General features: G+C 46.4%; 10 non-coding genes across 10 annotated transcripts; all 10 read left to right on the top strand.

The window, feature by feature from the left end:
* The first annotated feature begins 6,398 nt into the window (after window positions 1–6,398).
* On the top strand, window positions 6,399–6,590 carry LOC136573890 (U2 spliceosomal RNA). Its single transcript, XR_010786105.1, has one exon. It is a non-coding gene; the product is annotated as a U2 spliceosomal RNA (small nuclear RNA).
* A 2,636-nt stretch (window positions 6,591–9,226) lies between these two features.
* LOC136573734 (U2 spliceosomal RNA) lies at window positions 9,227–9,417 on the top strand. The gene has a single exon (XR_010785956.1). It is a non-coding gene; the product is annotated as a U2 spliceosomal RNA (small nuclear RNA).
* A 7,648-nt stretch (window positions 9,418–17,065) lies between these two features.
* LOC136573913 (U2 spliceosomal RNA) lies at window positions 17,066–17,251 on the top strand. The gene has a single exon (XR_010786121.1). It is a non-coding gene; the product is annotated as a U2 spliceosomal RNA (small nuclear RNA).
* A 2,618-nt stretch (window positions 17,252–19,869) lies between these two features.
* On the top strand, window positions 19,870–20,060 carry LOC136573733 (U2 spliceosomal RNA). The gene has a single exon (XR_010785955.1). It is a non-coding gene; the product is annotated as a U2 spliceosomal RNA (small nuclear RNA).
* Window positions 20,061–27,982: 7,922 nt separating this feature from the next.
* LOC136573930 (U2 spliceosomal RNA) lies at window positions 27,983–28,172 on the top strand. The gene has a single exon (XR_010786131.1). It is a non-coding gene; the product is annotated as a U2 spliceosomal RNA (small nuclear RNA).
* Window positions 28,173–36,116: 7,944 nt separating this feature from the next.
* Window positions 36,117–36,306, top strand: LOC136573871 (U2 spliceosomal RNA). Its single transcript, XR_010786087.1, has one exon. It is a non-coding gene; the product is annotated as a U2 spliceosomal RNA (small nuclear RNA).
* A 2,656-nt stretch (window positions 36,307–38,962) lies between these two features.
* LOC136573732 (U2 spliceosomal RNA) lies at window positions 38,963–39,153 on the top strand. Its single transcript, XR_010785954.1, has one exon. It is a non-coding gene; the product is annotated as a U2 spliceosomal RNA (small nuclear RNA).
* A 2,646-nt stretch (window positions 39,154–41,799) lies between these two features.
* LOC136573731 (U2 spliceosomal RNA) lies at window positions 41,800–41,990 on the top strand. Its single transcript, XR_010785953.1, has one exon. It is a non-coding gene; the product is annotated as a U2 spliceosomal RNA (small nuclear RNA).
* A 2,648-nt stretch (window positions 41,991–44,638) lies between these two features.
* LOC136573730 (U2 spliceosomal RNA) lies at window positions 44,639–44,829 on the top strand. Its single transcript, XR_010785952.1, has one exon. It is a non-coding gene; the product is annotated as a U2 spliceosomal RNA (small nuclear RNA).
* Window positions 44,830–52,791: 7,962 nt separating this feature from the next.
* Window positions 52,792–52,977, top strand: LOC136574038 (U2 spliceosomal RNA). Its single transcript, XR_010786205.1, has one exon. It is a non-coding gene; the product is annotated as a U2 spliceosomal RNA (small nuclear RNA).
* The last annotated feature ends 7,224 nt before the right edge of the window (window positions 52,978–60,201 follow it).

The raw sequence follows: 60,201 nt of genomic DNA, 5'->3' as shown, positions 1-60,201 counted from the left end.
GATAGATGCCCGGAGCTCACCCCTATTTACCAAGTGGTTACAGACAGGGACATGTGAGTAACACGTTTAAACCACAATTGTAAAGAGAAACAACAATTCCGGAGCCCGCCCCCCCCCCCCCCCCTTTTTGTTTTATTTTCTCTTTCTCCCGTGTCATAGATACCTACCCTCCCTTACCACTCCCCCCCCCCCCTTACCCTCCCCTCATTCCCCTGTTTGTAGACCTTATAAAATATCACAGACAAACATGATATAGTTCAACTCGAAATTGATTTATTAAGTTTCATTGTCAAAGTTATTTTTACATTGCTTTGAGATAAGGCAAAAGTTTCCCCCCCTCCATGAAACCAATAAAACCTATATTGAATAAAATAAAAATGATGCAGTTACCGGTAGTTCTGCAGCTTCTTGGTGGAAATAAAGACCATCTCCCGTCTCCCAGCTGCAGCAGAGACTGACTGAAATGGCTGCCAAGCCCGGTATTAATGCTTCTAAATTGATGACATCACAAAGGAGTGACATCGTCAGCCTTCCAAACACCTGGCTCAATTGCATACAGTATGTATGTATGTATGCATGTATGTGAGTCTATCTATCTATCTATCTATCTATCTATCTATCTATCTATCTTTATTAATTATGTAGAATATAGATATGGATTATTTCTAATTTACAGATTTTGTAGATATAGATTAAAGATAGATTTAAGATTGTATGTGTGTGTGTATATGTGTGTATGTGTGTGTGTGTGTGTGTGTGTGTGTGTGTGTGTGTATGTATGTATGTATGTATGTATGTATATATATATATATAATGTATATATGTAAAAAAAATATAAAATCTGTAGGTATGTATGTATGTATGGCGGGCGGGCAAAAAAGGCCTGCTGTATGTTTTTAAGTTCTTCGGATGACCATGCCGCTCTAATATTCTCCTTACTAGGGTCTACTAATGCTGGCCCAGGGGAAGGCAATAAAGCCCTATGGGGCCGAAGCCAATTTCCCTTATTTTAGGTAAAAAGTTTCCATCCGTCCCTACTCGAAATGCGGCTGGCCGAAGAGATCCCTCCAACCGACCGGCCGACGCACCTTCAGAGACAAACTAGTGCTTGCTTCTAGTGTCATCGCCGGCTTAACCCTCGTTTGTAGGGAGCTGACGAGTCCTGCAGCAGCAGGCTCTGCAAGCCTAGGATGCGTGAGCACGGTGCAAGAGGAAGGACTGAGGGTGTGAGGCTGGGCGCGGTTGAGAAGGCGTGGGGCGGGGCTATGGAAAGTTTTACTAGCTCTCCCAGCTGCCTGGGTGCATTGTGGGTGCGCCCAGAGTGCTGGCTGAGCGTGTTGCCTCAAGCCTTGGAAGTGGAGTTGGGCGGACCGGGCTACAGGTGAAACCCATTTCGGGTGATCGCTTCTCGGCCTTTTGGCTACGATCAAGTGCAGTTGATCTAGCCGGAGGGCTTGGTGATCGTTTTACTGCTTGGCAGTAGTCTTGCTGTGGTTTCCAGGAATCGACAGACGCATTGAAGATGGCCGGTATCCAGAATACTATTCGTTTTATGGTGGACAGTACAAGTGGAACCAAGAACACCGTCGTGTATGTTGTCCGGGACATTATCATGGAGGAAATCGGAGTGCCCAAGGATGAAATCTTTTGTGTTCAGGATTTCCCAAGGATTGGACAATACGACGTCACTTTCTGCGGAGAAACAGTCTGCCTAAACGTGTTTGAGTGGTTGAGGAGCCATAAAGACACCGCACTACTGCAAGGAATAAAGGTAATCCCTTTATTTGGCATTCAAGAAAAGCCCTTAATCTTGCATGTTTATAATCCTTATACGGATAAGGACATGATTGTGAACTTTCTTAAGCGCTACTGTGACGTAGTAAGAGGTGGAGAGAAAATGACCAATATACTTGGGATTTTTAATTCTAAGTACAAATTCTGGGTCAGACTAAGAATGGACGCCAGTAAACTTGGAGGAGTTACGCACCCACCGGCGAACTTCACCATCGCAGGTAACCGGGGATACCTTTATTACCCGGGACAACCCACCTTTTGTAGGAATTGCAACCAGTTTGGACACACTAAAGACGATTGTTCCAGTGGCCTGGTTTGCAGGAATTGTCAGGAGACTGGACATCATGCCGGCAATTGTCCAAAGCCAAAATGCTGTGATTTGTGTGGTGATGATGACCACATGTGTAGAGACTGCCCTTTGAATTTACCGTCCAGGGGTGCCTGGAAGCCTAAAACCAACATGGCGGCTACCAGTAGTGAGGCTACCACCAGTCGTGTGGCTTCTGCCAGTAATGTGGCTTCCATTAGTGGTGTTACACCTGCTGTTGCAAACGAGGTTGCTACTGTGTTTAAACCTGTGGTGACTGCAGCGGAGAGTCCTGCAAAATCTCCTCAGACAACTGAGAAAGAGAAGTCTGTTGGGTCAAAAAAACCTAAAACTGCAGAGGTGGGAGCTAAAGAGGTGGAGGAGACCATTAAAAGGAAGATTGGGAGTCAGAAGCCGCAGGTTGGGAGTGCTACTCCTGAAGAGCAGGTGGCTGGGGTAATCAGGCAGCTGGAGGAGATCGTTGAGCAAGTGGACAGCCCTATTAACCCTTCAGCGAACATTGAGGAGTTTTCCTCTCCTGAGACAGTCCAGAGTAAGAGGGAGGGGGGAGGTGAACTAAATGTTTCCAGCGAGGAGGAGTTTGTGGAGGTGGCTGAGAAAAATGCAGCGAAAAAAAGAAGATGCACTAAAAGCAAAGAGACTCTAATGGAGGTCAGCAACCCATTTGAGACTTTGGCGCAGGACCTTGAGTGCTCAGGTGAGAGTGGCGAGGACTGATCAAATGAGCCACCATGAGTCCATATATCACCTGTATTTTGTGGTTTAGCCACTTTAAGTGTGAAGATATATATACAGTATATGACTTTCTTGTTTTGCATGAGCTATGATATGTTGCTATAAGCTTACACCTGAGATATGGTTCTGAATATATGCTCCCAGAATGTGAGGGTTTTTAAATCGAAGGCCAGAAGAGCTGCAATTTTTAGTTTTTTGTGTCAGAAAAAAGCCGATTTGTTTTGCCTTCAGGAGTGCGGCATTAACTCCGATATCAGCCCTTCAGAATGGCCTTATGGTGCTGCTGTGTGGTCTGGGAGCGTATATAATAAGAACGATGGAGTTGGCATACTAATTAACTCCAAAGAGTTGGCGCTACAGAGTAGCGAAGTAATTGAGGCGGGGAGATGCATCTCTGCAGTGCTGCTATATAGAGGTATACAGTTCCGTGTCATTAACGTGTACGCACCTCCAGAAAAACAGGAGAGGAGCGCTCTGTTTGAGAAAATTAAGCTATTTATGCAGGGAAGGATACCCACCGTCCTCATAGGGGACATGAATTGTGACATCTCTAAGAAAGCTTTTGATGTGTCTGCAAAACTTTTATTTGAATTGTGTACTGATTTTCATTTGAGGGATATCCAGCAGGCGTGTGGCATATCCCCTCACCTTAATACTTACCATGCGGACAGGGGTGGAGTCCACTCCAAGATTGATTTTTGTTTCTTATCAGAGAATGTATCTGCAATAAGTTATGTACAAGAGATGGCGCTATTCTCTGACCACGAATGTTTGTTATGTGGGGTGGAGGTGGGGAACGGTGTTGGGTGGGGGAAGGGAGTCTGGAAGTTGAACCTGAAGCATTTGGAGGGGCAGGATATTAAAAAACAGTATGAAGGTTTGTATAGGAAGTGGAGGGAAAGAAAAGGAGATTTTGTAAATATCCTAGACTGGTGGGACTGGGTAAAGGGGAAAACTAAGGCTTTTTTCAGGTCTGTAGGGTATAAAGTAGCCAGGGAAAGGAAGGCAGAATATGTGAGGCTTAGCAATAGGCTGAGTTTCCTGATAAAGTTGCGGGATAGTGGGATAGATGTGCAAGAAGATATCCTGAAGTGCAGGAGAGAAATCAATAGTTTCCTGGTGGAGAAGGGAAAGGGGATAATGTACCGCGCCAAGTTGGACAAGATGCTGCATGATGAGACATGCTCGCGGTTTTTCTTTAAAAAAGTATTCTCAAGAAAACCAACTTTTGAAATAATAGAGAAGGAAACAGGAGGGGAAGTGAGGGGGGAGGAGGTGCATGAAGAGATAGCAGCCTTCTATGAGGACTTGTACAAAGAAAAATGGAGGGATGAAGTCCTGGAGGGTGATGTGCTAAGCATACTTGAGAATAAATTGGGGGAGGCGGAGCAAGTGTCCGTCGCACGTGATATTACTGCTAAAGAGGTGTGGGAGGCGGTCCAGAGCATGGCCGCTAATAAAACTCCCGGTATGGATGGGTTACCTATTGAATATTATCGTATGCTGTGGAGTGTGATAGGGAAAGATGTGTGTGAAGTGTGCCAGTACATGTGGGTGAATGTGGATGTAGCGGAAAGTATGCGAGGTGGAGTGGTTGTATTAATCCCTAAAAAGGGCAATCTGAAAAACTTAAAGAATTGGCGCCCGATTACGCTTTTAAATGTTGATTATAAAATTTATGCTAAAATAATTGCAAACCGGATGCGTGCGGTAGTGGAGAGTGTGGTGAGCGAGGACCAGTACTGTGCGGTGCCTGGTAGGAGGGTGCATGAGAGTCTGTGTCTGGTGCGGGATTGTCTGGGTGATTGTAAGGAGCGAAAGAAGAGTGTGTATGTGGTGAGCTTGGATTTTGAAAAAGCGTATGATAGGTTGTCGCATGGGTTCTTGTTCCGAGTGTTGGTGCGCATGGGGTTCCCGGGTATGTTTGTAGAGCGAGTGAGGAGTCTGTATGAAAGGATTTATAGTAGTATGTTAGTGAATGGGAAGGTTGGAAGGAGAGTGAATGTGATGTCTGGTGTGCGTCAGGGGTGTCCGCTGTCGGCCGTGGTTTTCATCTGTGCCATGGAGCCGTTACTATGTCTAATAAGACAGGATAAGATGGTGAGGGGGATCCACATCCCAGGTAGTGACGGCAGAGAGTTAAAGGTATGTGCGTATATGGATGATGTGTGTGTAATGTGTGAGTCTGAGAGTGCAGTGAGGAGAGTGAAGCTGTTAGTGTCTGTGTTTTGTGGTGCGTCTGCGTTCCGTATTAACTGGGATAAAAGTGAGTGCAAGGTGTTTGGTGAGACTGGAGTGAGTGCAGATATAGGTCTAAATAATGTGTCTGGGCCAATTAAAATCTTAGGTATTAAGTTTAACAACAATTTAAAGGGGGAAGAGAGTTGGGAGGAGGCAAGACAGAAGGTGGAGAACCGGTTAAATTTTTGGAAATTACGCAACCTCACTATGATAGGCAAAATTTTAATAATAAAGAGCGTAATTTTGCCCATTTTTTTATATGTGGCATTAGTCTTTCCTCCGGGATACATGGGTCAGAGGAGGCTGAACAGAGTCATGTTTCTTTTCTTCTGGGGGTCCAAAATGGAACGTCTGAGGAGGGAGGTAGTGTATAAGAGTTGGGAGAGAGGAGGAATGGGCTTTCCAAATTTAGAGATATACTTTGGATGTAACAGTATAGTCTTCCTTTTGAGCATGTTGCAAAAGACAACAAAAGGAGCGTGTATGATGCGGTACCTAGCAGGGAGATGGTTCGTGCGCATGAAATGGTGTGAATATGATTTAAGGAAACCAGTTGCTTTCCAGATCCCCAAGTGGTATGAATGGACGGTATGCTTTGTTGCGAAGTTTGAGTTGGATGATTGTGAAGTGAAGATACTAAAGAATAAGCGAATGGTGAAACGAATGATTGAGAGTAAGGATGAGGTGTCTGATATTAATTCTGTTAGCAGAGTGAATGTGGAGAGAGTGTGGAAGAAAGTGCGAATGGATGGGATGAGCAATAGGCAGAGTGAGATTGTATGGCAGAGTCTGCATGGCGTGTTACCGGTGCGAGAGTTTCAGCGTGTGAGAGGCTTGGTGAGGAGTGAGAGATGTCCGAGAGAGGGGTGCGGTGGATGTGAGAATGTGGTTCATTTATTTTGGAATTGCAGCCATGCACAGAATGTGCTGCGGAGACTTGGCTCGTTATGTAAGGAGATAACAGGAGTTAATTTCATGTCCTTTGAGTTAGTTATGTTTGGTTTGGGTGCGAGAGGCAGTGTGAGAGAGAGACTGTTGTGGCTGTTTATGGCGTGCGTGAAGGAAGTGTTGTGGGATGTAAGGAATGTGTATGTATTCAAGAGGAAGGATGTAAGTGAGAGGGACAGCGTGCGAATGGTATTGGGGAAATTATACTTCATTTATTTATGGGACAAAAGAAAGGATGGAGTCGATGCGGAAGGAATATGGAAGGTCAAAAAATGGATACAATTAGTTGATTTGTCATGATTTGTAATGTATTTCTGTTGTATAAATGTGTTGGATTTATTATGTTGTGAATAAATAAAAACCTTATGGTTTATCAAAAAAAAAAAAAAAATCTGTTCTTATCAGTTTAATATCTGATACGTCCCCTATCTGGGGACCATATATTAAATGGATTTTTAGAACAGGGAGCTGGAAAAAGAGCTTGCTCTGTCCACTCCACGCATTGACCTGGTATTGCAGTACCTCCAGGACCGGTGCACCCCCTTTCCTACAGCAGTTTCCAAAAGCAGAAAAACAAAACTGACGAGCAAGAGGTGCAGCGCAGCTGTGGCGGCTGCTGCTACCACCACCCAAGCACTTTGATTGACACTCAGCCCGTCTGCTCGCAACATTGTATCCACTGAGCAGCTGCGTCTGCCAGAGTGTGCACAGCACAGGTACAACTGGAAGCAAAACAACACACACACCAGTTCATATGGCAGCCGCACTCTATAGTTCGTACCTACCGCTGCGCTAATAGCCAAGTTGGAAACATCGGGCAGGCACAGCGTATCCTGGCAGCCTGCGTCTGTATGCTTCACGTATTCGGGTCATGGGTGTATGTGCAGGGGGCCCGGAGCCCCAGGGGGCCCATAAAGTCTCTCTTCCCCACATTGTAAACCAATGCTATCAATGAAGCTTTATAGTTTGGGGGCCCAGTTCCAGACTTTGTACTCGGGCCCCGCAGCTTCAAGTTACACCTCCAGATCAGGATAATGCTAGGCCATTCCAACCAGCCTGTGTGTGTGACCTGCAGTCGCTGGTAGTCGAAAAGCGGCCGGCCCCGGATGCGCGCTTCAGAGTGGACAGACAGCAGCGGACCCCCAATCACACAGGCCCAAGGCTTGCTATGTAGCACGGAATACCTCATTGGACTGCAGCACTCCACGCGGGCTGAGATACACGCTCCACGTGGGATGGGCAGTATTCGTCCATGAAGATCCAGGCCAACGTTTAGAGATGGAGCAACACTCGGGGAGCAAAGAACTCCAACGAACGGACGTCTACTTTACAAGGATGTATTGCTTTATTCAATGCATGGACACAGAAACAGTTCAACCGCTCGATTACAGACCGCAGTCAATACAGTAAAGAAAGAAATGTGTCTGTTTAATGTAAACTTGCATGGAGCTCGTTTGTCAGCCACTGACTGACTGAATGCTGAAACGTGGTCTAACGTTACATGCACCACCAGGGATAAGGCCTTGCCTATAAGCATTCCCCAGCTGGCAAAAACGGAACCTCCCTGCCTATTCCTCACCATGGAAGAACGGAACCTACCTTTTTTTAAAAAAAAGAAAGCCACAGCAGCAGCCAACTAGATTTTGGTAGGCCGCTGTCTCCCCCTTGTGTGCTGCATAAAAAATGCACTCCACTAAAAATAACAATGATCCACGAAATAGAGCGTATGGAGAGAACGAGGCTTCTAGATGAGCCGTCAGGCTATGATAAATTGTATCACACCTGGGCGATATGGATAGATGCCCGGAGCTCACCCCTATTTACCAAGTGGTTACAGACAGGGACATGTGAGTAACACGTTTAAACCACAATTGTAAAGAGAAACAACAATTCCGGAGCCCGCCCCCCCCCCCCCTTTTTGTTTTATTTTCTCTTTCTCCCGTGTCATAGATACCTACCCTCCCTTACCACTCCCCCCCCCCCTTACCCTCCCCTCATTCCCCTGTTTGTAGACCTTATAAAATATCACAGACAAACATGATATAGTTCAACTCGAAATTGATTTATTAAGTTTCATTGTCAAAGTTATTTTTACATTGCTTTGAGATAAGGCAAAAGTTTCCCCCCCTCCATGAAACCAATAAAACCTATATTGAATAAAATAAAAATGATGCAGTTACCGGTAGTTCCGCAGCTTCTTGGTGGAAATAAAGACCATCTCCCGTCTCCCAGCTGCAGCAGAGACTGACTGAAATGGCTGCCAAGCCCGGTATTAATGCTTCTAAATTGATGACATCACAAAGGAGTGACATCGTCAGCCTTCCAAACACCTGGCTCAATTGCATACAGTATGTATGTATGTATGCATGTATGTGAGTCTATCTATCTATCTATCTATCTATCTATCTATCTTTATTAATTATGTAGAATATAGATATGGATTATTTCTAATTTACAGATTTTGTAGATATAGATTAAAGATAGATTTAAGATTGTATGTGTGTGTGTATATGTGTGTATGTGTGTGTGTGTGTGTGTGTGTGTGTGTGTGTGTGTGTATGTATGTATGTATGTATGTATATATATATATATAATGTATATATGTAAAAAAAATATAAAATCTGTAGGTATGTATGTATGTATGGCGGGCGGGCAAAAAAGGCCTGCTGTATGTTTTTAAGTTCTTCGGATGACCATGCCGCTCTAATATTCTCCTTACTAGGGTCTACTAATGCTGGCCCAGGGGAAGGCAATAAAGCCCTATGGGGCCGAAGCCAATTTCCCTTATTTTAGGTAAAAAGTTTCCATCCGTCCCTACTCGAAATGCGGCTGGCCGAAGAGATCCCTCCAACCGACCGGCCGACGCACCTTCAGAGACAAACTAGTGCTTGCTTCTAGTGTCATCGCCGGCTTAACCCTCGTTTGTAGGGAGCTGACGAGTCCTGCAGCAGCAGGCTCTGCAAGCCTAGGATGCGTGAGCACGGTGCAAGAGGAAGGACTGAGGGTGTGAGGCTGGGCGCGGTTGAGAAGGCGTGGGGCGGGGCTATGGAAAGTTTTACTAGCTCTCCCAGCTGCCTGGGTGCATTGTGGGTGCGCCCAGAGTGCTGGCTGAGCGTGTTGCCTCAAGCCTTGGAAGTGGAGTTGGGCGGACCGGGCTACAGGTGAAACCCATTTCGGGTTATCGCTTCTCGGCCTTTTGGCTAAGATCAAGTGTAGTATCTGTTCTTATCAGTTTAATATCTGATACGTCCCCTATCTGGGGACCATATATTAAATGGATTTTTAGAACAGGGAGCTGGAAAAAGAGCTTGCTCTGTCCACTCCACGCATTGACCTGGTATTGCAGTACCTCCAGGACCGGTGCACCCCCTTTCCTACAGCAGTTTCCAAAAGCAGAAAAACAAAACTGACGAGCAAGAGGTGCAGCGCAGCTGTGGCGGCTGCTGCTACCACCACCCAAGCACTTTGATTGACACTCAGCCCGTCTGCTCGCAACATTGTATCCACTGAGCAGCTGCGTCTGCCAGAGTGTGCACAGCACAGGTACAACTGGAAGCAAAACAACACACACACCAGTTCATATGGCAGCCGCACTCTATAGTTCGTACCTACCGCTGCGCTAATAGCCAAGTTGGAAACATCGGGCAGGCACAGCGTATCCTGGCAGCCTGCGTCTGTATGCTTCACGTATTCGGGTCATGGGTGTATGTGCAGGGGGCCCGGAGCCCCAGGGGGCCCATAAAGTCTCTCTTCCCCACATTGTAAACCAATGCTATCAATGAAGCTTTATAGTTTGGGGGCCCAGTTCCAGACTTTGTACTCGGGCCCCGCAGCTTCAAGTTACACCTCCAGATCAGGATAATGCTAGGCCATTCCAACCAGCCTGTGTGTGTGACCTGCAGTCGCTGGTAGTCGAAAAGCGGCCGGCCCCGGATGCGCGCTTCAGAGTGGACAGACAGCAGCGGACCCCCAATCACACAGGCCCAAGGCTTGCTATGTAGCACGGAATACCTCATTGGACTGCAGCACTCCACGCGGGCTGAGATACACGCTCCACGTGGGATGGGCAGTATTCGTCCATGAAGATCCAGGCCAACGTTTAGAGATGGAGCAACACTCGGGGAGCAAAGAACTCCAACGAACGGACGTCTACTTTACAAGGATGTATTGCTTTATTCAATGCATGGACACAGAAACAGTTCAACCGCTCGATTACAGACCGCAGTCAATACAGTAAAGAAAGAAATGTGTCTGTTTAATGTAAACTTGCATGGAGCTCGTTTGTCAGCCACTGACTGACTGAATGCTGAAACGTGGTCTAACGTTACATGCACCACCAGGGATAAGGCCTTGCCTATAAGCATTCCCCAGCTGGCAAAAACGGAACCTCCCTGCCTATTCCTCACCATGGAAGAACGGAACCTACCTTTTTTTAAAAAAAAGAAAGCCACAGCAGCAGCCAACTAGATTTTGGTAGGCCGCTGTCTCCCCCTTGTGTGCTGCATAAAAAATGCACTCCACTAAAAATAACAATGATCCACGAAATAGAGCGTATGGAGAGAACGAGGCTTCTAGATGAGCCGTCAGGCTATGATAAATTGTATCACACCTGGGCGATATGGATAGATGCCCGGAGCTCACCCCTATTTACCAAGTGGTTACAGACAGGGACATGTGAGTAACACGTTTAAACCACAATTGTAAAGAGAAACAACAATTCCGGAGCCCGCCCCCCCCCCCCCCTTTTTGTTTTATTTTCTCTTTCTCCCGTGTCATAGATACCTACCCTCCCTTACCACTCCCCCCCCCCCTTACCCTCCCCTCATTCCCCTGTTTGTAGACCTTATAAAATATCACAGACAAACATGATATAGTTCAACTCGAAATTGATTTATTAAGTTTCATTGTCAAAGTTATTTTTACATTGCTTTGAGATAAGGCAAAAGTTTCCCCCCCTCCATGAAACCAATAAAACCTATATTGAATAAAATAAAAATGATGCAGTTACCGGTAGTTCTGCAGCTTCTTGGTGGAAATAAAGACCATCTCCCGTCTCCCAGCTGCAGCAGAGACTGACTGAAATGGCTGCCAAGCCCGGTATTAATGCTTCTAAATTGATGACATCACAAAGGAGTGACATCGTCAGCCTTCCAAACACCTGGCTCAATTGCATACAGTATGTATGTATGTATGCATGTATGTGAGTCTATCTATCTATCTATCTATCTATCTATCTATCTATCTATCTATCTATCTTTATTAATTATGTAGAATATAGATATGGATTATTTCTAATTTACAGATTTTGTAGATATAGATTAAAGATAGATTTAAGATTGTATGTGTGTGTGTATATGTGTGTATGTGTGTGTGTGTGTGTGTGTGTATGTATGTATGTATGTATGTATGTATGTATATATATATATATAATGTATATATGTAAAAAAAATATAAAATCTGTAGGTATGTATGTATGTATGGCGGGCGGGCAAAAAAGGCCTGCTGTATGTTTTTAAGTTCTTCGGATGACCATGCCGCTCTAATATTCTCCTTACTAGGGTCTACTAATGCTGGCCCAGGGGAAGGCAATAAAGCCCTATGGGGCCGAAGCCAATTTCCCTTATTTTAGGTAAAAAGTTTCCATCCGTCCCTACTCGAAATGCGGCTGGCCGAAGAGATCCCTCCAACCGACCGGCCGACGCACCTTCAGAGACAAACTAGTGCTTGCTTCTAGTGTCATCGCCGGCTTAACCCTCGTTTGTAGGGAGCTGACGAGTCCTGCAGCAGCAGGCTCTGCAAGCCTAGGATGCGTGAGCACGGTGCAAGAGGAAGGACTGAGGGTGTGAGGCTGGGCGCGGTTGAGAAGGCGTGGGGCGGGGCTATGGAAAGTTTTACTAGCTCTCCCAGCTGCCTGGGTGCATTGTGGGTGCGCCCAGAGTGCTGGCTGAGCGTGTTGCCTCAAGCCTTGGAAGTGGAGTTGGGCGGACCGGGCTACAGGTGAAACCCATTTCGGGTTATCGCTTCTCGGCCTTTTGGCTAGATCAAGTGCAGTTGGTCTGGTCAGGGGGCTTGAGTGATCTGGGTTAGCCCAGCGATCACTGTACTGCTTGGCAGTAGTCACACTGTGATTTTTCAGAAATCGACAGACTTTTTGAAGATGTCCGGGATCCAGAATACCATACGCTTCATGGTGGACAGTAAGGATGGGACCAAGAATACCGTCGTGTATGTTGTCCGGGACATCATTATGGCGGAAATCGGAGTGCCCAAAGATGAGATCTTTTGCGTCCAGGATTTTCCGAGACTCGGCCAATACGACGTCACTTTTTGCGGAGAAGGAGTTTGTCTGAACGTGTACGAGTGGTTGAGGAGCCATAAAGACATTCAGCTACTACAGGGAATAAAGGTAATCCCTTTATTTGGCATACAAGAGAAGCCATTAATCTTGCATGTATACAACCCGTACACAGATAAAGACATGATAGTGAACTTTCTCAAGCGTTACTGTGATGTGGTTAAAGGTGGCGAAAAAATGACTAATATACTTGGCATTTTTAACTCCAAGTACAAGTTTTGGGTTAGGCTGAGAATGGACGCTACCAAAATTGGGGGAGTGACGCATCCACCTGCGAATTTCACCATAGCAGGTAACCGGGGATATCTTTACTACCCGGGGCAACCGACCTTCTGCAGGAATTGCAACCAGTTTGGGCACACTAAGGAAGACTGTTCCAGTGGTCTAGTCTGCAGAAACTGTCAGGAGACCGGGCATCACGCCGGCAGTTGTCCAAAACCGAAATGCTGCGACCTGTGTGGCGATAATGACCATATGTGCAGGGACTGTCCTTTAAACCTACCGTCCAGGGGCGCCTGGAAAACTAAATCCTACGCGGCGGCTACTAGTCATGAGGCTACTACCATTCGTGTGGCTTCTGCTAGTAATGTGGCTTCTACTAGCGGTGTTACACCTGCTGCTATAAGTGAGGTTGCTACTGTGACTAAGCCTGTGGTGACTGCGGCAGAGAACACTGCAAGACCTCCTCAGACTACTGTGAAGGATAAGCCTGTGGGGTTAAAAAAACCTAAAGCTGCAGAGGTGGAAGAGAACATCAGAAGGAAGATTGGGAGCCAGAAGCCTAATGTTGGGAGTGCTACTCCAGAAGACCAAGTGGCTGGAGTAATCAGGCAGCTGGAAGAAATCATTGAGGAGGTGGACAGCCCCATTAACCCCTCGGGACACATTGAGGAGTTCTCATCACCAGAGACAGTCCCATGTAAGAGGGAGGGGGGAGGTGGACTTGATGTCTCCAGTGAGGAGGAATTTGTGCAGGTTGCTGACCAAAACACGGCAAAAAAGAGGAAATGCACAAAGAGTAAAGGGACGCTTATGGAGGTCAGTAACCCCTTTGAGACTCTGGCACAGGACCTTGAGTGCTCAGGTGAGAGTGGCGAGGAGGTATAATCTGAGCCGCTATGAGTGCATATATCCTGGTTTTGTGGTTTAGCCACTTTAAAGGTGAAGATATATATACAGTATATGACTTTCTTGTTTTGCATGAGCTATGATATGTTGCTATAAGCTTACACCTGAGATATGGTTCTAAATATATGCTCCCAGAATGTAAGAGTTTTCAAGTCAAAGGCCAGAAGAGCTGCAGTTTTTGATTTTTTGCGTCAGAAAAAAGCTGACTTATTTTGCGTTCAGGAGTGCGGTATAGACTCTGATATCAGCCCTTCAGAATGGCCTTATGGTGCTGCTGTGTGGTCTGGGAGCATATATAATAAGAATGACGGAGTGGGTATACTGGTTAACTCCAGAGAATTGGCGCTACAGAGCAGCGAGGTCATCGAGGCGGGGAGATGCATCTCCGCAGTGCTGCTATACAGAGGCATACGTTTCCGCGTTATTAACGTGTACGCTCCTGCTGAGAAACAGGAGAGGAGCGCCTTATTTGACAAAATTAAATTATTTTTGCAAGGAAGGATACCAACTGTCCTCATAGGAGATATGAACTGTGACATCACCAGAAAAGCATTTGATGTGTCTGCAAAGCTTTTATTTGAATTGTGTTGTGATTTTCGTTTAAAAGATATACAGCAAGCATGTGGCATATCCCCACAGCTAAGTACTTACCATGCGGACAGGGGTGGGGTCCACTCCAAAATTGATTATTGTTTTCTGTCTGAAGATATAACTGCAGTAAGTTATACACAAGAAATGACCTTTTTTTCAGATCACGAGTGTTTGTTATGTGGGGTGGAGGTGGGGAACAGTGTTGTGTGGGGGAGGGGAGTCTGGAAGCTGAACCTGAAGCTTCTGGAGGGGCAGGATATCCAAAAACAATATGAAGGCCTATATAGAAAGTGGAGGGAGAGAAGAGGCGAGTTTATAAATATCCTAAATTGGTGGGACTGGGTAAAGGGGAAAACTAAGGCTTTTTTTAAGTCTGTAGGGCATAAAGTAGCCAGGAAAAGGAAGATGGAGTATGTGAGGCTCAGCAACAGACTAAGCTTCTTGATAAAGTTGCGGGACGGCGGGATAGATACACAAGAGGATATCCTAAAGTGTAGGCGAGAAATTAATAGTTACCTAGTGGAGAAAGGGAAGGGCATAATGTACCGCGCCAAGCTGGATAAGATGCTACATGATGAGACATGCTCGCGGTTTTTCTTTAAAAAAGTATTCTCAAAAAAGCCAACTTTTGAAGTAATAGAGAGAGAGACAGGAGGGGAAGTGAGGGGGGAGGAGGTGCATGAGGAGATAGCGTCCTTCTATGAGGAGTTATACAAAGAAAAATGGAGGGATGAAGTCCTGGAGAGTGACATGTTAAGCATGCTTGAAAACAAGTTAGGAGAGGCGGAGCAAGCATCCGTCAACCAAGATATTACCACTAAAGAAGTGTGGGAGGCGGTCAGGAGCATGGCCGCTAATAAAACGCCTGGTATGGATGGGTTGCCTATAGAGTATTATCGTATGCTGTGGAGTGTGATAGGGAAAGATGTGTGTGAAGTGTGCCAGTACATGTGGGTGAATGTGGACATGGCTGAAAGTATGCGAGGTGGAGTGGTTGTCTTAATACCCAAAAAGGGCGATTTGAAAAACTTAAAAAACTGGCGCCCGATTACGCTTTTAAATACTGATTATAAGATCTACGCTAAAATTATTGCAAATCGGATGCGTGCGGTAGTAGAGAGTGTGGTGAGTGAGGACCAGTACTGTGCGGTGCCTGGTAGGAGAGTACATGAGAGTCTGTGTCTGGTGCGGGATTGTCTGAGTGATTGTAAGGAGCGAAAGAAGAGTGTGTATGTGGTGAGCTTGGATTTTGAAAAAGCGTATGATAGGTTGTCGCATGGATTCTTGTTCCGAGTGTTGGTGTGCATGGGGTTCCCGGGTATGTTTGTAGAGCGAGTGAGGAGTCTGTATGAAAGGATTTATAGTAGTATGTTAGTGAATGGGAAGGTTGGAAGGAGAGTGAATGTGATGTCTGGTGTGCGTCAGGGGTGTCCGCTGTCGGCCGTGGTTTTCATCTGCGCCATGGAACCGTTACTATGCCTGATAAGACAGGATAAGATGGTGAGGGGGATCCACATCCCAGGTAGTGACGGCAGAGAGTTAAAGGTGTGTGCGTATATGGATGATGTGTGTGTGATGTGTGAGTCTGAGAGTGCAGTGAAGAGAGTGAAGCTATTAGTGTCCGTGTTTTGTGGTGCGTCTGCGTTCCGTATTAACTGGGACAAAAGTGAGTGCAAGCTGTTTGGTGAGACTGGAGTGAGTGTAGATATGGGTTTAAATATTGTGTTCGGGCCAATTAAAATCTTAGGCATCCAATTCAATAATAACTTACAGGGGGAAGAGAGCTGGGAGGAGGCAAAGCAGAAGGTAGAGAGAAGGCTAGATTTCTGGAAATTGCGCAATCTTACCATGATAGGCAAAATTCTCATATTAAAAAGCGTAATTTTACCAATCTTTCTATACGTGGCATTAGTTTTCCCTCCGGGATACATGAGTCAGAGGAGGATAAACAGAGTCATGTTTCTGTTTTTTTGGGGGTCCAAGATGGAACGCTTGAGGAGGGAGGTAGTACACAAGACTTGGGAGAGAGGAGGGATGGGCTTCCCAAATTTAGAGGCATATTTTGGATGTAACAGCATAGTCTTTCTACTGAGTATGTTGCACAAGACTACAAAAGGGGCGTGCATGATGCGGTATTTAGCAGGGAGATGGTTCGTGCGCATGAAATGGTGCGAATACGACTTGAGGAAACCAGTCGCTTTCCAAATCCCTAAGTGGTATGAATGGACAGCATGTTTTGTGGCGAAGTTTGAGTTGGATGACTGTGAAGTGAATGTACTTAAGAATAAGCGAATGGTGAAACGAATGATTGAGAGTAAGGATGAGGTGTCTGATATTAATTCTGTTAGCAGAGTGAATGTGGAGAGAGTGTGGAAGAAAGTGCGGATGGATGGGATGAGTAATAGGCAGAGTGAGATTGTATGGCAGAGTCTGCATGGCGTGTTACCGGTGCGAGAGTTTCAGCGTGTGAGAGGTTTGGTGAGGAGTGAGAGATGTCCGAGAGAGGGGTGCGGTGGATGTGAGAATGTGGTTCATTTATTTTGGAACTGCAGCCATGCACAAAATGTGCTGCGGAGACTTGGCTCGTTATGTAAGGAGATAACAGGAGTTAATTTCATGTCCTTTGAGTTAGTTATGTTTGGTTTGGGTGCGAGAGGCAGTGCGAGAGAGAGACTGTTGTGGCTGTTTATGGCGTGTGTGAAGGAAGTGTTGTGGGATGTAAGGAATGTGTATGTGTTCAAGAGGAAGGATGTAAGTGAGAGGGACAGCGTGAGAATGGTGTTGGGGAAATTATACTTTATTTATTTATGGGATAAAAGAAAGGATGGAGTCGATGCGGAAGGAATATGGAAGGTTAAAAAATGGATACAATTAGTTGATTTGTCATGATTTGTAATGTATTTCTGTTGTTTGATGTGATGGAATTATTATGTTGTAAATAAATAAAAACCTTTGGTTTAAAAAAAAAAAAAAAAAAATCTGTTCTTATCAGTTTAATATCTGATACGTCCCCTATCTGGGGACCATATATTAAATGGATTTTTAGAACAGGGAGCTGGAAAAAGAGCTTGCTCTGTCCACTCCACGCATTGACCTGGTATTGCAGTACCTCCAGGACCGGTGCACCCCCTTTCCTACAGCAGTTTCCAAAAGCAGAAAAACAAAACTGACGAGCAAGAGGTGCAGCGCAGCTGTGGCGGCTGCTGCTACCACCACCCAAGCACTTTGATTGACACTCAGCCCGTCTGCTCGCAACATTGTATCCACTGAGCAGCTGCGTCTGCCAGAGTGTGCACAGCACAGGTACAACTGGAAGCAAAACAACACACACACCAGTTCATATAGCAGCCGCACTCTATAGTTCGTACCTACCGCTGCGCTAATAGCCAAGTTGGAAACATCGGGCAGGCACAGCGTATCCTGGCAGCCTGCGTCTGTATGCTTCACGTATTCGGGTCATGGGTGTATGTGCAGGGGGCCCGGAGCCCCAGGGGGCCCATAAAGTCTCTCTTCCCCACATTGTAAACCAATGCTATCAATGAAGCTTTATAGTTTGGGGGCCCAGTTCCAGACTTTGTACTCGGGCCCCGCAGCTTCAAGTTACACCTCCAGATCAGGATAATGCTAGGCCATTCCAACCAGCCTGTGTGTGTGACCTGCAGTCGCTGGTAGTCGAAAAGCGGCCGGCCCCGGATGCGCGCTTCAGAGTGGACAGACAGCAGCGGACCCCCAATCACACAGGCCCAAGGCTTGCTATGTAGCACGGAATACCTCATTGGACTGCAGCACTCCACGCGGGCTGAGATACACGCTCCACGTGGGATGGGCAGTATTCGTCCATGAAGATCCAGGCCAACGTTTAGAGATGGAGCAACACTCGGGGAGCAAAGAACTCCAACGAACGGACGTCTACTTTACAAGGATGTATTGCTTTATTCAATGCATGGACACAGAAACAGTTCAACCGCTCGATTACAGACCGCAGTCAATACAGTAAAGAAAGAAATGTGTCTGTTTAATGTAAACTTGCATGGAGCTCGTTTGTCAGCCACTGACTGACTGAATGCTGAAACGTGGTCTAACGTTACATGCACCACCAGGGATAAGGCCTTGCCTATAAGCATTCCCCAGCTGGCAAAAACGGAACCTCCCTGCCTATTCCTCACCATGGAAGAACGGAACCTACCTTTTTTTAAAAAAAAGAAAGCCACAGCAGCAGCCAACTAGATTTTGGTAGGCCGCTGTCTCCCCCTTGTGTGCTGCATAAAAAATGCACTCCACTAAAAATAACAATGATCCACGAAATAGAGCGTATGGAGAGAACGAGGCTTCTAGATGAGCCGTCAGGCTATGATAAATTGTATCACACCTGGGCGATATGGATAGATGCCCGGAGCTCACCCCTATTTACCAAGTGGTTACAGACAGGGACATGTGAGTAACACGTTTAAACCACAATTGTAAAGAGAAACAACAATTCCGGAGCCCGCCCCCCCCCCCCTTTTTGTTTTATTTTCTCTTTCTCCCGTGTCATAGATACCTACCCTCCCTTACCACTCCCCCCCCCCTTACCCTCCCCTCATTCCCCTGTTTGTAGACCTTATAAAATATCACAGACAAACATGATATAGTTCAACTCGAAATTGATTTATTAAGTTTCATTGTCAAAGTTATTTTTACATTGCTTTGAGATAAGGCAAAAGTTTCCCCCCCTCCATGAAACCAATAAAACCTATATTGAATAAAATAAAAATGATGCAGTTACCGGTAGTTCCGCAGCTTCTTGGTGGAAATAAAGACCATCTCCCGTCTCCCAGCTGCAGCAGAGACTGACTGAAATGGCTGCCAAGCCCGGTATTAATGCTTCTAAATTGATGACATCACAAAGGAGTGACATCGTCAGCCTTCCAAACACCTGGCTCAATTGCATACAGTATGTATGTATGTATGCATGTATGTGAGTCTATCTATCTATCTATCTATCTATCTATCTTTATTAATTATGTAGAATATAGATATGGATTATTTCTAATTTACAGATTTTGTAGATATAGATTAAAGATAGATTTAAGATTGTATGTGTGTGTGTATATGTGTGTGTGTGTGTGTGTGTGTGTGTGTGTATGTATGTATGTATGTATGTATGTATATATATATATATAATGTATATATGTAAAAAAAATATAAAATCTGTAGGTATGTATGTATGTATGGCGGGCGGGCAAAAAAGGCCTGCTGTATGTTTTTAAGTTCTTCGGATGACCATGCCGCTCTAATATTCTCCTTACTAGGGTCTACTAATGCTGGCCCAGGGGAAGGCAATAAAGCCCTATGGGGCCGAAGCCAATTTCCCTTATTTTAGGTAAAAAGTTTCCATCCGTCCCTACTCGAAATGCGGCTGGCCGAAGAGATCCCTCCAACCGACCGGCCGACGCACCTTCAGAGACAAACTAGTGCTTGCTTCTAGTGTCATCGCCGGCTTAACCCTCGTTTGTAGGGAGCTGACGAGTCCTGCAGCAGCAGGCTCTGCAAGCCTAGGATGCGTGAGCACGGTGCAAGAGGAAGGACTGAGGGTGTGAGGCTGGGCGCGGTTGAGAAGGCGTGGGGCGGGGCTATGGAAAGTTTTACTAGCTCTCCCAGCTGCCTGGGTGCATTGTGGGTGCGCCCAGAGTGCTGGCTGAGCGTGTTGCCTCAAGCCTTGGAAGTGGAGTTGGGCGGACCGGGCTACAGGTGAAACCCATTTCGGGTTATCGCTTCTCGGCCTTTTGGCTAAGATCAAGTGTAGTATCTGTTCTTATCAGTTTAATATCTGATACGTCCCCTATCTGGGGACCATATATTAAATGGATTTTTAGAACAGGGAGCTGGAAAAAGAGCTTGCTCTGTCCACTCCACGCATTGACCTGGTATTGCAGTACCTCCAGGACCGGTGCACCCCCTTTCCTACAGCAGTTTCCAAAAGCAGAAAAACAAAACTGACGAGCAAGAGGTGCAGCGCAGCTGTGGCGGCTGCTGCTACCACCACCCAAGCACTTTGATTGACACTCAGCCCGTCTGCTCGCAACATTGTATCCACTGAGCAGCTGCGTCTGCCAGAGTGTGCACAGCACAGGTACAACTGGAAGCAAAACAACACACACACCAGTTCATATGGCAGCCGCACTCTATAGTTCGTACCTACCGCTGCGCTAATAGCCAAGTTGGAAACATCGGGCAGGCACAGCGTATCCTGGCAGCCTGCGTCTGTATGCTTCACGTATTCGGGTCATGGGTGTATGTGCAGGGGGCCCGGAGCCCCAGGGGGCCCATAAAGTCTCTCTTCCCCACATTGTAAACCAATGCTATCAATGAAGCTTTATAGTTTGGGGGCCCAGTTCCAGACTTTGTACTCGGGCCCCGCAGCTTCAAGTTACACCTCCAGATCAGGATAATGCTAGGCCATTCCAACCAGCCTGTGTGTGTGACCTGCAGTCGCTGGTAGTCGAAAAGCGGCCGGCCCCGGATGCGCGCTTCAGAGTGGACAGACAGCAGCGGACCCCCAATCACACAGGCCCAAGGCTTGCTATGTAGCACGGAATACCTCATTGGACTGCAGCACTCCACGCGGGCTGAGATACACGCTCCACGTGGGATGGGCAGTATTCGTCCATGAAGATCCAGGCCAACGTTTAGAGATGGAGCAACACTCGGGGAGCAAAGAACTCCAACGAACGGACGTCTACTTTACAAGGATGTATTGCTTTATTCAATGCATGGACACAGAAACAGTTCAACCGCTCGATTACAGACCGCAGTCAATACAGTAAAGAAAGAAATGTGTCTGTTTAATGTAAACTTGCATGGAGCTCGTTTGTCAGCCACTGACTGACTGAATGCTGAAACGTGGTCTAACGTTACATGCACCACCAGGGATAAGGCCTTGCCTATAAGCATTCCCCAGCTGGCAAAAACGGAACCTCCCTGCCTATTCCTCACCATGGAAGAACGGAACCTACCTTTTTTTAAAAAAAAGAAAGCCACAGCAGCAGCCAACTAGATTTTGGTAGGCCGCTGTCTCCCCCTTGTGTGCTGCATAAAAAATGCACTCCACTAAAAATAACAATGATCCACGAAATAGAGCGTATGGAGAGAACGAGGCTTCTAGATGAGCCGTCAGGCTATGATAAATTGTATCACACCTGGGCGATATGGATAGATGCCCGGAGCTCACCCCTATTTACCAAGTGGTTACAGACAGGGACATGTGAGTAACACGTTTAAACCACAATTGTAAAGAGAAACAACAATTCCGGAGCCCGCCCCCCCCCCCCCCCCTTTTTGTTTTATTTTCTCTTTCTCCCGTGTCATAGATACCTACCCTCCCTTACCACTCCCCCCCCCCTTACCATCCCCTCATTCCCCTGTTTGTAGACCTTATAAAATATCACAGACAAACATGATATAGTTCAACTCGAAATTGATTTATTAAGTTTCATTGTCAAAGTTATTTTTACATTGCTTTGAGATAAGGCAAAAGTTTCCCCCCCTCCATGAAACCAATAAAACCTATATTGAATAAAATAAAAATGATGCAGTTACCGGTAGTTCCGCAGCTTCTTGGTGGAAATAAAGACCATCTCCCGTCTCCCAGCTGCAGCAGAGACTGACTGAAATGGCTGCCAAGCCCGGTATTAATGCTTCTAAATTGATGACATCACAAAGGAGTGACATCGTCAGCCTTCCAAACACCTGGCTCAATTGCATACAGTATGTATGTATGTATGCATGTATGTGAGTCTATCTATCTATCTATCTATCTATCTATCTATCTATCTTTATTAATTATGTAGAATATAGATATGGATTATTTCTAATTTACAGATTTTGTAGATATAGATTAAAGATAGATTTAAGATTGTATGTGTGTGTGTATGTGTGTGTATGTGTGTGTGTGTGTGTGTGTGTGTGTGTGTGTGTATGTATGTATGTATGTATGTATGTATATATATATATATATAATGTATATATGTAAAAAAAATATAAAATCTGTAGGTATGTATGGCGGGCGGGCAAAAAAGGCCTGCTGTATGTTTTTAAGTTCTTCGGATGACCATGCCGCTCTAATATTCTCCTTACTAGGGTCTACTAATGCTGGCCCAGGGGAAGGCAATAAAGCCCTATGGGGCCGAAGCCAATTTCCCTTATTTTAGGTAAAAAGTTTCCATCCGTCCCTACTCGAAATGCGGCTGGCCGAAGAGATCCCTCCAACCGACCGGCCGACGCACCTTCAGAGACAAACTAGTGCTTGCTTCTAGTGTCATCGCCGGCTTAACCCTCGTTTGTAGGGAGCTGACGAGTCCTGCAGCAGCAGGCTCTGCAAGCCTAGGATGCGTGAGCACGGTGCAAGAGGAAGGACTGAGGGTGTGAGGCTGGGCGCGGTTGAGAAGGCGTGGGGCGGGGCTATGGAAAGTTTTACTAGCTCTCCCAGCTGCCTGGGTGCATTGTGGGTGCGCCCAGAGTGCTGGCTGAGCGTGTTGCCTCAAGCCTTGGAAGTGGAGTTGGGCGGACCGGGCTACAGGTGAAACCCATTTCGGGTTATCGCTTCTCGGCCTTTTGGCTAAGACCAAGTGTACCTGGTACAGGAAGTCTTAGCCGGAAGGTAACTCGGGTACCCCTCTCCTTTGCCTGGCGGGATCGCCCACTTCGGTGGGCTTCACCCGCCTGCTGCCATTAGGGAGAGGGATTAGTCCCAGAGTAAACGAGTTGCGATCCCCCTGCCTCTTCTGGTCTCCGGGCCAGAGGAGGGCACTTATTCCTAGGCGTCACAAGGCGGTTTGTGACACTATAGCTACAACATGGGTGAAAACCCAACCGAAATACCGGCTTATGTGCGGATAAAGAACACCGTACGTGTCTCTTTTACCAATAGTGCGGATACACGTGGCCTGAGGTATGTGGTCGAGGACGTGCTACAAGGAGTATTTAATGTACAAAAACGTGAGATTCTAGCGATCCAAGACTACCCCAAGCGACGGATCTATGACGTCACCCTAACTGAGACGGGCATCTTTCGAGACCTGGTTGCAGCCATACCGAGCAAAAAAGATCCGAAGCTTGCGGGTGTCTTGCTGGTCGAGCACGTCCTCGACATAACCAAACTCGTAGTGATTAAGATGTATTCACCCTACATTGACGTTAAAGAGGTTGAGGATTTCCTTCTACGCTATTTTAAATCCGTCAGATGTATGGGAAAGATAATGAACGAGTTTGGTATCTGGACCTCGAAGTGGCGTTTCCAGGCCACGTGTGTAAGTGACCCCAGTAAGCCGGGGGGAGTGATCTTGCCGCCAGCGCGTTTTAAATTGGGCAAAGTGAATGGCGACCTGTACTTTGCGGGAATGCCCGACTTCTGCAGGATTTGTTCACAATACGGTCACCATAAGGATTCCTGTGCGAGCACCTGTAAGAAGTGTGGGGGCACGGATCACGAAACTACTCAATGTCAGAAAGGGAAAGGATGTTATTTTTGCGGCAGTGTTGGTCACCTCTACACGTTTTGCCCCCACAGAGCACAGAAGACGGAGCAGCAAGGGCGACCCGGACCCAAAGAGCAGCCAGGGCAGCCAGATGACCAAGCAGCACCCCCCCAGGGAGAGGAACCTGAGGAGATGGAGGTCTCCAGTGGACCCCCCCAGAGTGGTAAGGAGCAGCGGAGCATCAAAAGGAGGGTGAGTGACCGGCGGACAGGCTCTCCCTCCCGGGAAACCGGTAGAGGTAGTAGAGCCGGGGAAGCCGGTCCAGGCCCTCCGAAGATGCCCGCTCAAGCGGTGCCCGAGGTGGAGGACCCAGGGGGCACAGCGGCCGCAACGCAGAAACGGCGGAAAGGCTCAGGAGGCAAGCTTTATTCGGAGGTGGTGCAGGGGGGAACCCCGGAGATCCCGGCGAAGTCGGAGGACCCGGGGGAAGTACCCCCTGCTGTGTCATCCCAGAAGGCCCCTCCCCCTCCCGGCCAGGAGGGGGCGCGGGGTGCCACCTCCGAGGGCACAGAAACGCAAGTGAGCCAAGTACCCACCCCGGCGGAGGGGACAGAAATAAGCACGGGAGCCGGCCTGCTGGCCCCCTTGGAGTTTCCGGAAGGAATAGAATCGATATGGGATCTAACGCAAATCCCTCTCTCGGGCACCGTCGGGGGTCCACTAAGTGGAGTGGGTTCCTCTCCAGCATCGCCGTTCTCGATAGATTCGGATGCGGGGGGGTGTGAGAGTGCTAGCGAGGTCTTTGGCTTGCCCGGAGACTTTTGAAGACCCACGTATATCCTAGTCTCCAATGGCTGCTCTGTCGGGACTCACTTTTAATGTCAGAAGTATCGAGAGCCACGTGAGGAGGGTCGCCCTCTTCAACTACCTGACTATCTTTGCTGCCTCCGTATTTTTCCTGCAGGAGTGCGGCATCCCGCATAGAGCAAACTACAAAAAATACCAAGATGACTGGGTACATGGACCGTCGGTCTGGTCCGGCTCTAACGAGACCAGATCGGCGGGGGTCGCCATTCTTTTTAAAGGGAACGTTTTAATTGACGTTATTAATGAAATTTTACCAGGCAGAGTTTTATTGGTCAAGGCTTTTATCAATGGTATAAAGTGGCAGTTTTTAAACTTTTATGGATCAGCTGATAAGAAAGAGCGAGCAGAGATGCTAGAGATTTTACCCCTTTTTATTAACGATTCCGACCCCCTGATTTTAGCAGGGGATTTTAATTGTATTTTAAAGGGGGAACGCCGGCTTTCTAGCTCAGTGAGCAGAAATTATGATAAGACCTCTTCTATGTTAAAAAATCTGATTTTAGACGCCAAGCTCACTGATGCTTTTAAGAAATGCAATCCCAACGCATCAGAGGAAGCCGGCGTCACCTGGAGCAACAAGATCTGCAGCTCCAGGATAGATTTTATGTTCTGTTCTTATCAAGTACTGCCTTTTAGATGTGATTCTTTTACCAACATTTTCTCTGACCATAAGCTTTTATATTTTAAAGTTGATACCGTTTTAAAGAGGAAATCCGGTAAAAATGCCTGGAAGTTTAACGTGTCCCTTTTAGAAGATCCGCAGGTTTTATCCGATTTTATCACTTTTTATAAAGACTGCAGGCGAGTGAAAGATCCCAACACTCCCACCAGCCAGTGGTGGGAGATGATGAAGCAAAAAATTAAAAACTTTTTTATCAAGGTTGGGATCGCCAAGGCTAAAGAAAAACGCACATTTTATTCCAACCTGAACACTCGCCTGCAAACCCTGTATAAGTTCCGTGAACATGATATAGAGGTGGACCACGAGATCATCGAGGTGAAGAAAGAGATCGCCCGGTGCCTGGAGCAGAGGGGAAAAGAAATAATCTTCCGCTCTAAAGTACAACATCTGGAGGAAAATGAAACCTGCTCCAGGTACTTCTTCAAGAAGATAAGAGACAAGCGGACAGTCCTCGATGATCTCGGTGGCACCAAGGACATACAGGGTATTTTAAAGAAAGTGTATGAGTTTTATGCGGATCTTTTTAATACTAAACCTGTTGACAGTGATTTTATGAATGACTCGTTGAAGGAGATCACTGACGTTTTAGATCCTGGTTCTCGTGAGATTTTACTAAGGGACATCACAGAACAGGAGATTTTAGAGACTATTAAGAGTTTTAAACCAGGTAAGGTGCCTGGGCCTGATGGTATACCCATTGAGTTTTATGTCACCTTTTTTGGTATTTTTAAGGATGACCTCTTCTCCCTTTTTATTGAAGTTTTTATGTCTAAAGCCCTCCCGGGGTCCTGGAAGAAGGGTGACGTGTCTCTCCTATACAAAAAAGGAGACAAGACCGATATTAAAAACTGGAGACCGATCACCCTTCTGAACAGTGACTACAAAATAATGGCCAAAATATGTGCGAACAGACTAAAGACCGTAGTAAGCAAAATTGTACACCCCAACCAGGTCTGTGGGGTGCCCGGGAGGAGCATATGGGAGAATCTTAACCTGATCAAAGATGTTATTAGTGACACAAAATCAAGACAAGGTCAAATGGCAATTTTAACAATAGACTTCGAGAAAGCCTTTGACCGAGTGTCACATTTTTATCTTTTTAAGGTTTTAGAGAGAATGGGTATACCGGAAGGTTTTTTATTGTCTCTTAAAGCGTTTTACGATAATTGCACAAGCAGAATTTTAGTCAATGGTTTTAGGACACAGGAAGTACTTTTAAATTCCGGGGTGAAGCAGGGGTGTCCCTTGTCCCCACTACTTTTTATCTGCGCCCTAGAGCCTCTTTTATGTACAATCCGACGGGACAAGCTGATCCGAGGGATCCCCCTGCCCGGCGGGGGGGGGATCGAGGCCAAAGTAGTGGGGTACATGGACGATGTGGCAATACTTGGAAGGGACACCCTGTCAATCCAGAGAGCATCAAGGCAAATTGAGTTTTATTGCTGCGCCTCGGGTTTTAAGGTAAATTTTAACAAGAGTAGCATTTTAAACATCGGGGACCTGCCATTGTCAGATGTCCCCATCCCTGTGTCCGACTCAGTGCAAATTTTAGGTGTCTCCTTCAACGAGGACAACAGAGGTCTTAATAGTTGGGACTTGGTGGCACAGAAAGTCAATAAGAAAATTTGTATGTGGAGCATGCGGCAGCTGACCATGGAGGGGAGGGTTTTAATCACAAAGTCAGTGATTTTACCCATTTTACTGTATTTAAGCTTGGTGTTTCCCCCTCCTGGCAGAGTTTTTAATAAAATTGTAAAGGCATGCTTCACATTCTTATGGAGCTCCAAGATGGAAAAACTCAGCAGGGAAATCGTAATGAAGCCGAAGGAGATGGGAGGAAAAGATTTCCCTGATTTTAAAGCCTTTTTATATACGAAGTATTTTAGTATGTGTATTGGTGCTCTTTTTAAAAATCACTATTGGTCTTATTTTTTACGATACAATACTGGCTATTTTATGAGGAGGAATGGATGGTTCCGCACGGTTTTAAATTCCCCTTATTCTTTTAACTTGCCCCGTGAGTATAAGATTTTAGAAAAAATAGTGATTTTATATAATTTTACTGGCAAAAGTGCGCAAATTTTAATGAACAGTAAAGGCATTTTAAAAACCATAAAAGAAAGTGGTTTTTATGTACAAGTCAGTAATTTTAACGAAAAAAAGAGTAAAGAGACCTGGATGATGGTTAACCACTATATTTTTAATTCACAGAAAGATCTGGCCTGGAGCTGCGTCCATGACTGCCTTCCATGCCGGGCATTCCAGCATCGTAGAGGTTTGACCAACACTGCCGCATGCCCAAGACCCGGATGCCCAGGAGAAGAAACAACACTACATCTAATATGGACTTGTTTTATCGCCAAGAAAGTATGGACTAAGATATCACCGCTTATGATAAAGATCACCGGACTTAAGAAACTGACAGTGGAAGCCGTTTTATATGGATGCCTGGAATGCCCCACACAGACTCAAAGAATTATGGCATGGAAGATGGTCAACTCGGTCAAAGCAGCTCTGTGGAAAACCAGAAACATTTTAGTTTTTAAACATGAAGTTTTATCTGTGAAGGACATTTTATCAATTACTCTTAATGAGATGCACCAGTACTTTTTAGTAGACAAGAAAAATTTTCCTGTTTTAGCGAGAAAATGGCTTTTAGCAGAATGGAGCTCCATAATTTGATGCCACCAAGGGCCCTTTTATGTGATTTTTAATTTGTTTTGTATTTTAACATGTATTATACGTAGACAAATGTTTTAAATGGTATGTTTTAATGTGTTATTAATATGTTTTAAGGTACTATTGACAAACATTTTTAAAGCGTCTATGTAAATATATGTTGTGCAAATAAAAACACCCCCCCTTGTGGAGGGTTTGTCAACTTAAAAAAAAAAATCTGTTCTTATCAGTTTAATATCTGATACGTCCCCTATCTGGGGACCATATATTAAATGGATTTTTAGAACAGGGAGCTGGAAAAAGAGCTTGCTCTGTCCACTCCACGCATTGACCTGGTATTGCAGTACCTCCAGGACCGGTGCACCCCCTTTCCTACAGCAGTTTCCAAAAGCAGAAAAACAAAACTGACGAGCAAGAGGTGCAGCGCAGCTGTGGCGGCTGCTGCTACCACCACCCAAGCACTTTGATTGACACTCAGCCCGTCTGCTCGCAACATTGTATCCACTGAGCAGCTGCGTCTGCCAGAGTGTGCACAGCACAGGTACAACTGGAAGCAAAACAACACACACACCAGTTCATATGGCAGCCGCACTCTATAGTTCGTACCTACCGCTGCGCTAATAGCCAAGTTGGAAACATCGGGCAGGCACAGCGTATCCTGGCAGCCTGCGTCTGTATGCTTCACGTATTCGGGTCATGGGTGTATGTGCAGGGGGCCCGGAGCCCCAGGGGGCCCATAAAGTCTCTCTTCCCCACATTGTAAACCAATGCTATCAATGAAGCTTTATAGTTTGGGGGCCCAGTTCCAGACTTTGTACTCGGGCCCCGCAGCTTCAAGTTACACCTCCAGATCAGGATAATGCTAGGCCATTCCAACCAGCCTGTGTGTGTGACCTGCAGTCGCTGGTAGTCGAAAAGCGGCCGGCCCCGGATGCGCGCTTCAGAGTGGACAGACAGCAGCGGACCCCCAATCACACAGGCCCAAGGCTTGCTATGTAGCACGGAATACCTCATTGGACTGCAGCACTCCACGCGGGCTGAGATACACGCTCCACGTGGGATGGGCAGTATTCGTCCATGAAGATCCAGGCCAACGTTTAGAGATGGAGCAACACTCGGGGAGCAAAGAACTCCAACGAACGGACGTCTACTTTACAAGGATGTATTGCTTTATTCAATGCATGGACACAGAAACAGTTCAACCGCTCGATTACAGACCGCAGTCAATACAGTAAAGAAAGAAATGTGTCTGTTTAATGTAAACTTGCATGGAGCTCGTTTGTCAGCCACTGACTGACTGAATGCTGAAACGTGGTCTAACGTTACATGCACCACCAGGGATAAGGCCTTGCCTATAAGCATTCCCCAGCTGGCAAAAACGGAACCTCCCTGCCTATTCCTCACCATGGAAGAACGGAACCTACCTTTTTTTAAAAAAAAGAAAGCCACAGCAGCAGCCAACTAGATTTTGGTAGGCCGCTGTCTCCCCCTTGTGTGCTGCATAAAAAATGCACTCCACTAAAAATAACAATGATCCACGAAATAGAGCGTATGGAGAGAACGAGGCTTCTAGATGAGCCGTCAGGCTATGATAAATTGTATCACACCTGGGCGATATGGATAGATGCCCGGAGCTCACCCCTATTTACCAAGTGGTTACAGACAGGGACATGTGAGTAACACGTTTAAACCACAATTGTAAAGAGAAACAACAATTCCGGAGCCCGCCCCCCCCCCCCCCCTTTTTGTTTTATTTTCTCTTTCTCCCGTGTCATAGATACCTACCCTCCCTTACCACTCCCCCCCCCCCCTTACCCTCCCCTCATTCCCCTGTTTGTAGACCTTATAAAATATCACAGACAAACATGATATAGTTCAACTCGAAATTGATTTATTAAGTTTCATTGTCAAAGTTATTTTTACATTGCTTTGAGATAAGGCAAAAGTTTCCCCCCCTCCATGAAACCAATAAAACCTATATTGAATAAAATAAAAATGATGCAGTTACCGGTAGTTCTGCAGCTTCTTGGTGGAAATAAAGACCATCTCCCGTCTCCCAGCTGCAGCAGAGACTGACTGAAATGGCTGCCAAGCCCGGTATTAATGCTTCTAAATTGATGACATCACAAAGGAGTGACATCGTCAGCCTTCCAAACACCTGGCTCAATTGCATACAGTATGTATGTATGTATGCATGTATGTGAGTCTATCTATCTATCTATCTATCTATCTATCTATCTATCTATCTTTATTAATTATGTAGAATATAGATATGGATTATTTCTAATTTACAGATTTTGTAGATATAGATTAAAGATAGATTTAAGATTGTATGTGTGTGTGTATATGTGTGTGTGTGTGTGTGTGTGTGTGTGTGTGTGTGTATGTATGTATGTATGTATGTATGTATGTATATATATATATATAATGTATATATGTAAAAAAAATATAAAATCTGTAGGTATGTATGTATGTATGGCGGGCGGGCAAAAAAGGCCTGCTGTATGTTTTTAAGTTCTTCGGATGACCATGCCGCTCTAATATTCTCCTTACTAGGGTCTACTAATGCTGGCCCAGGGGAAGGCAATAAAGCCCTATGGGGCCGAAGCCAATTTCCCTTATTTTAGGTAAAAAGTTTCCATCCGTCCCTACTCGAAATGCGGCTGGCCGAAGAGATCCCTCCAACCGACCGGCCGACGCACCTTCAGAGACAAACTAGTGCTTGCTTCTAGTGTCATCGCCGGCTTAACCCTCGTTTGTAGGGAGCTGACGAGTCCTGCAGCAGCAGGCTCTGCAAGCCTAGGATGCGTGAGCACGGTGCAAGAGGAAGGACTGAGGGTGTGAGGCTGGGCGCGGTTGAGAAGGCGTGGGGCGGGGCTATGGAAAGTTTTACTAGCTCTCCCAGCTGCCTGGGTGCATTGTGGGTGCGCCCAGAGTGCTGGCTGAGCGTGTTGCCTCAAGCCTTGGAAGTGGAGTTGGGCGGACCGGGCTACAGGTGAAACCCATTTCGGGTTATCGCTTCTCGGCCTTTTGGCTAAGATCAAGTGTACCTGGTACAGGCGGTCTTAGTCAGGAGGTAACTCGGGTACCCCTCTCCTCTGCCTGGCGGGATCGCCCACTCCGGTGGGCTTCACCCGCCTGCTGCTATTGGGGAGAGGGATTAGTCCCAGGGTAAACGAGTCGCGATCCCCCGGCCTCTTCTGGTCTCCGGGCCAGAGGAGGGCACCCACCTAGTTGGACATCACAAGAGCGGTCTTGTGATAATGACGATTTCTAAAATGGGCGAGGGCCCTCACGACATACCGGCTTATGCGCGGATTAAGAACACGATACGTGTCTCTTTTTTGGACAGTGCGGACACACGTGGCTTGAAGTATGTGGTTGAGGACGTGCTTAAAGGAGCTTTTAACGTGCAGAAACGCGAAATACTAGCGATACAAGATTACCCCAAGCGTCGGATCTATGACGTAACTTTTACCGAAAATGGCATCTTCCGTGACGTAGTGGCAGCGATTCCCGAGAAAAAAGATCCGAGGCTTGAGGGTGTCTTGCTAGTCGAGCACGTCCTTGACATCACTAAACTCGTAGTGATTAAGATGTATTCTCCCTACATTGACGTGAAAGAGGTCGAGGACTTCCTACTACGTTATTTCAAATCTGTCAGATGTATGGGAAAGATAATGAACGAGTTTGGTATTTGGACCTCAAAATGGCGATTCCAGGCCACGTGTGTAAGTGACCCCAGTCGGCCCGGGGGAGTGATCTTACCGCCCGCGCGTTTTAAATTGGGGAAAGTGAATGGCGACCTGTACTTTGCGGGAATGCCTGACTTCTGCAGGATTTGCTCACAATACGGTCACCAAAAAGAAAATTGCGCTAGTACATGCAAGAAATGTGGGGGCACAGACCATGAAACGAGTCAATGTAAGAAAGGAAAAGGGTGTTTTTTTTGCGGCGGTGTTGGTCACCTCTACACGTCTTGTCCCCACAGAGCACAGAAAGCGGAGCAGCAAGGGCGACCCGGACCCGAGGAGCGGCCAGGGCAGCCAGAGAACCGAACAACACCCCCCCAGGGAGAGGAACCTGAGGAGATGGAGGTCTCCAGTGGACCCCCCAAGAAGGACGGTTTGGAGCAGCGGAGCATCAAGCGGAGGGTGAGTGATCGGCGGACAGGCTCTCCCTCCCGGGAAACCGGTGGAGGTAGTAGGGCCAAGGAAGCCGGTCCAGACCCTCCCAAGATGCCCGCTCAAGCGGTGCCTGAGGCGGAGGACCCGGGGGGCACGGCGGCAGCAGCAGCAAATAAAAGGAGGAAAGGCTCGGGCGGAAGGTTATACTCGGAGGTGGTGCAGGGGGGAACTCCGGAGATCCCGGCGGAGCCGGAGGACCCGGAGAAAGTACCCCCTGCGGTGTCATCGCAGAAGGCCCCTCCCCCTCCTCGGCAGGAGGGGGCGGGGGGAGCCACCTCCGAGAGCGGTGGATCAGGAACGAGCCGAGTACCCACCCCGACAGAAGGGGAAGAGATGGAGACGGGAGCTGGCCTGCTAGCCCCCCTGGAGATTCCGGAGGGAATACAGGCGATATGGGATCTCACGCAGATCCCTCTCTCGGGCACCGTAGGGGGTCCACTTAGTGAGGTAGGTTCCTCTCCAGCATCCCCGCTTACGATGGATTCGGATGTGGGGGGGTGCGAGAGTGCCAGCGAGGTCTTTGGCTTGCCCGGAGACTTCTAAGAGAAGACCCTCGTTATCACCTAGTCTCCAATGGCTGCTCTATCGGGACTCACTTTTAATGTCAGAAGCATCGAGAGCCACGTGAGGAGGGTCGCCCTCTTCAGCTATCTGACAATTTTTGCTGCCTCCGTTTTCTTCCTGCAGGAGTGCGGGATCCCGCATAGGGCCCAGTATAAAAAATACCAAGATGACTGGGTACATGGACCGTCGGTCTGGTCCGGCTCTAACGAGACCAGATCGGCGGGGGTCGCCATTCTTTTTAAAGGGAACGTTTTAATTGATACTATTAACGAAATTTTACCAGGCAGAATTTTATTGGTCAAGGCTTTTATTAATGGTATAAAATGGCAGTTTTTAAACTTTTACGGATCAGCAGATAAGAATGAACGTGCAGAAATGCTAGAGATTTTACCCCTTTTTATTAGCGATTCTGATCCTCTTATTTTAGCGGGGGATTTTAATTGCATTTTAAAGGGGGAACGCCGGCTTTCCAGATCAGTAAGTAGAAATTACGACAAGACCTCTGCTATACTAAGCAACGTGATTTTAGACGCCAAACTTACTGATGCTTTTAAAACATGCAACCCCAATGCATCAGAGGAAGCCGGCGTCACCTGGAGCAACAAGATCTGCAGCTCCAGGATAGATTTTATGTTTTGTTCTTATCAAGTACTGCCTTTTAGATGTGATTCTTTTACTAACGTGTTTTCTGATCACAAGCTTTTATATTTTAAAGTTGATACCGTTTTTAAGAGAAAAGCCGGTAAGAATGCCTGGAAATTTAACGTGTCCCTTTTAGAAGATCCGCAGATTTTATCTGATTTTATCACTTTTTATAGAAACTGCAGGCGAGTGAAAGATCCCAACACTCCCACCAGCCAGTGGTGGGAGAAGATGAAACAAAAATTCAAATCATTTTTTATCAAGGTTGGGATCGCCAAGGCCAAAGCAAAACGCACATTTTATTCTAATCTGAACACTCGCCTGCAGACCCTGTATAAGTTCCGTGAACATGATATAGAGGTGGACCACGAGATCATCGAGGTGAAGAAAGAGATCGCCCGGTGCCTGGAGCAGAGAGGAAAAGAGATCATATTCCGTTCGAAAGTGAAACATCTGGAGGAGAACGAGACCTGCTCCAGGTACTTCTTTAAGAAAATACGAGACAAGCGGACAGTCCTCGATGATCTCGGTGGCACCAAGGACATACAGGGTATTTTAAAGAAAGTGTATGAGTTTTATGCGGATCTTTTTAATACAAAAACTGTTGACAGTGATTTTATGAACGACTCGTTGAAGGAGATCACTGACGTTTTAGATCCTGGTTCTCGTGAGATTTTATCACGGGACATCACAGAACAGGAGATTTTAGACACTATTAAAAGTTTTAAACCAGGTAAGGTGCCTGGGCCCGATGGTATACCCATAGAGTTTTATGTCACCTTTTTTGGTATTTTTAGGGATGACCTTTTCTCCCTTTTTACTGAGGTTTTTATGTCGAAAGCCCTCCCGGGGTCCTGGAAGAAGGGTGACGTGTCTCTTTTATACAAGAAAGGAGACAAGACAGACATCAAGAACTGGAGACCGATCACCCTTCTGAACAGTGACTACAAGATAATGGCCAAAATATGCGCAAATAGACTCAAGACCGTAATAAGCAAAGTTGTACACCCCAACCAGGTCTGTGGGGTGCCCGGGAGGAGCATATGGGAGAATCTTAACCTCTTAAAAGATTGTATTAGTGACACAAAGTCCAGGAACGGGAAAATGGCGGTTTTAACTATCGACTTTGAAAAAGCCTTTGACCGTGTGTCACATTTTTATCTTTTTAAGGTTTTAGAGAGAATGGGTATACCGGAAGGTTTTTTATTGTCTTTAAAAGCGTTTTACAACAACTGCACGAGTAGAATTTTAGTCAATGGTTTTAGGACACAGGAAGTACTTTTAAAGTCCGGGGTAAAGCAGGGGTGTCCCTTGTCCCCACTACTTTTTATCTGCACACTAGAGCCTCTTCTATGCACCATAAGACGGGACAAGCTGATCCGTGGGATCCCCCTGCCCGGCGGGGGGGGGATCGAGGCCAAAGTAGTGGGGTACATGGACGATGTGACAATTCTTGGAAGGGACACCCTGTCGATCCAGAGAGCAACCAGACAAATAGAGTTTTATTGCTGCGCCTCGGGTTTTAAGGTAAATTTTAACAAAAGCAGTATTTTAAATATCGGGGACCTGCCATTGTCAGATGTCCCCATTCCTGTGTCCGACTCGGTGCAGATTTTAGGTGTCTCCTTCAACGAGGACAACAGAGGTCTTAACAGCTGGGACTTGGTGGCACAAAAGATAAACAAGAAAATATGTATGTGGAATATGAGAAGGTTGACCATGGAGGGGAGGGTTTTAATCATAAAAATGGTGATTTTACCGATTTTATTGTATTTAAGCCTAGTGTTCCCCCCTCCTGGTAGAGTTTTTAACAAAATCGTAAAAGCTGTTTTTACCTTCTTCTGGAGCTCCAAAATGGAAAAACTAAAAAGAGAAATAGTAATGAAGCCAAAAATAATGGGCGGTAAAGACTTCCCCGATCTGAAAGCCTTTTTATATATAAAGTATTTTAGCATGTGCCTGGGCGCACTTTTTAAAAACCACGCATGGTCTTACTTTTTACGCTACAACACAGGTTATTTTATGAGGCGGAACGGATGGTTCAAAACGGTTTTAAACTCCCCTTATTCTTTTAATCTGTCCAAAGACTATGCGATTTTAGAGAAAATTGTGGTTTTATACGATTTTACTGGAAAAAGTGCACAGGTTTTAATGAATTCTAAATTAATGATAAAGAGTTTTAAGGAAAGTGGCTTTTATGTTCAAGTTAGTAATTTTAATGAGCGCAAAACAAAGGACACCTGGAGACTAGTTAATAATCATATTTTTAACCCACAGAAGGATCTGGCCTGGAGCTGCATACACGACTGTCTTCCATGCCGGGCATTCCAGCATCGTAGAGGACTGACCAACACCGCCGCATGCCCAAGACCCGGATGTGGAGAAGAGGAAACGACACAGCATCTGATATGGACTTGCTTTTTAACCAAAAGGATATGGACTCAGTTTTTACCCTTGCTTAAAAGAATAACAGGATTAAAGAAACTAACACTGGAAGGAGTATTATATGGATGTCTGGAATGCCCCACACGGACTGAGAGAATTATGGCATGGAAGATGGTCAACTCGGTGAAGGCAGCTCTGTGGAAGTCCAGAAACATTTTAGTTTTTAAGCACGAGGTTTTATCGGTTAAAGATATTTTATCCATTGCTCTTAATGAATCATACGAATATTATATTGTGGACAGGAAAAACTTTCCTATTTTATCGAGAAAATGGCTGATCGGGGAATGGAGCTCCATCATATAGTGCCACCAAGCGCCCTTTTATGTGGTTTTTAATGTGAATTTTAACAACATGTAATATAGGTAGACAATTTTTGGAATGTTTTATATGGTATGTTTTAATATGTTATACAATGTGTTTTTAATGTACTATATGAGCATTTTAATATGTCTGGAAATATGTTGTTGAAATAAAAATACCCCTCGGGGTTTGTCAACTTAAAAAAAAAAAAATCTGTTCTTATCAGTTTAATATCTGATACGTCCCCTATCTGGGGACCATATATTAAATGGATTTTTAGAACAGGGAGCTGGAAAAAGAGCTTGCTCTGTCCACTCCACGCATTGACCTGGTATTGCAGTACCTCCAGGACCGGTGCACCCCCTTTCCTACAACCGTTTCCAAAAGCAGAAAAACAACACCGACGAGCAAGAGGTGCAGCGCAGCTGTGGCGGCTGCTGCTACCACCACCCAAGCACTTTGATTGACACTCAGCCCGTCTGCTCGCAACATTGTATCCACTGAGCAGCTGCGTCTGCCAGAGTGTGCACAGCACAGGTACAACTGGAAGCAAAACAACACACACACCAGTTCATATGGCAGCCGCACTCTATAGTTCGTACCTACCGCTGCGCTAATAGCCAAGTTGGAAACATCGGGCAGGCACAGCGTATCCTGGCAGCCTGCGTCTGTATGCTTCACGTATTCGGGTCATGGGTGTATGTGCAGGGGGCCCGGAGCCCCAGGGGGCCCATAAAGTCTCTCTTCCCCACATTGTAAACCAATGCTATCAATGAAGCTTTATAGTTTGGGGGCCCAGTTCCAGACTTTGTACTCGGGCCCCGCAGCTTCAAGTTACACCTCCAGATCAGGATAATGCTAGGCCATTCCAACCAGCCTGTGTGTGTGACCTGCAGTCGCTGGTAGTCGAAAAGCGGCCGGCCCCGGATGCGCGCTTCAGAGTGGACAGACAGCAGCGGACCCCCAATCACACAGGCCCAAGGCTTGCTATGTAGCACGGAATACCTCATTGGACTGCAGCACTCCACGCGGGCTGAGATACACGCTCCACGTGGGATGGGCAGTATTCGTCCATGAAGATCCAGGCCAACGTTTAGAGATGGAGCAACACTCGGGGAGCAAAGAACTCCAACGAACGGACGTCTACTTTACAAGGATGTATTGCTTTATTCAATGCATGGACACAGAAACAGTTCAACCGCTCGATTACAGACCGCAGTCAATACAGTAAAGAAAGAAATGTGTCTGTTTAATGTAAACTTGCATGGAGCTCGTTTGTCAGCCACTGACTGACTGAATGCTGAAACGTGGTCTAACGTTACATGCACCACCAGGGATAAGGCCTTGCCTATAAGCATTCCCCAGCTGGCAAAAACGGAACCTCCCTGCCTATTCCTCACCATGGAAGAACGGAACCTACCTTTTTTTAAAAAAAAGAAAGCCACAGCAGCAGCCAACTAGATTTTGGTAGGCCGCTGTCTCCCCCTTGTGTGCTGCATAAAAAATGCACTCCACTAAAAATAACAATGATCCACGAAATAGAGCGTATGGAGAGAACGAGGCTTCTAGATGAGCCGTCAGGCTATGATAAATTGTATCACACCTGGGCGATATGGATAGATGCCCGGAGCTCACCCCTATTTACCAAGTGGTTACAGACAGGGACATGTGAGTAACACGTTTAAACCACAATTGTAAAGAGAAACAACAATTCCGGAGCCCGCCCCCCCCCCCCCCCTTTTTGTTTTATTTTCTCTTTCTCCCGTGTCATAGATACCTACCCTCCCTTACCACTCCCCCCCCCCCTTACCCTCCCCTCATTCCCCTGTTTGTAGACCTTATAAAATATCACAGACAAACATGATATAGTTCAACTCGAAATTGATTTATTAAGTTTCATTGTCAAAGTTATTTTTACATTGCTTTGAGATAAGGCAAAAGTTTCCCCCCCTCCATGAAACCAATAAAACCTATATTGAATAAAATAAAAATGATGCAGTTACCGGTAGTTCTGCAGCTTCTTGGTGGAAATAAAGACCATCTCCCGTCTCCCAGCTGCAGCAGAGACTGACTGAAATGGCTGCCAAGCCCGGTATTAATGCTTCTAAATTGATGACATCACAAAGGAGTGACATCGTCAGCCTTCCAAACACCTGGCTCAATTGCATACAGTATGTATGTATGTATGCATGTATGTGAGTCTATCTATCTATCTATCTATCTATCTATCTATCTATCTATCTATCTATCTTTATTAATTATGTAGAATATAGATATGGATTATTTCTAATTTACAGATTTTGTAGATATAGATTAAAGATAGATTTAAGATTGTATGTGTGTGTGTATATGTGTGTATGTGTGTGTGTGTGTGTGTGTGTGTGTGTGTGTGTGTATGTATGTATGTATGTATGTATGTATATATATATATATAATGTATATATGTAAAAAAAATATAAAATCTGTAGGTATGTATGTATGTATGGCGGGCGGGCAAAAAAGGCCTGCTGTATGTTTTTAAGTTCTTCGGATGACCATGCCGCTCTAATATTCTCCTTACTAGGGTCTACTAATGCTGGCCCAGGGGAAGGCAATAAAGCCCTATGGGGCCGAAGCCAATTTCCCTTATTTTAGGTAAAAAGTTTCCATCCGTCCCTACTCGAAATGCGGCTGGCCGAAGAGATCCCTCCAACCGACCGGCCGACGCACCTTCAGAGACAAACTAGTGCTTGCTTCTAGTGTCATCGCCGGCTTAACCCTCGTTTGTAGGGAGCTGACGAGTCCTGCAGCAGCAGGCTCTGCAAGCCTAGGATGCGTGAGCACGGTGCAAGAGGAAGGACTGAGGGTGTGAGGCTGGGCGCGGTTGAGAAGGCGTGGGGCGGGGCTATGGAAAGTTTTACTAGCTCTCCCAGCTGCCTGGGTGCATTGTGGGTGCGCCCAGAGTGCTGGCTGAGCGTGTTGCCTCAAGCCTTGGAAGTGGAGTTGGGCGGACCGGGCTACAGGTGAAACCCATTTCGGGTTATCGCTTCTCGGCCTTTTGGCTAAGATCAAGTGTAGTATCTGTTCTTATCAGTTTAATATCTGATACGTCCCCTATCTGGGGACCATATATTAAATGGATTTTTAGAACAGGGAGCTGGAAAAAGAGCTTGCTCTGTCCACTCCACGCATTGACCTGGTATTGCAGTACCTCCAGGACCGGTGCACCCCCTTTCCTACAGCAGTTTCCAAAAGCAGAAAAACAAAACTGACGAGCAAGAGGTGCAGCGCAGCTGTGGCGGCTGCTGCTACCACCACCCAAGCACTTTGATTGACACTCAGCCCGTCTGCTCGCAACATTGTATCCACTGAGCAGCTGCGTCTGCCAGAGTGTGCACAGCACAGGTACAACTGGAAGCAAAACAACACACACACCAGTTCATATGGCAGCCGCACTCTATAGTTCGTACCTACCGCTGCGCTAATAGCCAAGTTGGAAACATCGGGCAGGCACAGCGTATCCTGGCAGCCTGCGTCTGTATGCTTCACGTATTCGGGTCATGGGTGTATGTGCAGGGGGCCCGGAGCCCCAGGGGGCCCATAAAGTCTCTCTTCCCCACATTGTAAACCAATGCTATCAATGAAGCTTTATAGTTTGGGGGCCCAGTTCCAGACTTTGTACTCGGGCCCCGCAGCTTCAAGTTACACCTCCAGATCAGGATAATGCTAGGCCATTCCAACCAGCCTGTGTGTGTGACCTGCAGTCGCTGGTAGTCGAAAAGCGGCCGGCCCCGGATGCGCGCTTCAGAGTGGACAGACAGCAGCGGACCCCCAATCACACAGGCCCAAGGCTTGCTATGTAGCACGGAATACCTCATTGGACTGCAGCACTCCACGCGGGCTGAGATACACGCTCCACGTGGGATGGGCAGTATTCGTCCATGAAGATCCAGGCCAACGTTTAGAGATGGAGCAACACTCGGGGAGCAAAGAACTCCAACGAACGGACGTCTACTTTACAAGGATGTATTGCTTTATTCAATGCATGGACACAGAAACAGTTCAACCGCTCGATTACAGACCGCAGTCAATACAGTAAAGAAAGAAATGTGTCTGTTTAATGTAAACTTGCATGGAGCTCGTTTGTCAGCCACTGACTGACTGAATGCTGAAACGTGGTCTAACGTTACATGCACCACCAGGGATAAGGCCTTGCCTATAAGCATTCCCCAGCTGGCAAAAACGGAACCTCCCTGCCTATTCCTCACCATGGAAGAACGGAACCTACCTTTTTTTAAAAAAAAGAAAGCCACAGCAGCAGCCAACTAGATTTTGGTAGGCCGCTGTCTCCCCCTTGTGTGCTGCATAAAAAATGCACTCCACTAAAAATAACAATGATCCACGAAATAGAGCGTATGGAGAGAACGAGGCTTCTAGATGAGCCGTCAGGCTATGATAAATTGTATCACACCTGGGCGATATGGATAGATGCCCGGAGCTCACCCCTATTTACCAAGTGGTTACAGACAGGGACATGTGAGTAACACGTTTAAACCACAATTGTAAAGAGAAACAACAATTCCGGAGCCCGCCCCCCCCCCCCCTTTTTGTTTTATTTTCTCTTTCTCCCGTGTCATAGATACCTACCCTCCCTTACCACTCCCCCCCCCCCTTACCCTCCCCTCATTCCCCTGTTTGTAGACCTTATAAAATATCACAGACAAACATGATATAGTTCAACTCGAAATTGATTTATTAACTTTCATTGTCAAAGTTATTTTTACATTGCTTTGAGATAAGGCAAAAGTTTCCCCCCCTCCATGAAACCAATAAAACCTATATTGAATAAAATAAAAATGATGCAGTTACCGGTAGTTCTGCAGCTTCTTGGTGGAAATAAAGACCATCTCCCGTCTCCCAGCTGCAGCAGAGACTGACTGAAATGGCTGCCAAGCCCGGTATTAATGCTTCTAAATTGATGACATCACAAAGGAGTGACATCGTCAGCCTTCCAAACACCTGGCTCAATTGCATACAGTATGTATGTATGTATGCATGTATGTGAGTCTATCTATCTATCTATCTATCTATCTATCTATCTATCTATCTATCTTTATTAATTATGTAGAATATAGATATGGATTATTTCTAATTTACAGATTTTGTAGATATAGATTAAAGATAGATTTAAGATTGTATGTGTGTGTGTATATGTGTGTATGTGTGTGTGTGTGTGTGTGTGTGTGTGTGTGTATGTATGTATGTATGTATGTATGTATATATATATATATAATGTATATATGTAAAAAAAATATAAAATCTGTAGGTATGTATGTATGTATGGCGGGCGGGCAAAAAAGGCCTGCTGTATGTTTTTAAGTTCTTCGGATGACCATGCCGCTCTAATATTCTCCTTACTAGGGTCTACTAATGCTGGCCCAGGGGAAGGCAATAAAGCCCTATGGGGCCGAAGCCAATTTCCCTTATTTTAGGTAAAAAGTTTCCATCCGTCCCTACTCGAAATGCGGCTGGCCGAAGAGATCCCTCCAACCGACCGGCCGACGCACCTTCAGAGACAAACTAGTGCTTGCTTCTAGTGTCATCGCCGGCTTAACCCTCGTTTGTAGGGAGCTGACGAGTCCTGCAGCAGCAGGCTCTGCAAGCCTAGGATGCGTGAGCACGGTGCAAGAGGAAGGACTGAGGGTGTGAGGCTGGGCGCGGTTGAGAAGGCGTGGGGCGGGGCTATGGAAAGTTTTACTAGCTCTCCCAGCTGCCTGGGTGCATTGTGGGTGCGCCCAGAGTGCTGGCTGAGCGTGTTGCCTCAAGCCTTGGAAGTGGAGTTGGGCGGACCGGGCTACAGGTGAAACCCATTTCGGGTTATCGCTTCTCGGCCTTTTGGCTAAGATCAAGTGTAGTATCTGTTCTTATCAGTTTAATATCTGATACGTCCCCTATCTGGGGACCATATATTAAATGGATTTTTAGAACAGGGAGCTGGAAAAAGAGCTTGCTCTGTCCACTCCACGCATTGACCTGGTATTGCAGTACCTCCAGGACCGGTGCACCCCCTTTCCTACAGCAGTTTCCAAAAGCAGAAAAACAAAACTGACGAGCAAGAGGTGCAGCGCAGCTGTGGCGGCTGCTGCTACCACCACCCAAGCACTTTGATTGACACTCAGCCCGTCTGCTCGCAACATTGTATCCACTGAGCAGCTGCGTCTGCCAGAGTGTGCACAGCACAGGTACAACTGGAAGCAAAACAACACACACACCAGTTCATATGGCAGCCGCACTCTATAGTTCGTACCTACCGCTGCGCTAATAGCCAAGTTGGAAACATCGGGCAGGCACAGCGTATCCTGGCAGCCTGCGTCTGTATGCTTCACGTATTCGGGTCATGGGTGTATGTGCAGGGGGCCCGGAGCCCCAGGGGGCCCATAAAGTCTCTCTTCCCCACATTGTAAACCAATGCTATCAATGAAGCTTTATAGTTTGGGGGCCCAGTTCCAGACTTTGTACTCGGGCCCCGCAGCTTCAAGTTACACCTCCAGATCAGGATAATGCTAGGCCATTCCAACCAGCCTGTGTGTGTGACCTGCAGTCGCTGGTAGTCGAAAAGCGGCCGGCCCCGGATGCGCGCTTCAGAGTGGACAGACAGCAGCGGACCCCCAATCACACAGGCCCAAGGCTTGCTATGTAGCACGGAATACCTCATTGGACTGCAGCACTCCACGCGGGCTGAGATACACGCTCCACGTGGGATGGGCAGTATTCGTCCATGAAGATCCAGGCCAACGTTTAGAGATGGAGCAACACTCGGGGAGCAAAGAACTCCAACGAACGGACGTCTACTTTACAAGGATGTATTGCTTTATTCAATGCATGGACACAGAAACAGTTCAACCGCTCGATTACAGACCGCAGTCAATACAGTAAAGAAAGAAATGTGTCTGTTTAATGTAAACTTGCATGGAGCTCGTTTGTCAGCCACTGACTGACTGAATGCTGAAACGTGGTCTGACGTTACATGCACCACCAGGGATAAGGCCTTGCCTATAAGCATTCCCCAGCTGGCAAAAACGGAACCTCCCTGCCTATTCCTCACCATGGAAGAACGGAACCTACCTTTTTTTAAAAAAAAGAAAGCCACAGCAGCAGCCAACTAGATTTTGGTAGGCCGCTGTCTCCCCCTTGTGTGCTGCATAAAAAATGCACTCCACTAAAAATAACAATGATCCACGAAATAGAGCGTATGGAGAGAACGAGGCTTCTAGATGAGCCGTCAGGCTATGATAAATTGTATCACACCTGGGCGATATGGATAGATGCCCGGAGCTCACCCCTATTTACCAAGTGGTTACAGACAGGGACATGTGAGTAACACGTTTAAACCACAATTGTAAAGAGAAACAACAATTCCGGAGCCCGCCCCCCCCCCCCCCCCCTTTTTGTTTTATTTTCTCTTTCTCCCGTGTCATAGATACCTACCCTCCCTTACCACTCCCCCCCCCCCTTACCCTCCCCTCATTCCCCTGTTTGTAGACCTTATAAAATATCACAGACAAACATGATATAGTTCAACTCGAAATTGATTTATTAAGTTTCATTGTCAAAGTTATTTTTACATTGCTTTGAGATAAGGCAAAAGTTTCCCCCCCTCCATGAAACCAATAAAACCTATATTGAATAAAATAAAAATGATGCAGTTACCGGTAGTTCTGCAGCTTCTTGGTGGAAATAAAGACCATCTCCCGTCTCCCAGCTGCAGCAGAGACTGACTGAAATGGCTGCCAAGCCCGGTATTAATGCTTCTAAATTGATGACATCACAAAGGAGTGACATCGTCAGCCTTCCAAACACCTGGCTCAATTGCATACAGTATGTATGTATGTATGCATGTATGTGAGTCTATCTATCTATCTATCTATCTATCTATCTATCTATCTTTATTAATTATGTAGAATATAGATATGGATTATTTCTAATTTACAGATTTTGTAGATATAGATTAAAGATAGATTTAAGATTGTATGTGTGTGTGTATATGTGTGTATGTGTGTGTGTGTGTGTGTGTGTGTGTGTGTGTGTGTATGTATGTATGTATGTATGTATGTATATATATATATATATAATGTATATATGTAAAAAAAATATAAAATCTGTAGGTATGTATGTATGTATGGCGGGCGGGCAAAAAAGGCCTGCTGTATGTTTTTAAGTTCTTCGGATGACCATGCCGCTCTAATATTCTCCTTACTAGGGTCTACTAATGCTGGCCCAGGGGAAGGCAATAAAGCCCTATGGGGCCGAAGCCAATTTCCCTTATTTTAGGTAAAAAGTTTCCATCCGTCCCTACTCGAAATGCGGCTGGCCGAAGAGATCCCTCCAACCGACCGGCCGACGCACCTTCAGAGACAAACTAGTGCTTGCTTCTAGTGTCATCGCCGGCTTAACCCTCGTTTGTAGGGAGCTGACGAGTCCTGCAGCAGCAGGCTCTGCAAGCCTAGGATGCGTGAGCACGGTGCAAGAGGAAGGACTGAGGGTGTGAGGCTGGGCGCGGTTGAGAAGGCGTGGGGCGGGGCTATGGAAAGTTTTACTAGCTCTCCCAGCTGCCTGGGTGCATTGTGGGTGCGCCCAGAGTGCTGGCTGAGCGTGTTGCCTCAAGCCTTGGAAGTGGAGTTGGGCGGACCGGGCTACAGGTGAAACCCATTTCGGGTTATCGCTTCTCGGCCTTTTGGCTAAGATCAAGTGTAGTATCTGTTCTTATCAGTTTAATATCTGATACGTCCCCTATCTGGGGACCATATATTAAATGGATTTTTAGAACAGGGAGCTGGAAAAAGAGCTTGCTCTGTCCACTCCACGCATTGACCTGGTATTGCAGTACCTCCAGGACCGGTGCACCCCCTTTCCTACAGCAGTTTCCAAAAGCAGAAAAACAAAACTGACGAGCAAGAGGTGCAGCGCAGCTGTGGCGGCTGCTGCTACCACCACCCAAGCACTTTGATTGACACTCAGCCCGTCTGCTCGCAACATTGTATCCACTGAGCAGCTGCGTCTGCCAGAGTGTGCACAGCACAGGTACAACTGGAAGCAAAACAACACACACACCAGTTCATATGGCAGCCGCACTCTATAGTTCGTACCTACCGCTGCGCTAATAGCCAAGTTGGAAACATCGGGCAGGCACAGCGTATCCTGGCAGCCTGCGTCTGTATGCTTCACGTATTCGGGTCATGGGTGTATGTGCAGGGGGCCCGGAGCCCCAGGGGGCCCATAAAGTCTCTCTTCCCCACATTGTAAACCAATGCTATCAATGAAGCTTTATAGTTTGGGGGCCCAGTTCCAGACTTTGTACTCGGGCCCCGCAGCTTCAAGTTACACCTCCAGATCAGGATAATGCTAGGCCATTCCAACCAGCCTGTGTGTGTGACCTGCAGTCGCTGGTAGTCGAAAAGCGGCCGGCCCCGGATGCGCGCTTCAGAGTGGACAGACAGCAGCGGACCCCCAATCACACAGGCCCAAGGCTTGCTATGTAGCACGGAATACCTCATTGGACTGCAGCACTCCACGCGGGCTGAGATACACGCTCCACGTGGGATGGGCAGTATTCGTCCATGAAGATCCAGGCCAACGTTTAGAGATGGAGCAACACTCGGGGAGCAAAGAACTCCAACGAACGGACGTCTACTTTACAAGGATGTATTGCTTTATTCAATGCATGGACACAGAAACAGTTCAACCGCTCGATTACAGACCGCAGTCAATACAGTAAAGAAAGAAATGTGTCTGTTTAATGTAAACTTGCATGGAGCTCGTTTGTCAGCCACTGACTGACTGAATGCTGAAACGTGGTCTAACGTTACATGCACCACCAGGGATAAGGCCTTGCCTATAAGCATTCCCCAGCTGGCAAAAACGGAACCTCCCTGCCTATTCCTCACCATGGAAGAACGGAACCTACCTTTTTTTTAAAAAAAGAAAGCCACAGCAGCAGCCAACTAGATTTTGGTAGGCCGCTGTCTCCCCCTTGTGTGCTGCATAAAAAATGCACTCCACTAAAAATAACAATGATCCACGAAATAGAGCGTATGGAGAGAACGAGGCTTCTAGATGAGCCGTCAGGCTATGATAAATTGTATCACACCTGGGCGATATGGATAGATGCCCGGAGCTCACCCCTATTTACCAAGTGGTTACAGACAGGGACATGTGAGTAACACGTTTAAACCACAATTGTAAAGAGAAACAACAATTCCGGAGCCCGCCCCCCCCCCCCCTTTTTGTTTTATTTTCTCTTTCTCCCGTGTCATAGATACCTACCCTCCCTTACCACTCCCCCCCCCCCTTACCCTCCCCTCATTCCCCTGTTTGTAGACCTTATAAAATATCACAGACAAACATGATATAGTTCAACTCGAAATTGATTTATTAAGTTTCATTGTCAAAGTTATTTTTACATTGCTTTGAGATAAGGCAAAAGTTTCCCCCCCTCCATGAAACCAATAAAACCTATATTGAATAAAATAAAAATGATGCAGTTACCGGTAGTTCTGCAGCTTCTTGGTGGAAATAAAGACCATCTCCCGTCTCCCAGCTGCAGCAGAGACTGACTGAAATGGCTGCCAAGCCCGGTATTAATGCTTCTAAATTGATGACATCACAAAGGAGTGACATCGTCAGCCTTCCAAACACCTGGCTCAATTGCATACAGTATGTATGTATGTATGCATGTATGTGAGTCTATCTATCTATCTATCTATCTATCTATCTATCTATCTATCTATCTATCTATCTATCTATCTATCTATCTTTATTAATTATGTAGAATATAGATATGGATTATTTCTAATTTACAGATTTTGTAGATATAGATTAAAGATAGATTTAAGATTGTATGTGTGTGTGTATATGTGTGTATGTGTGTGTGTGTGTGTGTGTGTGTGTGTGTGTGTGTGTATGTATGTATGTATGTATGTATGTATATATATATATATAATGTATATATGTAAAAAAAATATAAAATCTGTAGGTATGTATGTATGTATGGCGGGCGGGCAAAAAAGGCCTGCTGTATGTTTTTAAGTTCTTCGGATGACCATGCCGCTCTAATATTCTCCTTACTAGGGTCTACTAATGCTGGCCCAGGGGAAGGCAATAAAGCCCTATGGGGCCGAAGCCAATTTCCCTTATTTTAGGTAAAAAGTTTCCATCCGTCCCTACTCGAAATGCGGCTGGCCGAAGAGATCCCTCCAACCGACCGGCCGACGCACCTTCAGAGACAAACTAGTGCTTGCTTCTAGTGTCATCGCCGGCTTAACCCTCGTTTGTAGGGAGCTGACGAGTCCTGCAGCAGCAGGCTCTGCAAGCCTAGGATGCGTGAGCACGGTGCAAGAGGAAGGACTGAGGGTGTGAGGCTGGGCGCGGTTGAGAAGGCGTGGGGCGGGGCTATGGAAAGTTTTACTAGCTCTCCCAGCTGCCTGGGTGCATTGTGGGTGCGCCCAGAGTGCTGGCTGAGCGTGTTGCCTCAAGCCTTGGAAGTGGAGTTGGGCGGACCGGGCTACAGGTGAAACCCATTTCGGGTTATCGCTTCTCGGCCTTTTGGCTAAGACCAAGTGTACCTGGTACAGGAAGTCTTAGCCGGAAGGTAACTCGGGTACCCCTCTCCTTTGCCTGGCGGGATCGCCCACTTCGGTGGGCTTCACCCGCCTGCTGCTATTAGGGAGAGGGATTAGTCCCAGGGTAAACGAGTCGCGATCCCCCTGCCTCTTCTGGTCCCCGGGCCAGAGGAGGGCGCTTCTACCTAGGCGTCACAAAGCGGTTTTGTGACACCAAACTACAAAATGGGTGAAAACCCAACAGAAATACCGGCTTATGCGCGGATAAAGAACACCGTACGTGTCTCTTTTACGGAAAGTGCGGATACACGTGGCCTGAGGTATGTGGTCGAGGACGTGCTACAAGGAGTGTTTAATGTACAAAAACGTGAGATTCTAGCGATCCAAGACTACCCCAAGCGACGGATCTATGACGTCACCCTAACTGAGACGGGCATCTTTCGAGACCTGGTTGCAGCCATACCGAGCAAAAAAGATCCGAAGCTTGCGGGTGTCTTGCTGGTCGAGCACGTCCTCGACATAACCAAACTCGTGGTGATTAAGATGTATTCACCCTACATTGACGTTAAAGAGGTTGAGGATTTCCTCCTACGCTATTTTAAATCCGTCAGATGTATGGGAAAGATAATGAACGAGTTTGGCATCTGGACCTCGAAGTGGCGTTTCCAGGCCACGTGTGTAAGTGACCCCAGTAAGCCGGGGGGAGTGATCTTGCCGCCAGCGCGTTTTAAATTGGGCAAAGTGAATGGCGACCTGTACTTTGCGGGAATGCCCGACTTCTGCAGGATTTGTTCACAATACGGTCACCATAAGGATTCCTGTGCGAGCACCTGTAAGAAGTGTGGGGGCACGGATCACGAAACTAGTCAATGTCAGAAAGGGAAAGGATGTTATTTTTGCGGCAGTGTTGGTCACCTCTACACGTTTTGCCCCCACAGAGCACAGAAGACGGAGCAGCAAGGGCGACCCGGACCCAAAGAGCAGCCAGGGCAGCCAGATGACCAAGCAGCACCCCCCCAGGGAGAGGAACCTGAGGAGATGGAGGTCTCCAGTGGACCCCCCCAGAGTGGTAAGGAGCAGCGGAGCATCAAAAGGAGGGTGAGTGACCGGCGGACAGGCTCTCCCTCCCGGGAAACCGGTAGAGGTAGTAGAGCCGGGGAAGCCGGTCCAGGCCCTCCGAAGATGCCCGCTCAAGCGGTGCCCGAGGTGGAGGACCCAGGGGGCACAGCGGCCGCAACGCAGAAACGGCGGAAAGGCTCAGGAGGCAAGCTTTATTCGGAGGTGGTGCAGGGGGGAACCCCGGAGATCCCGGCGAAGTCGGAGGACCCGGGGGAAGTACCCCCTGCTGTGTCATCCCAGAAGGCCCCTCCCCCTCCCGGCCAGGAGGGGGCGCGGGGTGCCACCTCCGAGGGCACAGAAACGCAAGTGAGCCAAGTACCCACCCCGGCGGAGGGGACAGAAATAAGCACGGGAGCCGGCCTGCTGGCCCCCTTGGAGTTTCCGGAAGGAATAGAATCGATATGGGATCTAACGCAAATCCCTCTCTCGGGCACCGTCGGGGGTCCACTAAGTGGAGTGGGTTCCTCTCCAGCATCGCCGTTCTCGATAGATTCGGATGCGGGGGGGTGTGAGAGTGCTAGCGAGGTCTTTGGCTTGCCCGGAGACTTTTGAAGACCCACGTATATCCTAGTCTCCAATGGCTGCTCTGTCGGGACTCACTTTTAATGTCAGAAGTATCGAGAGCCACGTGAGGAGGGTCGCCCTCTTCAACTACCTGACTATCTTTGCTGCCTCCGTATTTTTCCTGCAGGAGTGCGGCATCCCGCATAGAGCAAACTACAAAAAATACCAAGATGACTGGGTACATGGACCGTCGGTCTGGTCCGGCTCTAACGAGACCAGATCGGCGGGGGTCGCCATTCTTTTTAAAGGGAACGTTTTAATTGACGTTATTAATGAAATTTTACCAGGCAGAGTTTTATTGGTCAAGGCTTTTATCAATGGTATAAAGTGGCAGTTTTTAAACTTTTATGGATCAGCTGATAAGAAAGAGCGAGCAGAGATGCTAGAGATTTTACCCCTTTTTATTAACGATTCCGACCCCCTGATTTTAGCAGGGGATTTTAATTGTATTTTAAAGGGGGAACGCCGGCTTTCTAGCTCAGTGAGCAGAAATTATGATAAGACCTCTTCTATGTTAAAAAATCTGATTTTAGACGCCAAGCTCACTGATGCTTTTAAGAAATGCAATCCCAACGCATCAGAGGAAGCCGGCGTCACCTGGAGCAACAAGATCTGCAGCTCCAGGATAGATTTTATGTTCTGTTCTTATCAAGTACTGCCTTTTAGATGTGATTCTTTTACCAACATTTTCTCTGACCATAAGCTTTTATATTTTAAAGTTGATACCGTTTTAAAGAGGAAATCCGGTAAAAATGCCTGGAAGTTTAACGTGTCCCTTTTAGAAGATCCGCAGGTTTTATCCGATTTTATCACTTTTTATAAAGACTGCAGGCGAGTGAAAGATCCCAACACTCCCACCAGCCAGTGGTGGGAGATGATGAAGCAAAAAATTAAAAACTTTTTTATCAAGGTTGGGATCGCCAAGGCTAAAGAAAAACGCACATTTTATTCCAACCTGAACACTCGCCTGCAAACCCTGTATAAGTTCCGTGAACATGATATAGAGGTGGACCACGAGATCATCGAGGTGAAGAAAGAGATCGCCCGGTGCCTGGAGCAGAGGGGAAAAGAAATAATCTTCCGCTCTAAAGTACAACATCTGGAGGAAAATGAAACCTGCTCCAGGTACTTCTTCAAGAAGATAAGAGACAAGCGCACAGTCCTCGATGATCTCGGTGGCACCAAGGACATACAGGGTATTTTAAAGAAAGTGTATGAGTTTTATGCGGATCTTTTTAATACTAAACCTGTTGACAGTGATTTTATGAATGACTCGTTGAAGGAGATCACTGACGTTTTAGATCCTGGTTCTCGTGAGATTTTATCAAGGGACATCACAGAACAGGAGATTTTAGAGACTATTAAGAGTTTTAAACCAGGTAAGGTGCCTGGGCCCGATGGTATACCCATTGAGTTTTATGTCACCTTTTTTGGTATTTTTAAGGATGACCTCTTCTCCCTTTTTATTGAAGTTTTTATGTCTAAAGCCCTCCCGGGGTCCTGGAAGAAGGGTGACGTGTCTCTCCTATACAAAAAAGGAGACAAGACCGATATTAAAAACTGGAGACCGATCACCCTTCTGAACAGTGACTACAAAATAATGGCCAAAATATGTGCGAACAGACTAAAGACCGTAGTAAGCAAAATTGTACACCCCAACCAGGTCTGTGGGGTGCCCGGGAGGGCAATATGGGAGAATCTTAACCTGATCAAAGATGTTATTAGTGACACAAAATCAAGACAAGGTCAAATGGCTATTTTAACAATAGACTTCGAGAAAGCCTTTGACCGAGTGTCACATTTTTATCTTTTTAAGGTTTTAGAGAGAATGGGTATACCGGAAGGTTTTTTATTGTCTCTTAAAGCGTTTTACGATAATTGCACAAGCAGAATTTTAGTCAATGGTTTTAGGACACAGGAAGTACTTTTAAATTCCGGGGTGAAGCAGGGGTGTCCCTTGTCCCCACTACTTTTTATCTGCGCCCTAGAGCCTCTTTTATGTACAATCCGACGGGACAAGCTGATCCGAGGGATCCCCCTGCCCGGCGGGGGGGGGATCGAGGCCAAAGTAGTGGGGTACATGGACGATGTGGCAATACTTGGAAGGGACACCCTGTCAATCCAGAGAGCATCAAGGCAAATTGAGTTTTATTGCTGCGCCTCGGGTTTTAAGGTAAATTTTAACAAGAGTAGTATTTTAAACATCGGGGACCTGCCATTGTCAGATATCCCCATCCCTGTGTCCGACTCAGTGCAAATTTTAGGTGTCTCCTTCAACGAGGACAACAGAGGTCTTAATAGTTGGGACTTGGTGGCACAGAAAGTCAATAAGAAAATCTGTATGTGGAGCATGCGGCAGCTGACCATGGAGGGGAGGGTTTTAATCACAAAGTCAGTGATTTTACCCATTTTACTGTATTTAAGCTTGGTGTTTCCCCCTCCTGGCAGAGTTTTTAATAAAATTGTAAAGGCATGCTTCACATTCTTATGGAGCTCCAAGATGGAAAAACTCAGCAGGGAAATCGTAATGAAGCCGAAGGAGATGGGAGGAAAAGATTTCCCTGATTTTAAAGCCTTTTTATATACGAAGTATTTTAGTATGTGTATTGGTGCTCTTTTTAAAAATCACTATTGGTCTTATTTTTTACGATACAACACTGGCTATTTTATGAGGAGGAATGGATGGTTCCGCACGGTTTTAAATTCCCCTTATTCTTTTAACTTGCCCCGTGAGTATAAGATTTTAGAAAAAATAGTGATTTTATATAATTTTACTGGCAAAAGTGCGCAAATTTTAATGAACAGTAAAGGCATTTTAAAAACCATAAAAGAAAGTGGTTTTTATGTACAAGTCAGTAATTTTAACGGAAAAAAGAGTAAAGAGACCTGGATGATGGTTAACCACTATATTTTTAATTCACAGAAAGATCTGGCCTGGAGCTGCGTCCATGACTGTCTTCCATGCCGGGCATTCCAGCATCGTAGAGGTTTGACCAACACTGCCGCATGCCCAAGACCCGGATGCCCAGGAGAAGAGACAACACTACATCTAATATGGACTTGTTTTATCGCCAAGAAAGTATGGACTAAGATATCACCGCTTATGATAAAGATCACCGGACTTAAGAAACTGACATTGGATGCCGTTTTATATGGATGCCTGGAATGCCCCACACAGACTCAAAGAATTATGGCATGGAAGATGGTCAACTCGGTCAAAGCAGCTCTGTGGAAAACCAGAAACATTTTAGTTTTTAAACATGAAGTTTTATCTGTGAAGGACATTTTATCAATTACTCTTAATGAGATGCACCAGTACTTTTTAGTAGACAAGAAAAATTTTCCTGTTTTAGCGAGAAAATGGCTTTTAGCAGAATGGAGCTCCATAATTTGATGCCACCAAGTGCCCTTTTATGTGATTTTTAATTTGTTTTGTATTTTAACATGTATTATACGTAGACAAATGTTTTAAATGGTATGTTTTAATGTGTTATTAATATGTTTTAATGTACTATTGATAAGCATTTTTAAAGCGTCTATGTAAATATATGTTGTGCAAATAAAAACACCCCCCCATGTGGAGGGTTTGTCAACTTAAAAAAATCTGTTCTTATCAGTTTAATATCTGATACGTCCCCTATCTGGGGACCATATATTAAATGGATTTTTAGAACAGGGAGCTGGAAAAAGAGCTTGCTCTGTCCACTCCACGCATTGACCTGGTATTGCAGTACCTCCAGGACCGGTGCACCCCCTTTCCTACAGCAGTTTCGAAAAGCAGAAAAACAAAACTGACGAGCAAGAGGTGCAGCGCAGCTGTGGCGGCTGCTGCTACCACCACCCAAGCACTTTGATTGACACTCAGCCCGTCTGCTCGCAACATTGTATCCACTGAGCAGCTGCGTCTGCCAGAGTGTGCACAGCACAGGTACAACTGGAAGCAAAACAACACACACACCAGTTCATATGGCAGCCGCACTCTATAGTTCGTACCTACCGCTGCGCTAATAGCCAAGTTGGAAACATCGGGCAGGCACAGCGTATCCTGGCAGCCTGCGTCTGTATGCTTCACGTATTCGGGTCATGGGTGTATGTGCAGGGGGCCCGGAGCCCCAGGGGGCCCATAAAGTCTCTCTTCCCCACATTGTAAACCAATGCTATCAATGAAGCTTTATAGTTTGGGGGCCCAGTTCCAGACTTTGTACTCGGGCCCCGCAGCTTCAAGTTACACCTCCAGATCAGGATAATGCTAGGCCATTCCAACCAGCCTGTGTGTGTGACCTGCAGTCGCTGGTAGTCGAAAAGCGGCCGGCCCCGGATGCGCGCTTCAGAGTGGACAGACAGCAGCGGACCCCCAATCACACAGGCCCAAGGCTTGCTATGTAGCACGGAATACCTCATTGGACTGCAGCACTCCACGCGGGCTGAGATACACGCTCCACGTGGGATGGGCAGTATTCGTCCATGAAGATCCAGGCCAACGTTTAGAGATGGAGCAACACTCGGGGAGCAAAGAACTCCAACGAACGGACGTCTACTTTACAAGGATGTATTGCTTTATTCAATGCATGGACACAGAAACAGTTCAACCGCTCGATTACAGACCGCAGTCAATACAGTAAAGAAAGAAATGTGTCTGTTTAATGTAAACTTGCATGGAGCTCGTTTGTCAGCCACTGACTGACTGAATGCTGAAACGTGGTCTAACGTTACATGCACCACCAGGGATAAGGCCTTGCCTATAAGCATTCCCCAGCTGGCAAAAACGGAACCTCCCTGCCTATTCCTCACCATGGAAGAACGGAACCTACCTTTTTTTAAAAAAAAGAAAGCCACAGCAGCAGCCAACTAGATTTTGGTAGGCCGCTGTCTCCCCCTTGTGTGCTGCATAAAAAATGCACTCCACTAAAAATAACAATGATCCACGAAATAGAGCGTATGGAGAGAACGAGGCTTCTAGATGAGCCGTCAGGCTATGATAAATTGTATCACACCTGGGCGATATGGATAGATGCCCGGAGCTCACCCCTATTTACCAAGTGGTTACAGACAGGGACATGTGAGTAACACGTTTAAACCACAATTGTAAAGAGAAACAACAATTCCGGAGCCCGCCCCCCCCCCCCCCCCTTTTTGTTTTATTTTCTCTTTCTCCCGTGTCATAGATACCTACCCTCCCTTACCACTCCCCCCCCCCTTACCCTCCCCTCATTCCCCTGTTTGTAGACCTTATAAAATATCACAGACAAACATGATATAGTTCAACTCGAAATTGATTTATTAAGTTTCATTGTCAAAGTTATTTTTACATTGCTTTGAGATAAGGCAAAAGTTTCCCCCCCTCCATGAAACCAATAAAACCTATATTGAATAAAATAAAAATGATGCAGTTACCGGTAGTTCTGCAGCTTCTTGGTGGAAATAAAGACCATCTCCCGTCTCCCAGCTGCAGCAGAGACTGACTGAAATGGCTGCCAAGCCCGGTATTAATGCTTCTAAATTGATGACATCACAAAGGAGTGACATCGTCAGCCTTCCAAACACCTGGCTCAATTGCATACAGTATGTATGTATGTATGCATGTATGTGAGTCTATCTATCTATCTATCTATCTATCTTTATTAATTATGTAGAATATAGATATGGATTATTTCTAATTTACAGATTTTGTAGATATAGATTAAAGATAGATTTAAGATTGTATGTGTGTGTGTATATGTGTGTATGTGTGTGTGTGTGTGTGTGTGTGTGTGTGTGTGTGTGTATGTATGTATGTATGTATGTATGTATATATATATATATAATGTATATATGTAAAAAAAATATAAAATCTGTAGGTATGTATGTATGTATGGCGGGCGGGCAAAAAAGGCCTGCTGTATGTTTTTAAGTTCTTCGGATGACCATGCCGCTCTAATATTCTCCTTACTAGGGTCTACTAATGCTGGCCCAGGGGAAGGCAATAAAGCCCTATGGGGCCGAAGCCAATTTCCCTTATTTTAGGTAAAAAGTTTCCATCCGTCCCTACTCGAAATGCGGCTGGCCGAAGAGATCCCTCCAACCGACCGGCCGACGCACCTTCAGAGACAAACTAGTGCTTGCTTCTAGTGTCATCGCCGGCTTAACCCTCGTTTGTAGGGAGCTGACGAGTCCTGCAGCAGCAGGCTCTGCAAGCCTAGGATGCGTGAGCACGGTGCAAGAGGAAGGACTGAGGGTGTGAGGCTGGGCGCGGTTGAGAAGGCGTGGGGCGGGGCTATGGAAAGTTTTACTAGCTCTCCCAGCTGCCTGGGTGCATTGTGGGTGCGCCCAGAGTGCTGGCTGAGCGTGTTGCCTCAAGCCTTGGAAGTGGAGTTGGGCGGACCGGGCTACAGGTGAAACCCATTTCGGGTTATCGCTTCTCGGCCTTTTGGCTAAGTTCAAGTGCACTTGTGCAGGAGAGCTTAGCCAGAGGGTATCTCAGGTACCCCTCTCCTCGGCCTGGCGGGATCGCCCACTTCGGTGGGCTAAACCCGCCTGCTGCTATTGGGGAGAGGGCCTAGTCCTAGAGATAACGAGTCGCGATCCCCCTTGCCCGCTTGGTCTTGTACCAAGCGAGGACAAAATTACAACAGCGGTGTTGTAAAGCGTTAGAAAACCCAAAGGAGTCATGGGCACGGACCCAGACTCCATACCGGCATACGCCCGGATTGCAAACACAATACGAGTGGTTTTTACTGAGGAAGCGGCGGGTACACGTGGCCTGCGTTATGTGGTGGAGGACGTGCTCATGGGAGTATTCAACATACAGAAACGAGAGATACTGGCGATACAGGACTACCCCAAGCGTAGGACTTATGACGTTACCTTTACCCAGAAAGGTATTTTCAGTGATTTGATTAATGCGATTCCTACTAAACAAGATGCACGGCTTGAGGGTGTCCAGCTGGTTGAGCACGTCCTAGATGTGACCAAGCTTGTGGTGATTAAAATGTATTCTCCCTACGCTGACTTGAAGGAAGTAGAAGCCTTCCTAAGTGGATACTTCAAATCAGTCAAGTGTATGGGAAAGATTATGAACGAGCTTGGTATTTGGACATCTAAATGGAGATTTCAGGTCACGTGTATTAAAGACCCTGGGTGCCCAGGGGGTCTGAAACTACCGCCTGCTCGTTTTAAACTGGGTAACGTGAGTGGCGACCTCTATTTTGCGGGAATGCCAGCATACTGCCGCAACTGTAGAAAATATGGACATGAGAAAGACAGTTGCGGCGTCACCTGCAGGAATTGTGGTGGCTCAGAGCATGAGACCAACCAGTGTCCTATGGCGAAAAAATGTGATACATGCGGCAGAGTTGGTCATCTTTCTTTTGAATGTCGTCATAGGGCACGAAATACGGAGCAGCGAGGGCAGCCAAGGAAGCCAGCAGACCAAACCGCGCCCCCCCAAGGAGAGGAACCGGAGGACATGGATACCACCAGCAGACCCCCCCAAAATGAGGAAGGTACAGCAAAAGAGCAGCGGCGTAGCAAGAGGAGGGCTGCGGATAGGCCGATGGACTCCCACCCCCAGGTCCCTGGGACAGAGGAGAGTCCAAATGAAGCCGGTCCCAGCCCGCGGGAGACGCCGGCTGCGAGGGTACCCGAGGCAGAAGACCCCGGGGGAAGCACGGCAGCCATGAAAAGGCGGAAAAGCTCGAAGGCCACCTTGTACTCGGAGGTGGTACGGGGGGGACCTAAGGAAGTACCTGCAGACGCAGCGAAACCGGACGGTCCCCCTAAGGTGCCAGCCACCAGTGCCCCTGCCCGCCAGGCGGGGGACGCGGGGGCAACCTCCGAGGCAGTGGCCAAGAGCGAAGTACCCACCCCTGCAGAGGGGAAAACCGAGCACCACGAAGCCGACTTGCCGACCCCTGGGGTGGGCACACTGCCTATGTCGTCCATATGGGACCCATCAGACATCCCTGCCTCGGGTGTCCTGGGGGGCCAGCTGAGTGATGGCAGTTCCTCTCCAGCATCATCCCTGTTCACAGTGGATTCGGATGCGGGGGGGTATGAGAGCTCCAGCGGGGTCTCTGGTATTGCCGGAGAGTGTGGTTTTTAAGTTGAGCACCGTGGGCATATACGATACCGTCCTTCTACCCACTCAATGATGGCGGATCTTTCCTGTCTCACTTTCAACGTAAGAAGCCTCGAGAGCAAAGTGAGACGGGCTGCCCTGTTCAACTACCTTACCATTTTTGCTGCTTCCGTGTTCTTCCTGCAGGAATGCGGCATCCCGCACAAATCCCAATATAAGAAGTATGAAAAAGATTGGGTGCACGGTCCATCAGTCTGGTCTGGATCTAACGAGTCCAGATCAGCAGGGGTCGCCATTCTTTTTAAAGGGAACGTTTTTATTGAAAATTTTTATGAAATTTTACCAGGCAGAATTTTATTGGTCAGAGCTTTTATCAACGGTATTAAATGTCAGTTTTTAAATTTTTATGGTTCTCCAGAAAAGAAGGTGAGAGCAGAAATGTTGGAGATTTTACCCCTTTTTATTAACACTTCTTATCCCCTTATTTTAGCTGGTGATTTTAATTGTGTTTTAAGGGGGGAACGCCGGTTCTCTAACTCCGTAAGCAGGAACTATGACAAAACCGCAAACATGCTGAAGAACATCGTATCAGATCACCTGCTTACGGATGTTTTTAAAACATGCAACCCGCTTTTACCAGAAGAGGCCGGCGTGACCTGGAGCAACACCACCTGCAGCTCCAGGATCGATTTTATCTTCTGCTCTCACCAGGTACAACCTTTTAGATCTGACGTTTTTAATAACACTTTCTCTGACCACAAGGTTTTATTTTTTAAAGCGAACCTTGGCGAAAGAAGGAGAACCAGTAAGAATGCCTGGAAGATGAACGTGTCCCTTCTACAAGATCCGCAGGTTTTATCGGATTTTATTACCTTTTTTAAAGAGTGCAGACGGGTAAGAGATCCCAACATTCCCACCAGCCAGTGGTGGGAAAAGATGAAGATGAAGATTAAGGACTATTTTATTAGGGTTGGGATCTCTAAAGCCAAAGAGAAACGGGCCTTTTATTCTGATTTAAACACCCGTCTGCAGACCCTGTACAAGATGAGAGAGCACGGCATAGATGTGACTAGAGAGATTTTAGACGTAAAAAAGGATATCGCCAAATGCCTGGAGCAGAGAGGTAAGGAAATTATATTTCGCTCTAGAGTCAAGCACCTTGAAAAAAATGAGACCTGCTCCAGGTATTTTTTTAAGAAAATCACCGATAAAAAATGTGTTTTAAATGAACTGGATGGAGTCACAGACGTACAGGGTCTTTTAGGAAAGGTACATGGTTTTTATGCGGATCTTTTTAACACTAAAAGTGTGGATATAAATTTTATGGAAGACTCATTAAAGGAGATCACGGATGTTTTAGACCCTGCCTCCCAGAGCCTTTTATTACGTAATATTTCGGAGCAGGAGATTTTAGACACCATCCGTAGTTTTAAACCAGGCAAGGTGCCTGGTCCGGACGGTATACCCATCGAGTTTTATATCACGTTTTATGGAATTTTAAAAGAGGATTTTTATTCTCTTTTTACAGAAGTTTTTAATTCCAAGAGCCTCCCAGGGTCATGGCGGAAGGGTGAGGTGTCTCTACTATACAAGAAAGGGGATAAGACAGACATAAAGAACTGGAGACCCATCACCCTTCTAAACGCCGATTACAAGATCATGGCTAAAATATGCGCCAACAGACTTAAAGAAATCATACATAAAATCATACATCAAAACCAAGTCTGTGGCGTCCCTGGGAGGGCCATACATGAAAATTTAAACCTTTTAAAGGACTGCATTAGCGACACGAAGTCGAGGCATGGCAAAATTGCCATTTTATCTATAGACTTTGAGAAGGCCTTCGACAGAGTGTCGCATTTTTATCTTTTTAAGGTTTTAGAGAAGATGGGTATACCAGAAGGCTTTTTATTGTCTCTAAGAGCCTTTTATGATGACTGCACGAGCAAGATTTTAGTGAACGGTTTTAAGACGCAGGATGTCCTTTTAAAATCCGGGGTGAAGCAGGGGTGTCCCTTGTCCCCACTACTTTTTATCTGTGCACTGGAGCCTCTTTTATGCGCATTACGAGCTGATAAGCAGATCAGAGGAACCCCCCTTCCGGGTGGGGGGGGTATTGAGGCTAAAGTAGTGGGGTACATGGATGATGTCGCGGTGCTCTGCAGGGACACCCTCTCAATTCAAAAAACCATGAAACAAATTCAGTATTTTTGCTGCTCCTCCGGTTTTAAAGTAAATTTTAGTAAAAGCAACATTTTAAACATTGGAAACATGCTTTTATCGGACATTCCTGTACCTGTTTCTGATTCCGTGCAGATTTTAGGGGTCTCCTTTAATGAGTCCAACAACGGTTTTACCAGTTGGGACTTGGTGGCACAAAAAATAAACAAAAAGTTATGTATGTGGAGCATGCGGCAGCTGACGCTGGAGGGGAAGGTTTTAATAACGAAAATGATTATTTTACCCATTTTATTGTATTTAAGTATGGTGTTTCCCCCTCCAGACCGGCTGCTAAAGAAGATAACAAAGGCATGCTTCACATTTTTATGGAACTCCAAAATGGAAAAGCTCAGAAGAGAAATAGTTTTAAAACCCAAAGCCATGGGGGGGAAGGATTTCCCTGATTTTAGAGCTTTTCTTTTAACGAAATATTTTAGCATGTGTCTTAACGCTGTTTTTAAGAATCACTATTGGTCGTATTTTATTCGTTTTAACACAGGTTATTTTATGAGAAGACACGGGTGGTTCTCTACGGTTTTAAATTCCCCCTACTCTTTTAACCTGACGAGTGAGTACACGATTTTAGCCAAGATAGTGATTTTATATAATTTTAGTGGTAAGACGGTGCAATACCTTTTAAATAGTAAAAGAACTTATAAGGATATTAAGGAAAGTGGTTTTATGGCGCCTGCAAGCAATTTTAA

Source organism: Eleutherodactylus coqui, chromosome 7, assembly GCF_035609145.1.
Source record: "Eleutherodactylus coqui strain aEleCoq1 chromosome 7, aEleCoq1.hap1, whole genome shotgun sequence".
Lineage (NCBI taxonomy): Eukaryota > Metazoa > Chordata > Amphibia > Anura > Eleutherodactylidae > Eleutherodactylus > Eleutherodactylus coqui.
This window is presented reverse-complemented; position numbering and strand designations above follow the sequence as displayed.